Raw genomic sequence first — 72,089 nt, 5'->3', positions numbered from 1 at the left:
TGAGTATCTATCAGTGGTGTTGATTAGCTGTAGTTGTGGGTTTCCTAAAATTATGGGTTTTAAGTTGTTTTTGCATTTGATTAGATTAGATAAGCAATAAAATAGAGTATTGATTATGGTTTTTTTTTCATCAACAATGATTTATGGCTATTTCTTCAATAATGATATTTGTGCACTATTTTTATTTCACCCTTCTTACAGTACGTCCTATTCATATAATAAAACAATAAAACACACATTCCAATAAACACTCTCTTTCCCTTTATCTTTTCCAATTAGAAATATAGAAATGTGTAAAGAAGTTGTCATCATTATGGTGTTCTTTGTGCAAATAACAAAGTCCCTGGTGTTGGGACAACTCGGTCCCTCAAATTCGGCGTGGGAAGCGTTTACAATACGAAGCTCGGACTTAGGAGCTTAGCAATCAGAGGTCAGCCTGAAGTCATCAGGTTGGCCAACACGCAGTAAAAAACAAAAAAAAAATACATAAGTGAGAGAGACAGAGAAACATAGTTCAATTTTAACGTGGAAAATCTTTCCCAATGTGGATAAGTAAAAATCACGGGACACTAGTCCAAAAAATCTTTCACTATATCAAATAGAAAGATTACAAAGAGTCAAGCTCCCTTAGTTACACTAGACGTACATTCAAACTTCACCAATAATGGTGGTATTCTCAAACTTCCCTAAAGAGATCACACTCGAACTTCTCTCTAAATGTATTCTCAAATTCACTAACAAAATCCAACCAATTACAAATGATTTCAACGGGTTCATATAAGGTGAGAAGAACCCTTCACCTTCTTCCAAAATCTTCCACAATGATAGGGTGGTGGAGGTGGTTAGGCACCCTTGAGCCCTACACCACATTTAATAAGCTGCACTCCGACATTAATGGAGGAACACCACCCAACAAATCTCCCCCTTCCGACATTAATAAGTCGGGTTTAGCATCATTACGACACCTTCACAACAATCTTAAATTTTTTGCTACATCGACTTCGTCATCATGTCGGACCAATTGAGGTCAGTATGCACTTTGACGAGTTCGAGTTGTCCATCTTGCATCACATCCCAGATCCAATGATAATTAACATCAATGTGCTTAGTGTGGGAATGATAGTTCAAGTTCTTCGCTAGGTGAACAGCACTTTGATTATCACACTTCAGCTCGTACTTGTCTTGGTTATGGCCAAGTTCAGAGAGAAACTTCTTCATTCATAATAATTCTTTGCAAGCCTCAATCACGACTATATACTCGGCCTCAGCTGTCGAAAGTGTCACACATTTCTATAGTTTTGATTACCAAGAGACAGTTCCTCCTGCAAAAGTCATCAAGTATCTAGTCGTCGACTTTCTCAAGTCGGCATCTCCCTCTAAATCAACATCTGTGTAGTTTTACAACTTGACATTTCCTTCTCCAAAATGGAGGCATAAATTATTTGTTCCTCTAAGATACTTGAAGATCCACGTCACTGCACTGCTTCCCAGTGTTCTTTTGCCGAGGTTAGACAGATATCAGCTCAACATTCCAATTGCATACGCCGAGTCGAGTCTCGTACATACCATAGCATATATCAAACTTCTGACGGCGGACTAGTACAAATCTTCAGCATCTCGTCTTTCTCTTCATCAAACCTCAGACATTACTTTTGACTCAGTTTTATGTGTCCGGTTAAGGGGGTGCTCACTTTCTTGGCTTTGTCCATTTTTTAGTCCAGGTTGAGATTCATTTTTTAGTCAGACTCTTAACATTCTCTTCTCCGATTTCAGGATCTCGAATTTCAGCATTTAAACTAGTTTGTCTTTCAAGGTCATTTTCATCATTTGTTTCTCCTTCTATTTCAGCTCGGAGATGAGGGATAGGTTCTTCACTTTGGACAGAACCCAGACTTTGGGCTTCGAGATGTCTGTAATAGTCTTGTTCTCATGAAAGATTATATCTCGCCTTCTCACCATCTTCTTGTTGATTAGATCTCAAAGTCGAAAATCAAACTCACATCTCGGTGAACCTTAGTAAATACATTATTTAGTCTTCGCATTGAGCTTCACCCTTTCGTCTTTAGGGATATCCACAAAAGCTCGGCATCCAAATACTCTTAAATGATCATAGGCCGCTTTCCGACATGTCCAAACTTTCTCTGGAATTTTTCTTTCAAGTGGCTGTGATGGTGAGAGATTTATCAAGTCGACTGCAGTTCGGACTACCTCTCCCCATAATGATTTCGGTAATCCAGCGTGGGATAATATGCTTCAGACCTCTTCTTCTATAGTTTGGTTTATCCTTTTAGCAACTCCATTCAGCTGCAGAGTCTTTGGGGTTGTATTCTCAAGTTGGATTCCGATCGCTCTACAGTTTGCATCAAACGGGCGCAATACTCACCACCATTGTCAGATCAGACCACCTTCAATTTCTTGTCAGTCTCCATTTCCACCATTGCATGGAATTCTTTGTAGGCCTGGAGTACCTGATCTTTAGATTTCAACACATATACCCACATTTTGCAGGAGTGTCATCAATGAAAGAAACAAAATATTGAGCTCCACCAAGGGATCTCTCTGACATGGAGCATACATCGGGATAGACGAGGTCAAGAACATACTTGCATCGTATGAGCTGATTCGATCTCACAAACGAAATCCAGTGCTGCTTACTAGCTAGGTAGTGTGCGCAGCTCTCCATCATTTAGTCTTTCAACCTGATCAGTAATCATTTCTTGTTTAAAACTGAAGTCCTTTCTCGCTCATGTGGCCGAGGTGGTTGTGCCATAGCTCCACGCTAAATCCATCTTAGATAGAGTTGGCTTCTCCACCATTGATTTTTCCTTGCATCATATGCAAGGAGGCTTCTTTTTACCTTAGGCCACCACCAAGTTTCCCTTACCCAATTTTCATTTGCAACTTCTGAAATAATTCACTAACCCGACATCATTAAGTTTTCCTACTGAGATTAGATTGAGACGCATGTCAGGTACATGCCTTACATCGTTCAGTACAAGTTGACACTTGACGTTTGTGGTTAGGGTTACATCACTGACTCCAATAATTTTACTTGTTACTTGGTTTCCCATTTTTACCACTCCAAAAGTCATCACTTCTATAAGAAGAGAAAAAGTCTTTGTATGAGGTGACATGGAAGGAGGAAACAGAATCCAAAATCCAGGCACAATCATCATAACCTATATTTAAAAAATTATCCTCGCAAATGAGAAAGATCTCGACATCCTAATTAACAACTACCGCAATGGTGCTTTTGTCTTCTTTCTTCTTTGGCACTATCTGATCGGACTTCACAGTGCCGTTTTTCTCATCTTTCTGTAAGGGCTTGCAGTCAGGCTTCCAACAGTAGAAGCATTTCAATTCATATCTAGGCCTAGATCGGCCTCTAGACTTATTACGTTTGTCACGACCCCGGACGTCAGACCTTACCTTGTTCTCAGCCACGTTTGCCTCAAACGTGTTGGTTACACCTCGTTCTCTTCTCCTGGATTCTTCATTCTGGAGGCTGTCAGTTACAACATCTATTATCAACTTCCCATTAAGAGCCGATTACTTAAAGTAACCACTAGAGTGTCCCAGCTTTCTAGTAACAAGCTCAACAACAATAGAGCCTTCATCTCGTCTTCAACCTTCATCTCAGCTTTAGGAAGCTGATTAACTATACCTTTGTAGGTATTGGAGTGTTCAATCATGCTCATATCATCCTTTTATTTTAACTTCACAAGTCGGCAAACCAGGTGTGCCTTGTTCTTAGGAGTCTTCTTCTGAATCATGCATTCCAACTTTGTCCATAACTCGTACACATTAGTGAACTCAGATACGTGCTTAAAGAGGCTTTTGTCAATGTATTTCCTGATTAAGGCCACTGCTTTTCGATTCAGGATTTCCCACTCCTTCTCGATTTCTTCATGGACGATGGACTCACAGATGTCTTTGTAGCACAGATGGTCTTCCATCATAGGTCTCCAGTAAGTGAAATTGTCAACTGTCAGTTTAAACATGTCTCCACTGTGGGCAATGTTGTTAGTCTCCATCTAGTCTCCTTCATAACCATTCAAACTTGGGCTTTGATACCATTATTGGGCAACTAGATCCCTCAAACTCGACACGAAAGCATTTACAATTCAGAGCTCGACAATCAAAGGTCTGCCAACACGCAGCAGAATACGAAAAAAAATAGAAGTGAAAGAGACAGAGAAACACAATCCAATTTTAATGTGGAAAACTTTTCCCAATGTGGAGAAGTAAAAATCATGGGACACTAGTCCAGAAAATCTTTCACTATGTCAAATAGAAAGATTACAAAGAGTCAAGCTTCCCTAGTTACAGTAGAGGTACATTCAAACTTAACTAACAATAATAGTATTCTCAAATTTCCCTAAAGAGGTCACACTCAAACTTTTCTCTAGAGGTATTCTCAAATTCAGTAACAAAATCCAACCAATTACAAATAATTTCAAGGGGTTTATATAAGGTGAGAAGAAACAACCACCTTCTTCGAGAACCATCCACAATGATAGGGTGGTTGGGAAGCCTTGAGCCCTGCACCATATTTCATAAGGTGTACTCCAACATTAATTGAGGAATACCACCCAACACCTGGTTCGTATTAGAAAATATGCAAGAAAGAAAAAGCTACTCTTTCCCATGTACAGTATATATATAAATATATTTTCAAATTTGCTAGTTTAAGGTTGAATCAAAATGCTTAGCACTAAACATTTTAAACATATGTTTTACCATGCCTGTGGTGTATATTTATCATGTGGTCTGCTTATTTCTTCTGTTCCTTATCGATCACATCCATTCATGCAACCTCTTGATATATAATATGAACTTAATTGGACAAATGTATGTTTGCATTAAATTATCAGAGAGTGAACATAACATTCTACATATATTTAAAGACATTAAACTGAAGCAGCCATTATTTGGAAGCTTAAACCATAACTTCATTATTGAAGTGTATAACAGTGTTTAAAAACTCGGCATTGCCATCGACTCGTCCAAAGTCACGGGGTCACAGGTCAACCGGAGAGTAACGGTGTCACTTCCCAATTTTATATGTTAAAAAATATTAATATATATCCTTATGAAAAATTCAAAAAAATAAAACCACCAACCATCAAAGATTCAAAATATATTTAACATAATTCGACCAATACGTCCACAAGTCAATATTACATAAGCTAATAAAAGTATCAACGATATCCCTTACCCAAGAGAGAACGACAAAGGAGAGGCGACAACGTGACGAATCAACAGTAGAGAGAGAAGAACCAGCATGACGAAGGAGAGGAAGAGAGAAGACCGAAGAGGATAGGAAGGATCACCACCATGACGAAGGAGAGGCGGAGATCACCCGATCAGGGAGATTGGGTCTGGGAGAAAAAGAACGATTCAGATTTCAGATCTAGTTTTAGATCTAGTTTTTACACACCAAACGACGTCATTTAGTGTGTAAATTAAAAAAAAAATATAGTGACCCCCTCTAAGCCCTCTATCCCAGAAGTCACCGAGACCCAGTCGTGTTTCGGGGGTCAAAGTTGTCGACGTGCATGCAGGGTCTAATTACTGACCCCAACCCTCAGAGATAGGGGGACAGTAACCCGGCGAGGTCAATCCCGGGGCTGTGTATGGTTTGTATCGTTTTACTATGCAATGAATAAAGATGATAAATGTCACTTCAACATACCCAAAATCTTAAGGCATTGGGTGAAACTTAATTACTTATTTTGTATATCTCTAATACACCCGCTCATGTAAAAGCCCTTTGGGCTTGAAGCGTAGATACAGAACAAGCCCATTTTTTGGTTTATCTTGTGTTTTTCTTAATTTCATCTGAAAGTGGAGGGCGGTGAGGATCGAATTCATGACCTCCTGGTCACTCCAACTCTTATACCATGATATGTACCACTTCAACCCAAAATCTTAAGGGCTTGTTTGGGAGTTAGTTTTAGGAGGGAAAGGAAAAGAAAGGGAGGGTTTTATTACTCTCTTTCCTTGTTTGTGAGTTTAAAAAAGTAAGGCAAAAAAATTGGAGATTTTCACAAAATCTTCCAAAACCTTTCTTGTTTATAAAATTAAAGCTCCCCCATTTTTGGGGTTTTAAGAAATAAAATATTTGAATTTGCTTATTTACGCTTACTGTTAAAAATTAAAACACACACAGTCTCTTTCTTTCTCTCCCCGTGTCGTTCCTCCTCCAAGCTTGCTTCATCGCAGCCATGGACGTCGGCTTTCACTTCTCTCTTCCGCTGTGAATTCTGTTTTCTACTCTTCAAGAGCTCCACCTCTTTCTCCTCATCTCGCCGTCGCCTTATTATAAAGCTTTGTTGCCGAAAACAACCACCGACCACCGTAACATAAGCACCGGCAAGAAATAGGCCTTTCATTTTTTTTTGGTTTGACTTTCTCTGTATCTTCGTTCACTTCCTTTGCCTATTCTTTTTTTGATAGATTATGCTTTTTTCAATTTGTAGTTATCTCTTTCAACTTTCAACTGTTATATGCCTTGCATCTTGGTTTCCCCCCATTAAAGTGTGACTTCCTCTCAAACTAGACGTAGGTACACCACATGTTTGTGAAAATGTTGCAGCAGGGACTGGGACCTAAAGAATAGTTTTCTATGTTCTATGCTTTGTACCCATCATATGTTTGTTTTAATTCCTCTTGTAATGTTGGGACTATCGCGACTCCCCCCCCCCCCCCGGCGGCTGAAAATATAAGGAAAGAAAAGAAACTAACCTCATACCATTCTGGGTGCAACCATACTCATCATGTTCGTATGAATTAAGTCACAACACTTCTGGGGTGGATTTACAAACAAATGAACATTCCAGTAAGGGAAAAAGCATTATTTGCAAGCCAATCTACCACTTAATTCCCTGCACTTGACTTCGACACGCTAAAAACATACTTATAGTTATAGAATCTCCTTCTACCCACATAATTTTGAAACCATCCATAAAGATCCCCCATTTGTCAAAGTTATGACGGGTTACGCGCGTAACTTCACGCGCACGATCTTTTTTTTTTCTCTGCTAGGTTTTGGGGTTTTCTGGGAAATTTTCTTCCTTTTATGTTCTTGTTTCAAGCTATGGATGATGAGAAGAGTCTGAATCGAGGTTCTGTGGAGGTTGACGGAGAGAAGGGAGGAAGGGAAAGGTTGACGAAGGAAGAGGAGCTGCGTCTCATATGTGGTAAGAAACTGAAGGGTGATACGATGGAAGATCTCAGCATGGATGATCAGATGCTGGAGAATGGTGAGGAGGGAGTTAATCTGTCTCCTGAGAAAGCTATGCATACAGAGAAGAGAGGTGAGATGTCTTCCAGCAGCTCACGACGCATGGTGGTCTCGTATAAGTATAAGTTACTAAAGTTGAACGGTGGAGAAGTATCGGATAGCGAGGAGGAGGATTGGCTGACCAGGCAAAATAGGGAGAAGGAAGAGGACGATCTTATGGATGAGGGTGCCCAGGGGCTCTCGGAGGATCCACTATGTTCGACTTATCACATCTCAAAGGCTCAATATAAGGAAGATTGTAAACAATGGCGTAAAGCACTTATTATCAAGTTGCTGGGCAAGAGGATAGCTACTAGATTCTTGATGGCTAGGCTTTAGAGACAGTGGAACCTGGTTAGCTCTTTTGAACTAATCGGTCTGGAGAATGGCTACCTTTTGCTGAGGTTCCAAGATGATAATGACTACCGGCATGTCCTAGAAGAGGGTCCATGGATAGTGAATGACCACTATGTAGTGGTTCAGAGATGGAGGCCTTTCTTTGACCCCTTTGATGATCAAGTTAAGAGGATGGCAGTGTGGATCAGGATTCCTGGTCTCCCTATTGAATTGTATACAACACATCACCTCTGGAAAATTGGGAATATATTTAGGAGGAAACTTAAAGTGGATAGAAATTCTCTTTGCAAAAGTGATTCTGGCCTTGAAGTCATCACTGAGAGGGCAAGGTTTGCTCGTATATGTGTAGATGTGGATCTAAGGAAGAGTTTCCTGTCCAAATTCAAAAAAGGTGACAGAACTTTCCAGGTAGGCTATGAAGGCCTTCATTTGATTTGCTTCAAGTGTGGAGTGTATGGACATAGGAAAGACTAGTGTTCTAATAGTAGCCAGCAGGAGGTTCAGAAGGAAATTGGAAGAGAATGACCTGTTATTAAGGGTAGCAACAATAAAGAACAGCCTAAGGTAGAGAAGAATCACAGTGAGGAATTTGGTGACTGGATGGTGATTCAGAGGCAAACTAGAGGAAGGAAATTAAAGGCTATCCTAGCTAAGAACATAGATGAAGGTAAGGGAGAGGTTGTTCTAGGGGAAATAAGGAGGATCATCCTAAGGAGGTTTTAAGTAAAGAAAGAGGTGAGGTTTGTGGTTCCCATATGGAGACTGAACAGAACTTTATTCCTGATCAAACTTCAGTATCATTGGAGATTGATGCTCAATCTAAGGAGGAGGGGAAATTACAGTATCCTTTGGTGGGCTTGGCTGGTTCGAGTAGCTCTGGTAACCAGAGGAGAATGAAGGGGACAGAGAGCAAAGCTAGAAAAATTCCCCTTAAATATGGAAAGGAAAAAGGTAGGGGTCCTTCTAGTCCTTTGCAAAAAAAAGTTAGGACTGAAAACAAGTCTTCTAATACTGTATTGGAAGGCCCTTATAAGGCAGCTAGCAGAATGAAGGAAAATGGGAAAGCTCCTTCTGAGGTGAAAGATAGGGCTGATGGATTGATTAATCAGGAAGGGAAAAAAGGGAAAGGATCTAAATCTAGTGATCATCCTTATTCTCCTAACCAGAACCAAGTTGAGCAGGCTGCTGAGGTATCTACTCCTTGTTTGGGAGTTTCAAATTCCTAACTTGTTTCAGTTCAGGTTCTTAGGGAATTTTTTCCTTTTTTGTATCATAATTTGCTTTATGTCTGTTTGTATCTGGAACTGTAGAGGGGTAGGAAAAAAGGGCTTTGCTACCCTCATTAGAGATCTGAAATTTCGATTTAGAATTGATGTTTTGGTTTTGTTAGAAACTAGAATTAGTGGTTCGAAGGGTGATGGGATTATCAAGCAGCTTGGTTTCCCTAACTTCTTCAAACAAGAGGCTGTTGAATTTTTAGGGGGAATCTGGATCCTTTGGGATGATAATGTGGTTAAGATTGAGATTATCTTAGCCCATCATCAATTTATTCACACTTGGGTGCATCATCTGATAGCTGTGAAGACTGAAATCATTACTTTTGTTTATAGGAGTCCTAGGCGTTTGGAGAAGAAAAACCTTTGGAATGATTTAGAGGCTATCAGTCTTTCCATTCAGGAGCCATGGTTACTATTAGGGGTTTTAATTCTATCCTTCATGCTTCAGAGAAGATAAGAGGCAGTGAGATTTGTTGGGACAACATTGGTGACAAGCAGCAAAGTCTTCTTAATTGTAAAATTAGTGACATAGGATACAAGGGTCCTGAATTCAATTGGAAGAGAGGAAAGCTTCATGAAAGATTAGACAGAGGCTTCTCTAATGAAGCTTGGAATCTCCTTTGGCCTAACCGTTTTATTTCTCATTTGCCTTTTTTCAATTCTGATCATAGGCCTCTTCTTTTGGCTCAGAGTGGTCCATCTAGGCCCAGGGAGCATTCCAGAACTTTTAAATTCATGGCTGCTTGGCTTACTGATCATGACTTTGGCAGATTGGTTAAGAATAGTTGGAGCAACAATGAAGATTGGTTTATTGCTAGAAATAATTTTGAAAAGGATGCCAAAGATTGGCACCAGAATATTTTTAAGAGGAATATCCAACAGTAAAACAAAATATATGCTAGGATGAGGGGCCTTGACAGTTATATGAATGGGCGATTTGATTATAATTTGGAAATTCTGTAGAAGAATTGTTGGAAGGAGCTTCAAGCCATCCTTGTCAAAGAAGAACTAACTTGGTTCCAAAGGTCTAGATGCCATTGGTTGAAGTATGAGGACAAAAATACAAGATTCTTCCATTCCTCTACTGTGGCAAGAAGAAGGCATAATAGAATCCTCACTCTCAAGGATGATAATGGAACCTGGATAGCTGACCCTGATTCTTTGGTTAATATGGCAGTGTCCTACTACCAAGAATTATTCAAAGCTGAAACTCCTGATGATGGTTTCTTCCCTATCCAGGGGTTTTTTTCCTAAGCTGTCTGATTATGAGAAACTAAAGCTGGCTCAAAGTCCTAGCAAGGAGGAGATTAGGAGAACTGTGTTCAGGATGGGGAAGTTTAAAGCCCCTGGACCGGATGGGTTGCATGCCATTTTCTTCCAGAGCCAGTGGGAAGTAATAGGTGACTCAGTTTGTAAAGTGGTTCAAGAGTGCTTCCAATACCCTGAGAAAGTAAAGGAGATAAATAAGACTTTCATCTGTTTGATCCTCAAGAAAGATAGTCCTGAGAGTATGAAGGACTTTAGACCCATTAGTCTTTTTAATGTGATTTATAAAATCATTACAAAGATTGTTTCTGAAAGATTGAGGGGATTGATGCCAAGATTAATCTCTCCTAACCAGAGCAGCTTTATAAAAAGTAGACAAAGTGCTGACAACATAATTATTGCTCAAGAAGTGATCCATTCAATGAGGAGAAGAAGAGGCAGGAAAGGCTGGATGATGATAAAGGTGGACTTAGAAAAAGCCTATGATAGGCTAAGCTGGAGCTTTGTGGTGGAGACAGTTAGGGATCTAGGATTCCCTAACTCCCTATGTAACTTGATCTCTAATTGTATTTCCTCTACTTCTTTCAATCTTTTGTGGAATGGTGTGGCTACTAGTCAGATCTTACCAGAGAAGGGAATTAGACAAGGGGATCCCCTATGCCCTTACTTGTTTGTCCTTTGCATGGAGAGGCTGGCTCACCTCATCCAAATGGCTGTGGAAGTAAAAGCCTGGAAACCAATGCTGATTAAAAAAAAGGCTCCTCCTATATCGCATCTTTTCTTTGCAGATGATATAATTATATGTGTTGAGGCTAGCTTGGAACAAGCCCAGGTGATTAATTAAGTGTTCAAAGTCTTTTCTGAGGCTTCAGGGCAAAAGGTGAGTAGTGAAAAAGAAAAAAATTTCTTCTCAAGGAATGTTTGTTTTAACAAAGCTAGAGAAATCAGTGACTGTTTGGGTTTTAATACCACATCTGACTTGGGCAAGTATTTGGGAGTTCCTTTGAATCATAGAAGAATTTCCAAGAATTCCTTTAACCATGTGCTGGATAGAGTGCATAAGAGACTGTCCTCGTGGAATCAAAGCTCTCTTTCTTTTGCTGGTAGAGCAACCTTTGCTAAAGCAGTTTTGGAAGCTCTTCCTGCTGACACTATGCAAACTACTACCATGCCTATTGTTGTTTGTAGGGAGGTGGAGAAACTCACAAGAAGTTTTTTGTAGGGATCCAGTCAAAATATGAAGAAGACACATCTGGTCAGTTGGACCAAAGTCTGTTAGCCTAATTTGCAAGGGGGTTTGGGTCTTAGGGATCAGGTTAAAGTTAATAAGGCTTATTCTATGAAGCTTAGATTTGGTCTCATTAATAATTCGGAGGATCTGTGGGTCAAAATTTTGAAAGCCAAGTACAAGGTTGAGGAAGCTATGATCCCTAATCTCACTGTCTCTAAAAAAGTCTCCAATACTTGAAAAGGAATCCAACAGGTATGGGATCAGGTCCAAGCTGGTTCCAGGATCCTTCGGGGTGATGGTAGAAATATAGACTTTTGGAGGGATAATTGAATTCCTAGTGTTGGCAGATTATTAGATATTGTGTAGATTGATATTCCAAAGAATGTATCTAACTGGAAAGTGGCTGACTGCATTTCTGATGAGGGAGGTTGGAACTGGAGAATGCTGAATCAATTCTTACCAGATGATACTGTCTTTGTTATAGCTGGTATCTTACCTCCTAATGCCACTAATGACATGGACAAAGTTATTTGGAACCACTCTTCTTTAGGTGTTTTTACTATTAGTTCAACATATTCTTCTCTTTGCAATTCTCAAATGGATCCTGAACCTGGTGACTGGAGTCTGGTTTGGAGTTGGAAGGGCCCTCAGAGAATTAAAGTTTTTGTGGCTTTTACATGGTAATAAAATTCTCACTAATGCTGAAAGGGTTAGAAGGCACATGGCAGATAATTCAAGATGTCCTAGATGTCAGAACTTATTAGAAGATAGAGATCATCTTTTCAGGAAATGCACATGGGCTAAGGAAGTCTGGAACCATTGGGTGGATATCACAGGTAATAGCCAATTTCTCACAATGAATTTTGATAGCTGGATGAAGTCTAATCTCAAGTCCAAGAACAATAGCTCTAATTTGCACTTAAGCTTTGGGGTGATCTGTTGGTACATGTGGAAGGATAGAAATAATCTTATTTTTAAAGGTAGCAGCCTATCTCCTCAAGAATTCTTCAAGCAGGTCTCTATTAATATTCTGAATGTTGCTGCTGCCAATGAGATGCTCAGTGATGCAGGTTTAAATCTTGAACCTTTGAAGGAAGTTTGGGTTAATTGGAAGGCTCCTCTGAATGGCTGGATAAAAGTTAATGTTGATGGCTCTTGTAGAGATAATGGGTCTAATTTGGCCTGTGGTGGTGTTATTAGAGATGATGCTGGGAATTGGATGCATGGTTTTACTAGAAGGCTTGGTTATGGGACGGTATTAATGGCTGGGTTGTGGGGTTGCTTGATTGGCTTGGAATGGATATGGCACAACAATCTGAAAAATGCTATTTTGGAAGGAGATTTACTGGTTTCTATTCACATGATTAAGGAAGGGTGTGTTAAATCCCATCCTTGTTTCTCCCTTGTAAATAGAATTAATGATCTGATGAATACTTATTGGCATGTGAATATTATACACACTTATAAAGAAGGCAACCGAGTTGCTGATTGGGTGGCTAAGCTCAGGGTTGATGATAGCTAGGAGACTCATTGGTTCAACTCTCCTCCGGATGGATGTAGGCAGTGGCGGACTGACACTAGTGCCTATGTCTGCACATACAGACACAAAACTTTGAGATTTTTTTTTTAAAGGGGTGGGTGATTTAGGTAAGTAAAAAAAAAGTAGGAAGATTGAAAAAAAAAGTAAACATAGGCCAAATCATGGTAGTTAAAATTGGGATCTTACCTAAAACTAGAAGGAGGATACAAAATCATAAAATCATAAAAGTGTTTCGAATTTTGATGAAATCATTTTGATTAAAAAAAATCGTAAAATCACATATTTAAATCGGAATTTTAACTAACATAGGTCCAACCCAACCAATCCCTATAATTAAAAGCTTAAAGCTTAAACCCTACCCCATTGCTTTGTCTCTTCTTCTTTTTTGAAACATAAACCTTATTAGCTCCAAACCTTAATAGACATCGATAATTCCTGAAATTCAATCTTCATCAAGTGGAGGAGAATCGTACGTGATTTTTCACGTTTTTTTGCGAAGTAAGAGTGGTCAACTTTGGATCAAATAGACATCAACAGAGGTGGATTTTTTATCATTATTTTTTGTATGTTAAGTTAAAATTTTCATTTCTTGTTTATATATTTTTTAATACATTTAAAATTGTCTTTAAAAAAAATTGCGAGGGCGTTGCCCCCGAACCCCCGTCTTAAATGTGCAGACATAAAAAAAAAATTCTGAGTCCGCCACTGGATGTAGGGACCTTGTTTTAAAGGATTGTGAGGGCTTTGAATCGCCCATTTATGATGTTTTGTAGTTCTGTTTTTCTTTGTATTTCAAAAAAAAAAAAAATTCTGAAACCCCAACTTAGTACTCCACAATTCTGCCAATCCGAAGTTACCACATCCAACGATTTTGTAAATCCAACATACCTTTTTCCATTTTTTTACTTTTTTATTTAAGAGCACATGGTGGTGCCATTTGGCTGACTTGAGGTGACCATAAAGGTTCATGATCAAGTCTTTTCTAGTGGAATTCTCCTGCATTATGTATTTATGTGTGAGATGAAATTTCATGATTTAAATTTTGAATTTTATTCTGCTGCTTGTTATTTGATGTCTAATTTACCCTCTTAATACTGTACATGATTTTTCTTTCAATTTTCAACTATTAACTTCTTGTTATTAAAGTGAATAACAATCTTTCAAATGTTAAGTTTACCCTCTTCTTCTTTCAAATGTTAAGATACTGCTTGAATGGCATGAGAATTTCCTAAATTGCTTTTGATGTGACCTTTTTAGAGTAATAAAATATAAATGGTGCTCATAATGAAATTTCTGGTATTTTTTTATTCTCTTCTCATCGGCTGATGTTGATATATTATCTTGCATTTAGCAACTAGAAATCAATATTTATACGATATTCTCATAAAATTTAGCTTCCTAAAATGTTCAATTTTCTCATGAAAATTGAGTAATTTAATGATCGCTACTTTGTGAGAAAAAAATAGGCCAGCCAAATGGAAAAATGGTAAGTGTAATGATCTTATGTTAATTTCCATGTGTGGATTATTTATTGCAGTATCCTTTTTTTCATGGTATCCATTAAGCATTTAATTGATTGGAGGTTGCTATGTAATAGAATTTAAAACATCTTTTTAAAATCATTATTTAACATCAAATGGAGTTTATGTATTTTGATACAGAAGAGAAACTGTATTGAGTAACAAGAACAAGAACAATCTGTTTATTCTGCAATTCGATAAGATAAACCGTTTCAATACAACTAACTTCCCTTTATACATGTTTCCCAAGCCACGTAGGTATTACCAACCAATCTTCCCCAACTATTAACAACCGTAACTTTACAATGTTATTGGGCTTTTCCCTTAACTATTCTATAACAGCCATTGGGCTTATAAGACAAAGTCTTTGACCCATGTTGGACCACCCTTAAGTCTGGCTCCCCTTCTTGCTACCGTATCAACTGCCCTCCCTTCGACGGTGACCTTGTCCTCAAGGTGCAATTGTGGATACGTCTTGCGCAATTCGGCAGCTGCTTCCCATGATGCATCCTCCGGAACCGTAGCTGACCACTGGATCAAATGTTGCTGCTGTGGAACACAATTGACCAGTATTTCCCGCGAGTCTAAAATGGCGAGAGGTTGTTGAACCGGTTTGTTCTGCACACTTACTGATGGCAGAGGTTCACAACTAACAGCATTAGGGCCATAAAATTGTTTCAACACTGAAACATGAAACACTGGATGAATCATACTTCCCGCGGGTAGAGTTAATCGATAAGCTATAGGACTAATGACTTGCTCGACAACATAAGGACCAAAGTATCGTTTGGCTAACTTATGATTGGATCTTCTCTCAACAGACAATTGGCGATAAGGTTGTAACTTGATTAAGACCTTGTCACCAACTTTTAAGAGACGTTCCTGCCTATGTTTGTCAGCTTGATGCTTCATACAGGCCTGAGCTCTTTGTAACTGAAGCTTCAAATAATCCCACACCTCTTGCCTCTGTTGGAGCATCGCATCTACTGCCTCTAACTGGACAGCACCCTTCTCATATTGTGGAATGAGGAGTGGAATCTTCCCAAACACTGCTTGATAAGGTGACATATTAAGAGCAGAATGCACTGATGTGTTATAATGCAATTCCGCCCAACACAACATTTGGGACCACTGAGAATGCAGTTCAGAGCAAAATGCTCGCATATTCTGCTCCAAATATCGATTTGTAACTTCCGATTGGCCATCAGTTTGTGGGTGGTAAGCTGAAGTTGCAAGGAGTTTAGTACCACTCAACTGAAATAAATGGCGCCAAAACTTACTCATAAACACTGGATCGCGGTCAGACAATAAAGTTCTAGGAAACCCATGATGTTTGACCACTAAGTCACAGAATAGCTGGGCCACTGTTGCTGCTGTGTAGGATGAAGGAAGAGGTCCAAAATGAGCATATTTGGATAGTCTATCCACTACAACCAAGACTGTAGTAAAACCATGAGATCGAGGAAGAGCTGTAATAAAGTCCAGTGTGAGATCATCAAAGATAGCATTTGGAATAGGCAAAGGTTGCAACAATCCCCATGGCACTTGAGTTGATGTCTTAATTTGCTGACACAGAGTACAGTTTCGAATGAACTGCTTCACATCACTGCGCATATTCTTCCAAAAGAAGGATGTGGACAAACGTAAATAGGTCCGTTGAACTCCAGCATGACTTCCTATGGGTGTGCAATGAGCTTCCTGTAATAATATCTCCTTAAGAGGAGAACGGGATCCCAACATACATATATTGTTAATAAAAAGCATACCATGTCTTTTGGAAATTGCAGGACCAGTATATGTCCCTTCTTCTAAAGCTTTATGAAGGGCCAACAATTCAGTATCCTGTTTATGCTCTTCCTTAATTTGTTCCCAAATTTCCAATGTTGGTTCTGACCTCAAAGTATGTATATTTGCCTTATCGTCATCAGGAAATTGTCGGGATAAAGCATCTGCAACTATATTCAAAACCCCTGATTTATACTCAATTGTAAAATTGTAACCCATTAATTTGTAAAGATACTTTTGCTGATCTGCAGTATGGACATTTTGGTGGAGCAATTCCCTTAAACTTTGATGATCTGTTTTGATCACAAAATGAGATCCAAGGAGGTAATGTCTCCACTTCTTAATGGCTTCAGTCAAGGCATACAATTCTCGAACATATGCTGATGAGGCAGCCATGCGTGGACCAAATTTCTTGCTAAAAAAAGAGATTGGCTTCCCACCTTGCAATAAAACTGCACCTGCTGCAATATTTGAAGCATCTGATTCCACTATAAAAGGTGTTGTAAAGTCAGGCAACTGTAATATGGGAGTAGATGACATTGCTGTCTTCAATTGTGTAAAAGCCAAATCAGCTTCTGTGGTCCATGTAATTTTGTCCTGCTTAAGTAATTCAGTTAAAGGATGAGCTAAAGAAGCATAGCTCTTAACAAACCTTCTATAGTATCCTGTTAAACCAAGGAAAGCCCTCAATTGCTTGATTGACTTGGGAATTGGCCAATCTATCATAGCTGCAATTTTTTTGACATCCACATTAACACCAGTGGCAGAAACCACATGTCCCAAATAGGCTATCTCACCCACTCCAAACTCACATTTACTGAGTTTAATGAAAAACGAATTTTGTAGCAAACAAGTCAATGCTATCTGCAAATGATCAGCATGCTTCTCCAAGGATACACTATAAATCAACACATAATCAAAAAATACTACAATGAATTTCCTTAAAAATGGACGAAAAATACCATTCATGGCAGCTTGAAAAGTGGTAGGAGCATTAGTGAGACCAAAAGGCATCACCTTAAACTCATAGTGGCCCTCATGAGTTCTAAAAGTTGTCTTATGTATGTCTTCGGGCTTCATACGTATTTGATGATAACCGGAACGCAAGTCAAGCTTGGAAAATACCTTAGCTGCAAAAAGCTCATCCAACAACTCATCTATGGTTGGAATAGGAAAAGCATCTTTGATGGTCATAGCATTTAAAGCCCTATAATCTACACACATTCGCCAAGATTGATCCTGCTTTTGAACTAATAACACAGGAGAAGAAAAGGCACTATGGCTGTGTTGTATCCAGCCATTGCTCAATAACTCAGCAACTTGTCTCTCAATTTCGGCCTTATGATGATAAGGGTACCGATAAGGCTTGACCTTAACAGATTGAGAATTATCTAATAGCTAAATTGCATGAGTACTGTCCCTAAAAGGGGGTAACACCTTAAGAGTAGCAAACACTTGCTGACAGTCAACCAAAATAGACCACAAGGATGAAGGGATCTTATCTTGTAAAGTTAACAATTCAGGAAGTACCTCTTCTTGGATACCTTGGTCTTGGCTTTGAAGAAAATGGCAGTTGGTATCAGCAATAGCATCAGACTCGAAATTCTGTAATTGGGTACCACCTTGTAATGTAATGAGTTTCCCTTGCCAAAGAAATTCCATCAGCAACTCCTTATAATGGTGAGTAACTCTGCCCAAAGTCACCAACTATTGCATCCCCAACACTATGCTGAGATCACAGAGGTTCACCACAAATAAATCAGTTTCGAAACAATGCCCTTGAATACACAATTTCACCTTAGGAAATTTTTTGTCACACTTTAAAAACTCTCCATTACCCATAAAAACCCTCAACTTTGGAGATTTGATTATTGGTAAGTGAAGTTGAGTAGCTAAATCTCTTCTGATAAAGCTATGTGAACTGCCAGAATCAATCAACACCTGAACCTCGCGACTATTAACTAAGGTAATCAGTACTAGTGATCTAGCATCAGCAGGACCCGATAAAGAATGCAATGCAGCATCTATTTTAGGACCTGAATTATCAGTTTGACACCACAAAATCTCCTCCTCAGATTCCCCTTCTTGATCATCCTCATCTACAATCATGAATAACATTTTGGACTTGCAACGATGTTTATTAGTACATTTTTCATCACATGTATAACACAATCCCAATTCCCTCTTTTGTCTTAATTGATCAGAAGACAATTTCTTAATTGGCAAGGATTCAGTAGCAGTAGTAGACAGAGCACTATTCTGTGATGCAATAGGTGATGAAGAAGAAACTACCTTATCAGCGAAATTGGTCTTTGGAAAGAACTTCCTTTGTGGAGTCGTAAGAGAAGACATCAATTCACAATGATGGCTATCATAAGCAATAGCTAACTGCATAGCTTGATGCAATGTAGTTGGCCAACGTAATTGGACAACACCTTGAAGATCAGATTGCAAACCAGCAATAAAAAATGTCATCAACAAATCATCACCAACATTGGTTACCTAGTTCATCAACTTCTGAAATTCAGCCATGTACTCAGCCAAAGAACCTTTCTGCATCAATTTAGCCAACGTTCCTCGAATATCCTTATAACTAGAAGGGCCAAAGCGTTCACGTACCGCTTTCACAAATGTTTCCCAAGATATAATGGTTCCACTGGTTGAAATCCACTGAAACCAATCAGCAGCAACACCATCCATGCGCAAACCAGCGAGATCCACCTTGAATGTCTCTGGAACCTGTTGGATCTTAAAAAACAATTCTGCTTTGAAAATCCAAGTATTCGGTTCAGACCCATCAAATTTGGGTATTTCGGGTTTCACAAACTTCAACACAGCCCTAGGATCCTCATGGTGTCCCCCGGAATGTTCACCGCCACTAGAATGATGAGAACTATGCAGCGGAGTAGCACCTGCCGATTTTGACCCATGCGTCAACAATTCGCGAAAGTTCGATTGAACTTCTTGAAACCTGGATTCCATGGTGAGCAATAACTGCTCAAAACGCTGATTCGTTTGGTCACGATACTGTGAAAATTCATCAGCAAGCTCCTGCATCTTCATTTCGGGAAAAATGAAGGAGTTCAACTCTCAGTGAAAGCACCAAATGATACAGAAGAGAAACTGTATTGAGTAACAAGAACAAGAACAATCTGTTTATTTTACAATTCTATAAGATAAACCGTTTCAATACAACTAACTTCCCTTTATACATGTTTCCCAAGCCACGTAGGCATTACCAACCAATCTTCCCCAACTGTTAACAACCGTAACTTTACAATGTTATTGGGCTTTTCCCTTAACTATTTTATAACAGCCATTGGGCTTATAAGACAAAGTCTTTGACCCATGTTGGACCACCCTTAAGTCTGGCTCCCCTTCTTGCTACCGTATCATATTTGGTGTATCATGTGTCATGCATGTGTCACAATATTTGAATGTTCTCATATACAAGTTACGCTAGGCTGCTTGAGGTTATTTTTACTTTTAGGATGTCATTTGATTTGATAGTGCCTGCTATACCTGTAAACATACTTGCTTTTATCCTGTTTCGATCAGCTTGGGGTGTGCAACTTGTAAATGCTGATGGAGATACATATATAGTATACTTGCACAAGTTCTTTATGTTTTTTGAATTGTTGGAACCAAATTGTTATTAGTGTGACACTGTAGGGAGAAAATAAGTAAGTCAACCCTTTCGTTTTCTATGTTCAAGCTGCTTAGTTTTTTCTGAAGCTACTGATATGAGATTTTTGGGTTTCTACATGTCTCTGTTATCCTCTGTTACGTTCAGTTTAATATTATGGAAACTGGGGCAATATATTCAGATTGCCTTCATCTTCACTATGTCTAATAACACCATGAAAATGAACTTGTAAGTTGAAACCATGTGAAATTGTGGACTTATCAGATTTGTATAGAACTTATGAACTTGTGGGAGGTTAATTTACATATATAGTATACTTGCATAAGTTCTTCAAATCAACTTGTTGTGGTACATTAATATCATGTTATGTTTTGAATTTATACTTAAAATAGTAATAATAAAGCTTTTTAGGGTGATGCGTAATTTGTATACAGTAATTTATGTGTATAATCCAGATCTGAAGAATTTTTTTATTCTAATGATGTCTATACTGTTCTCTACTCCATATTCAATCATAAAATGGGTGCTAAGTAGGGGCGTTCAAAATATCCATAACCAAACTGCTTCACATTCAAAAAATATGATTTTTTTTAAATCGGTTTCATATGATACTGCATTTTATTTGATAAACTGATTATTTATCAAATCATAAAAATAATTGATCATTATGGTTATCCATAACCAAACTACTCTACTTTCTCCCTGGCATCTTTCCCCCAATGAAGAGCTTGCCAAGATCCGATTCCAACCATAACCAGTTAACCATCAATCATTGATTCCGTTGAATAGATTCAAACAAAACCATTCATTTTGATGGGACAAAAGATGTGGATCCATACCACGAAAGATGAAACCTAAACAAATCTGCTGATAGCAAAGCAAATTAGGAACAGATGGACAATGCGCCTCAGTGTTCATGAGTGTCGACATCTTTCACATTTGCATTTTCCCAAATCACAGACGTGGCTTCAGCATTCCACTTTCCCACAACAAACATTGCAATTTAAATGTACTTTTTAACGTTTCATTTTATAATATATATTTTTCTATTCAATTCAACACCATCTCTGCAAAACCATAACCATCCATATCTTCTTAAACCAAAACACACTAATTGCGCTTTTTCTCTCTCCATAACCTCCAAAAGTTTTTAGCCATGAGCCCTACACCATTCTACTCAAAGACAGAAATCACCACCAATGTAAGAAAATCAATAGGGATTTTGAATTTGTTGTAAAATTAATTTTGAACTCGATGATCAATTTATGGTTCATAACCGATTTTGAATTAAAACTAGTTTAAAACCGATTTTAAATCAAAACCGGTTATGAATTTCAAACCAGTTTTGGAACCGGTTTGTAAAATAAAAATTAGTTTTTAAAACAAACCGGTTCGATTTGAAGACTAAACCATTTAAAACCAGTTCGGTTTGGTTTGTGTCAAAATCGGTTATGAACCGCTCTATGCACACCCCTAGTGCGGAGGATGTACATTTCATAGCTTTGTCCTCTAATTATGAATCTAACAATGACATTGATGGTAATAGCATTGATGAGAGGATCATTGATGAATAATCATTGGCTCAAAATTCCTCTATGGATATGATTGAGTTAAAATAGTGAAAATTTTAGTTGATTACTAGATGTTGAACAGTTGATTAACAGTCTATTGTTATCCTTTTCCCTGTAATGAATCTACTAAATTTGAAAAGATTTCCCCAAAATTTTGGGCTTCTTGTCAATTTGCATTTGCTTCGGTTCTAATTTATGAATATGTACAGTTTTATTGCTAGAGGTTTTAATAATCCGACTATACACAAGCACTTTTCATTGTGATAATAAAAGCTATTTCTTAACATAGATTTGGGGATGTTAATGGGGTTTGAAGAAATATAAGTCGATTGCTAAGTTGGAGTACTTAAATTTTTTGTTATTTCCCCCAGTAATTTTCGTTTGCATTTTCATATACTTAATCATTATGTACTAAAAGCAATATATATATATATATATATATATATATATATATATATATATATATATATATTATGAATCATTAGGTCTCAAAAAAATATAAATCACATATAAAAGTGAAATAGACCATTTTAGAGAGAGAGAAATAATTTTTAGAGAGAAAAAAATAATTTTTTTAGGGGGAAAATATTTTTTAAATATAAAAATTACATAAATAATTTTTTTAGAATTTTTTAATTTAATTTTATTTGTAAAGTATAATAATTATATTAAAAAAAATTTATAGCCAATATTAATTTTTAAAGAAAGGGAATAATGTTAAAAATATCATTTTAATCCTCTATTTTTCTCTCTTATCATTTTTTTAACTCTCAAACAAGGGAAGAGAATTCATTCATTTCCATTCCCTCCCCTCCAAACTCTAAAATAAAGCCTTGTTTGGGAGTTTGGAGAGAAGGGAGGGAAATGAAGGAAATTGAAAGGTATTCTCTTCCATTTGTTTGTGAGTAAGGAAATAGGCTAGGTTAGACTAAGCTTTGGCTTAAATAGGCTATGCCTGTGTGAAAAATTTTGGATCTGGCCTAGCTTGCTGGCTTGTGTAGGCCCAAATTGTAAGTCTAGTCTGACACATATATTTTTTTTAAAAAAAGCCTTGACCTAGACCTATTAGCCTGTTTAAGCCTATTAAATATTCAATAATTTAAAAAATAACTAAAGTAATATTACTTTATAATTTAAAACTATTGAAATAATAATTTTATTTAAAATAAATAATATGATATAGGCCGGCCTATAGGCTTATAGATCCTACATATACACAAAATTCTATGGCCTGCTTTCTAAATAGGTTGTTTTAAAAGCAATGGCCTGTTTTATTTGACTATTTGTAATAAGCCAAGTCTGTCCTAATATAGGGTAGGCCGTAGGCTCTTGTAGGCCGGCTTATTCCATTTACACCCCTATTTGGGAGTTAAAAATATAATAAAGATGAAAAATTGAGGATTAATGAGATATTTTTATAATTTTACCCTTTTTTAAAAATGAAAAGAGAGAAGAAATTGGATAGAGATATGGTTTTGATTTTAATGCTAAGGGTAAATAAGTAATTCTAATATTTCCCTCCTCAAACCCCTCAAATTGGGAGAACTTTGATTTTAAGAGTGAGAAGGGTTTTACAAATATCCTCAATTCCCTTCCTCCATTTTTTTTTTTATATTCACAAACAAGGGAAAGATATAAGTAAAACATTCTCATTCCTTCTTTTTCCCTCCTAAAAATGACTCCCAAACAAGCCCTAAGGCATTGAGTGAGACTTAATTAATTTTGTATCTCTCTAACAATAGAAAGATGAATTATTTGTCCTTTTGTCGGGTATATATAGGGTTTTATTAATCTCATGCAATAGGAAAGAAACCCTCTCATGCTATAGTCACAACCATGTGTGAGACCCACCTACTTATAAAAAAAAAAAAAACAACGCAGAAATCGATGTATGTGTAGAAGAGAAAAATATTCTTTAAACAACATGAGAGTATATTTTCACACACACACATATATATATATGGGATATGGTCCTTTGACACCGGAGTTCAATTTCAAAATTTGACACCAAATCCTCAACTTTGATTTTTGCCAATCAACGATTATTATTTATTGGGAATCAAAATTATTAATTAATATTAATTTCCAATAAATTATAACTGTTGATTGGCAGAAATCAAAAGTTAGGATTTGGTGTCAAATTTCGTGTCAAAGGATCTTGTCCATATATATATATATATATATATATATATATATATATATATATATATAGTGGCGGACACACACAGTTGCCGCTGTCTGCACTTGCAAATACAAGTTTGAAATTTTTTTTTTCAAAGGGTGGGTGATTTAGGTCAAGTAAAAAAAAAAGATTTAGAAAGAATGAAAAGAAAAAAAATAAACATAGGTCCAACCATGGTAGTTAAAATCGGGATCTTACCTAAAATCAGAAGGAGGATAAAAAATCATAAAACGTAAAATCCTAACATAAAAAAAAATCATAAAATCGTAAAAGTGTTTGGAATTTTAATGAAATCGTTTTGATTAAAAAAATTGTAAAATCATAAAATCACATATTTAAATCGAGATTTTAACTAACATGGATCCAACCCAACCAACCCCTATAATTCTTTTCTTTTTTTGTTTATATATTTTTTAATACATTTAAAATTTCCTTTTAAAAAAAAAATCTTCGGAGGCGCTGCCCCCGAACCCCCACCCTAAGTGTGCAGACATAAACTTTTTTTTCTGGGACCGCCATTGTGTATATATATATATATGGGGCAGAATATTCTTTCACCGATTTAAGAGTTAAAAGTCTTACACTCAATCTTTACCATTGATCCACTTGTATCCAATGACTCACATTACTAAAAAATTTGAGTCTTTAGATATAAGTGTGATTAACGAACAAGATTAATAGTGTAACTTACACTGGTGTAAAATGATTCTGACCTTATATATATATGGGTAATGATCTGTTTACAATTTTTTTTTTACAAATTTTTGTAAATTACACTATGTACTCCCGAAAGTACATAGTATAACCTAGTGTACTTCTGAGAGTACATAGTGTAGTTTTTAAGAAGTTGTAAAAAAAAAGTTTATAAATATAACCCCTATATATATATATATATAGAGGTTTACATTTCTCTAGCCGTTTGATGTCCAACAGTCAAATAGTTACCATATATATATATATATATATATATATGTGTGTGTGTGTGTGTGAAAGCATTAATTGTGTGGAATTATAACCATATATCTGTTATTGCTAGACGTCAAGCGCTATATATATGTGTGAAAGCATTAATTGTGTGGAATTATAACCATATATCTGTTATTGCTAGACCTCAAGCGCCTAGAGAAATGATTTTACCATATATATATGGGATTATTGTTTGTTGTGTCACTTGATGGTCAAATCATGATTAAATTACGTCGTTTTGTTTATTTATTTTCTTGTATTAATTGATTTACCTTTAAATGATTATGATTCTCTTTTTCTTTCTCTTCTTTTATCACCATTGATTCACCTTTGTACGGTTATGATTTAGTAACTGGACAAAAGCTTATATTCAGTGACTTGACACTCATAAAACCATAAATATATATATATATATATATATATATATATATATATATATATATATATCGGGTTTGTGTTTCTCATGTTGTAGGAGAAAACAAACCCTTTCTACACACACCATAAAAAAGTGTGCCACTTTTTTTTCATTTTTTTTAAATAGGTGGGTCCCATACTTATGTATCTACGACATAAGATTATATATATATATATATATATATATATATATATATATATATATATATATATATATATATATATAGGGATAGGATCAACTTACACCGGTATAAGAATATCAAATGGAAAACAAGTGGGTTCTCTAGACGTTTAAGATTTGGACAAAGTATATGTCCTCTTAAATTCATATTTTGGAAATAACAGGAAGCTTGAAGTTGAGATTGTGCTACAAACAATGGTAATAAATAGCTAATAACATATCACGGAATGAATTTAAGTTATATTAAAAGAAGTTGTTTCTTTAGGTTTGTGAATAATAATGCGTGATTTCAGGGCAAAGCAAAAGCAAAGTAGAAATACAATCTTTAAATGAAACTGAACACAAAAGAAAATGAAAAATGTAACTATATCAGTGAGTTTAAAACAGAATAACCTCTCACTTTCTAACCATTTCTTCTTATAGAACTCTATGGTTTATCATTGTCTGGTTGTGGAAAGAGAAGACTGGGAAGACAACTTGGAATATGTTGTATAAACGGAACAATCAGTCCATGATGTTTTCTTGGTGAATGAAACATATCTTTGCTGAGGACAGGCATTGAAGCAAATACCTTTCAAGTTGTGCAATGCACATCCACAATTTTTGTGGTATGGCCTCCGCTCAACCTCCATGTCATGCAATGATATACTTCCTTCAAAGACACACCTAAGCATCATTTGAAATGCTCCAGTGGCCATTCTTCCCTCTTTCAAGTTGGTGTTGTTGCCATATTTCTAAAGCATATATATAATATATAGTGTATGGGATGTATGAAGAAATCAAGAGGAGAAAAGTAAATTTATATTTGATCTTTCTCGTTAATTTTGAGACAAATTTAGTCTTGAGGCTTCTAGCTAAAGTGGACAATTAACAAGACATACATCACTAGGTAAATGGAGACTGCGGAGTAGTAACAAGTTAGTGGTTTGGTCTCTCTTCTTTGTGTTCTTTTAACCCACCTACCCCACTTTGTCTTTTTTTTTTTTTGTAGTAATACACCCACTTTGTCTTTGTATTGCATCTTTGTTATTTCATTCTAACTATAAAAATAATTATTGATCAACCTTTTATAGGTGGGCGATATCTTCTAAGCTCAAAAGGTTCTATCGTTTACGTTACTTCAATAACGGAGTCAAAATGTAGCACTTAATGTCCTCGTTTTCAGATACCAACCTTTGACTCATTTTATGTAGAAACGGAAATTTTTCATTAAATTGATTCGAAATTTAAATATTTCATCAATATGATGCAGTGAGCCGCGAATAGAAGGAGTGAGCGTTTAAGTGGGACATGAGGAAATACACAATTTACGTGAGAGCAGATGCCCACCTACCACGTGGCATGCGCGGCAAGTGGTGCGTATCACTTATGCACAACCTGAACATGTATACCCAATACGTGTCTCATTGCATTGTTTCAATAAAATATTTGAATTTTAAAACAATACAGTGAAAATTTTAGTTTTTCGCATCAGCATAGTCAAATGGTCTCGGGTACTATTATCATAGTACATGATAACGGTGATTGTACGGTAATACTTATTTGGAACTTCGAGGGATTGATGGTTGACTCTCCCATTTAATGCGTCCAATTGAATGGCAAATCATAATGGGAAATGTTAATGTATGAGTTGTAACTCTCTTAGAATGAGTCTGAAATCAGGATCTTTCGGTATCTGATAAGAAAACTACAAGCATCAGATACTGTATTATATTTAAGAATTTGGAGCTGATTTATGATGGAATTGTGGATACTCAGTGTCTATGTTCGTGGGGAAGGAGCAAGATTCGTTATTAGAATGTTGAGGTTGGCTCAGCAGTGAGAGATTTGAATAGGATGTCTCCCTACATATATTGTACTAAATAGAATGAGGATAGTCTAAGGAATATTTATAGTGGTAAGGAAAAAGTAGGTCTAATCTTGGAAAACATTCAGTTGAAATAGCGAAGAGGATAGTCTTATTACATTGTGTTCAGAAATTCCTTTTGTTTCTTTGTTACTTGGAAAAGTAGGTCTTAGTTTATCCATATTTCTCATATGACATGATTTCAAGCATTCAAATATCTTAATACATTTCGGTATCACTATTAGTTTATATCTAGATCTCTTAGATTTTCTTATATAATCTCATGACACATGAGATAATTTATTTTCCACCTGAGAAATATTTAATTAGGAATATAAAAAAAAAATTCTTTCAAACATGCAGCAATTCACAATGTTCCCATTTGAAAGTGCCTCCTGTGTTGTCAAGCGAGTTCAGGGAAGCTCGTGACAGGGAAGCCCGTGACAGGGAACCATTACCAATGGGCTAAGATAGGTCAACCATAATAAGTGGATTCAACATCATGTCTCAACCTAAAACCTTAAGGCATTGGGTTCATGAGTCCCCCCACTTATATACTCTTTACTTAGCTCATTACCAACCAATGTGGGGCTAATCACACTTAAATATCTCATCAATCTCCCCCCTCAAGCATGAACCCACCATTGGTGTGCTCTCCCCAACCGAGTTCCCCAGGCTCAAGTACTTAACTCGCCTCTAGCCAATTACCAGGTTACCCCAACCTGTCAGACGGGTCGAGAGGAGAGCCTGTGGCGGGGGACCACCACTAATGGGCTAAGCTTGACCAAGTATATCAAGTAGGTCCGACACCACATCTCAACTCAGAACGTTAAGGCTTTGGGTTGAGACATAGTGTCAGATTCACTTGGTGGGTGACTGGTCTAGCATAGCCCATTGGTGATAGTTTCCCACAACGGGCTCCCCTTGAACCCGCCTCACAGTGATATCAGAGTCGGGTTGGACTCGAACTAGCGAGGCGGGTTGAGTACTTTGGCCTGGTACTCAGTGTAGGAAATCTTAGATTTATGCGGAAGCGGTTTAGGACCTAGTACATTGGTATGCTTACTGAATCATCCTTGTTTCACAATTACCTTTCGGTGCGCAGGTCTCGTGTAGAATCTTCCTTTGTAGGATTCCTCTTCACGAACAGCTCACCTCAGCACGAACAAAGCTGGACTGTGACAGATCTTCCAAACTATCTCTCGAGGAGAAAGGGGAAGTGTGTGGGCACTGATTAGATTCTGAGCTTGCCTCTTTCTCACAAAAAGACCTGGGAGGCTGATGACTTAAGAGGTACTATTTATATGAGTTCCAAGAAACCCTAGCTCATTGTGCTCTAGGTTCCTTGGGCTCTTCTCATACTAATAACCCATTTGGGCTTTAGTAAAAGAGCAAACCCAACAATCTCCCACTTGCTCTTTTGGATACAAACTTGAGTCGTATAACCCAAGATCATGTAACCCATAAGTCATCATCTATCCGAAAAATACCCCATCCCTTATCTCAAGCTAGCTTGGGGATCTACCATCTGTTATTAATCAAGGCTCCTGATAATCAACGAATGATTATCTAATTCGGTGCTACTCCACTAAAAGCCCGAACTTGAACTCCAAGATTAACAACACTTATAACATGAATATGCATCGCCCCTTTGTAGAATGTCTATAATTGATTGACAAGTTTTCTGTAACTCAATCAATTATTTATTCCCTTGACTATGATAGTTTCTCTGATGGATTACATGCACTGGCCAGTGTCTTTAATATCCAAGTACCGAAACATATCAAGGGGGCATATCCTACAAATTTCATGTTGTTTATCTCATAAATACCGATAATCAAATAATCTCACTCCCAAAATACCGAGTTATTGGATGTCAATAGATCGAACCTCACCCGTTGGTAAATCAAAGAATGAAAACTATTTGATTACCTATTTATAATAAACTCAGGATTAAGAGCAATCACATAACTATAGTTAACTGGAGATTTGATACCTTATGACAGAAAGAACAACCTTAATCAAATCTCTCCTTGATTCTTTCAATGTGAATGTTAATTCACACCAATATTTTACAATGATTCGGACAAAATCATTTCATAAAATATTGCAGCCTGAATAAAGTGCCCAACTTTATTTAACGGTTGTGACTCCATTCATCAATTGTGAGATCCTATGATCATGTCCTCCATGAACGTATCCATATGATCATATACTCCACAATTTGATCCGGACCTTTATGTTTGTAAATAGTGCGCAAAATAAATAAATAAAACCTTATTTATGAAATTTAGAAAATGATTTTATTGTTTCATCGTCTTATTCCAAGAGCACAATAAAACCAATAACTCTCACTTGCTTAATGCAAGTCTGGGATCCTCTTAAGACCCAAAGAAGTAACATTCCTCTCGAACTCAAGTTCAGGCAAACTCTTAGTAACTGGGTCTGCAAGATCCACCTCTAATGTTATCTGAGTTTAGTGAAAAACTCATAGCTCGAGGTTGATTTTCTTGAGTCAATATCCACTTGAAATAACTGAATTTTTGAAAACTCAGCTTTTCAAGACTCCCACTAGAATATACCAGCATATAATCTCTCGTTCTCCAAAGATACTTGAGTACATGCTTAACAATAATCTAGTATTCCTCTAGGTTCAAAATGGTACTATCTCACTACTCCCACTACGTGACAGATGTCTGGTTTAACGCCCAACATGATATGCGTGAGTCTACCTTTGCCAAAGCATAAGATATCTTGTTCATGCATTCTTCCTTCTTATAAGTCTTTGGTCACTCCTTAGGAAGATGAATTCCACATCTGAGAATTATAATTCTTCTCTTAGAATTCTCATGTTGAATTATGGGTTTTGTCAATGTAAGTAGCCTGAGGTGATGCCAACAACTTATTCTTCCGGCCTCATAAGAGTTTTATACCAAGAATATAATTGGCTTCCCCAGTACTTCCATACCAAAACGCTAACTTAGCCAACTCTTTATGCTTGATATTACCTCCACATTGTTTCTAATAAGGAGCATATCATCTACATAAAGTACCAGAAAAGCTACTGTCTTCCGTTGTATCCTTTACATACAAATACACATCATTCATCAAGGTTCTCTCAAAATCAAAATTTTGATAACCTGATCAAAACTGATGTTTCAAGACCTGGATGCTTGCTTAAGTCTATGAAATAGACTTTCACAACTTGCATACCGTGTGTTCCTACTCATTTGCTATAAACCCTTTTGGTTGTTGTATGTAGATATCCTGACATCCAACTCCCAAAATGAAATCTCATAATTGAGACTTATAGCAACTAAGAGAATCTGGATAGACTCAAGCATGGCGTCTGGCAAAAAATGCCTCCAAGCTAGCTTTGAAGGTTTTCACCTTTCTGTCCATCCTCTCTTTGCCTTTTATATTCACATGCACCTTGTGGGTTTTATCCCTCTTGGTGTCTTTACTAGGACCGAACGGAGTTGAAATACAAGTATTTCATCTCATTGTTCATAGCCTGAGCAACACTTGATTAACAACATCTTCTAGTGCATTATCGTAACTAGTAGGATCAATATCACTCAACAAGAGACAACTTGAGGGTTAACAAGGTTCTCTCCCACTACGAATGTACTGCACTAGACCTTGTGTATTTATAGGTAAAACAAAGAGTGGGTCAAATGATGGATCTTCAATTTCTTGAGGATCCGCTTATCCTTGATATTGTTCCTTTACATGTGATACTAATATTTCTACTAGTTTCACTTATATATTATCATGTCGAATTTCCAATCATGGTTCTCTTGTTTGTTCACTTAGAGATATATCTATCCCCTCTTGAACAATCAAGGGAACAGTGGATGAAGCTTCTAGAGATTCTGGAAATTCTTGATCTGAGATAAATCTCATCAAGAATAACCTAACTTAAGAGCTTATAATTTCTTATCTAGTCCTCCTTCAAGAAAATCACGTGAGTGCTCACTTAGATTATCTTGTCCTTAAGACTAAATAAGAAATCATCCCTAGTTCTCTTAGGGTAGCCAAAAGATATGCACTCTTCCATACAAGATTCCATCTCATTTGACTGTTGTTGTAGGACGTGTTCCGTAGCACCCTAAATCCGAATATGGTTTGATCTGGGCTTGCACCCTTTCCATAATTCTTTAGGTGTCTTTACAACAAACTTTGACGGAATCAAGTTAAGAAGGTACATTTCCTTCTCTTAGGCATCTCCCTTGAACAACATTGACAAAGATGAATAACTGAACATGATCTTCACCAAGTCTAGAAATGTTTGATTTTTGCATACAGCAACTTCATTCAACTAATGCGTTCTTAGAGTTGACAGTTACAAAAACTATCCCCTCTTAAATCAGGTAAGACCTGAACTTACCAGACAGGTAGCCAACACTTTAGTCAGACCAAAGTGTTTTTGATTTGAACACCTACATGCTTTTCTGCCTCAGACTAAACCTCTTGGAATTTCCAAAAGCTTTAGACTTATGGCGCACTTGGTTCATCTGTCCAAATCCAGAGTAAACATTCATATAATGAAGTACTCATCACCTCTTCTGGTCTGAACACTAATTGGTCCACATACATTAGTATGTACCAGTTCCAGTTGAATAGTTGCGCAAACTTTTTTGGCCCTTGTAGGATTGCTTGGCCACTTTACCTTCCAAATAGGACTAACATGTAGCTGTTAGTTAAAAGATTATTGAACTTTCAGTCCCTCTTTTAACTAAAATATGTTTCCTACTTGAGATAATATGACTCAATCACAAAGGTCAAAGTTATGTTTCATTTGAAACTTTTATTTCTTTGGTGAAAGTTCTTGTTCATCATCATTTCCATTCAACATAACAAATTTAAAAAGGGTATAGGACATAGGTAATAAAGACTATTTAAACAATATACCAGAACAAAACAAGACGAAGATGAACTTAGAAATGTAACTGAGGAATCAATTGCATTGTCAAACCATGTTTTGACCAAAACAACTAACAAAAATTGAATTCCTCTTGAAATCCGGAACAAATAAACAGTCACTCAAAACCATAGTCGTATAAATAACTTGTCCTACTGCAAATGCAGACACAAGTTTCCATTTTCAAGCTTAAAATATCTATGTCCATTGCTGACAGGTATACCATGTTTGAACTACTACAAAGAGTAACAAACATAATTAGTGATTTCTGAATCAATAATTCATTCACTAATCAGGCCTTGATATGCCCATGTCAGGTTCTTTTCATCACCTCTGGGCAATTTGTCTTTCAGTATCCCTTCAGTCTGCACTTGAAGAACTTGCCTTGCGGCTTCTTCATAGCAACTGGTTTGACAACTGATAACCAAGTCATTTTGTTCTTGTTACCACCCTTGGGTTTCCCTTTGGATTTAACAAGACTCTTAGCAAAACCTGCACCGACTGCATTCTGTCTAGCAGAGCTGCTAGACGCAGCAAACATGTCATTAAGAGTCTGAAGCATTTCTGCTCCACTCTTAATCATGTACACTTGCTTCTGCAAGTATTTGGAAAGACTGACAATAATATAGTAGCGAACTACCATATCTGCCATTTCCTAATCTGAGAAATGCATCTTAGTTTCCTAAGACGCATCCTCTGCAGGTTGCTATGGCCCTCGCATTGTCAGAACAAATTTTAGCTTCTATGTTTTAGAACAATATCAAAAAATTTGCTTTTCCCTTATTCATAGTTTGTACCATCTAGAGGTTTTCGACTCAAAATCATTTCTAAGATATTTTCTGAAAAACATATAAAGCACACAATTACAAACAAATAATGCAATAAACAAACGAAGTGCGAGTAGATTCTCATAACTACTCTTGTTTATTGTTAACAATCCTTCAGTTTGTATTTACAAGGCTTACGATGGGCAAATCACTTGTAAAAATCAAAATTGTTATTTGGGCCTTCAGTGCCATTGCCAGAGCCTCGATGGGAGGGTTAACAATTTTACCAAAGTTGAACGTAATTAACCATTGTTTAATTTCAAAATTATCCTTAGTGTCTGAGCATTGCCGACGATGGGCCGTACAATACTTTACTAAAATTTTGAAATTATTAAGATTTAATCTAGTGAAATCTGATTATCCTTATCCGATGGGGCTTCAGCGATAACCATTTCACTAATAAACCCACAAATGGAGCCCACAGGTTTTAAAATTAATTAATTTTTAAAACCTTCCCCCATTCAACATTTTTGTTTGAGAATTTTCATAAGCCCTGTCGAATTCATTGTTTAATTACAAAATTATCTTTAATAACTTAGTATTATCGACGATGGGCCGTACAATACTTTATTAAAATTTTGAAATTATTAAGGCCCAATAAAATCCAATCATGCTTATCCGTTGGGGCCTCACATGATTATTTTATTGATAGGCCCATAATGCGCCTGAAGGTTAAATTAATTTCTTAATTTAAATCTCCTTCAATTCAACATAAGCAACATTTTCTAATTTCCAAGAATTATTTAATTGAGAGTATCCTTTGTTTGATTTCAAAAACTATATAAGTAAGAGCGCCGATAAACGTGCACTAAGCTTAACATAATTTTGAAAGCATTAAGATCCTGAAATTCGGTCACTTTACGTCAGCGTGTGCTCCAAACAATCATGATACATGAATGTTGTATGCAGCGTGTGCTATTCCATGACCATTTCAGAAAACCCACAAATTACTCGCAAAATAAAAGAATTCTCTTAGGAAATTTTCTCTAATTATTTTTCTAGATTTAAATAATCCAAATAGCTGACTTAATTATTAATCTAGATTGCAACAATCATAATAATTATCATTTATGAGGATAATTTGAAATCAAAATAATTTTCATAACGATTATTTGTCTTGATGTTAATTATCCAAAATTAATTAATTCAATTATTAATCTAGATTCTTAATAAAAATCATAATAATTATTAATTAATTTCTTAGGATGATTTAAAATCAAAATAATCTCATAATAACTATCATACTAGTCGCTGAAGACATAATAGCTATTATGTTCATGCAATCATACAAGTTATGCAACAATATGGCACCACATATTCTATATGGCATGTTATCGCAATAAAACATGTTATCAATCATATAATTTATACCAATCAATAAAAGCATTAAATAATAAATCATAATTACTTTAATCCATGGCCTTCTTATTTTAAAGAAAATAAAAAAAATGTTAGAACTTTGGAATTCAACTTTCGCCTAGCCCATAGTATCTGTCTCAAGCCCCTTTAGGGTTTCATGGGCCCAAAAGCCTAAAGACCCAATCCTTTGGCGAGAAACCCTAAGACGCGAAAGAGGAACCCTAGCCGTCAAGTCTGCCGCGCCGTCATCCGAAGTCAAATCAGGCCGAAACTCAAGGGGAAGGACCGACACATAGAGACGAGTGCACCGCCGCCAGAACCACTCAAAAAGGTGGCCGGACGCTCCCTCACTCTCCCATTCTTTCCGGAGAGTGGCGGCCACTCTCAGCCTCTTGTGGAGGCGCGTGGTGGAGTGTGGAGTCTCCGATGGCGGTAATCCACCCACCGTTGCGTTCATCTTTCTGTCCTCTTTCCAACCATATATAGATCGCCCCATTCCAAGATCGGTAAGTCCTCGAAAAGTCTCCGACAGTGCTGACTGCGCATCTTCCTCGCGATTTCTCGATCTTGAACTTTTACAAAATATTGAAAAAAAGACACAGAAATTCCAAAAATAAACAAAAACAGCAAGGAAGAAACCTAATCATATGGGATTAGCCTCCTTGTTACAAATCGAGAAATACACGAGAGACCCTAACCATGGATTAAAGCATTTTTACCGATTAAAATTTAAACTTTTATGAAAATGAATTATAAAATACACATGCTAGATTCATACCATAATCCTAGAACCCTAGGTGCCACATTTTAAGAAGCAAAACTAATTACATGAACAGTGAAACTAGATTCACATACCAATGTACAGCCAAGGCTCTGATACCAATTGTAGGAAATCTTAGATTTATGCGGAAGCGGTTTAGGACCTAGTACATTGGTATGCTTACCGAATCATCCTTGTTTCACAATTACCTCTCGGTGCGCAGGTCTCGTGTAGAATCTTCCTTTGTAGGATTCCTATTCACGAACAGCTCACCTCAGCGCCGCAGCACGAACAAAGCTGGACTGTGGCAGATCTTCCAAACTATCTCTCGAGGAGGAAGGGGAAGTGTGTGGGCACTGATTAGATTCTGAGCTTGCCTCTTTCTCACAAAAAGACCTCGTTGAGGCTGATGACTTAAGAGGTATTATTTATATGGGTTCCAAGAAACCCTAGCTCATTGGGCTCTTCTCATACTAATAACCCATTTGGGCTTTAGTAAAAGAGCAAACCCAACACTTAGCTCATGTTACCATACACACAGTCACACAGTGACCCTCGGCTTAATGCTTCACAATCTCTCGAGCTTGCTTTCAACATCGCTGAACGGCTCAGAAAGAGTAGGATCAGATCTGAGCAGCCTCTTCCCTCCCTAGGACTGTAAATGGCTTTGTATATCAACAATATGACTTTGCTCCTTTTCCCTTTAAATTTATATATGCACCCAACCAACAATGTTATCATTATACATGGACGACATGGATCATTTAATTAGCTAGTAAGTTTGTATTGTGTAGTTTATTTGAATGTGTATATTGCGAAGTATTGCGACTGTATTTTGGAATTATTTGCGTGGATATGCACTTGACAAACAGAATCCATGCGGACAAAGAACTAGACTAACCTTGTACTTCTACAACATGAATCCTTTTCTGATATTTCGATGCGTGTCAAGCTTTTTTTTTTTTTTTTTTGATAACATGCGTGTCAAGCTTTTATATGATTGGATTGCGAGTCACAGATTTTCCGTTTTGATGGTACGATATCCGTCAATATTAGGTTGTCTTCAAAGTGATGTTTACATGAGGCTACACCTTGGCTTACTAGCTAGTTCAATATATATTTTGTGAAATTTATTTAAGAAGTTAGTTGAAGTATTAATAAATATAAATGTTAAATTAAAAGTAAATTATTTATTATATATATATTATATATATATATATGAGAAAAGTATTTCTACAGCCACTTTAGATAAAGTTATCTACACCCACCACTTTTAATTATGTTCTCTCGGGAGAACATAGTTATAACACTAAAGTTGATTTTTTTTCTCTCTCCGCGCAAACAAGTTTTGAAAAGTAAATGAGGAGAAAGAAAAAATGCAACTTTAATATTATAACTATGTTCTCCCGGAAAAACATAGTTAAAAATGGTGGCTGTAGAAATGTTTACCCCTATATATATATATATATATATATATATATATATATATATATATAGTTCGCTTTTTCTGCCGTTACTGCAGATAAGTTATCTGTAGTCAGCCCAATACGATGTCATTTTGGAGCGAAAATCGTGGTATTTTTGTAATTTTAAATTATTTCAGGTTATTACTTATTATAGTCTTTATAATTATAATTTTTTAATATTTCAATCCCAAAACGACATCGTTTTGGAAGTAAATATAGATAATTTATCTGCATTAACTGCAGAAATATTTATATATATATATATATATATATATATTAATTCCGAAAGTATATTAAATGTTTCTGAACTAATTTCGATATTTATTAATAAAACTTCTTTAAAAGGCTTTTGTTAACATGGATGCCTGTTCAGACAAAAATAAAATTTTATTAAAAAAATACAAGCATTTAATGTTTTGAAAATTTAAAGAAAAAATGTACCCAAAAAAGAAAATTTAAAGAATTTTTTTTGTCATTCGTAAGTTATTAATAAAAAATAATGAATACTATTTTGATTCTTTAGCAATAACAAAGTGATACACTTTGTTGAAAAAAGTGCCGAAATCTCATTTTGATAAAGTAATCTAGCTCCCGCTGGATCAGCATTACACGCTGTGACTTTTGGCATTTTTTCTTTTATCAAAGAGTGGCATTTTGATTCTTGTGTCCTTCGAAAGGAGCATTGAGCCTATTTTATGATTAAACCTCTTCATAAGAAAGACCTATACTCCTATACTTTTATTTTTAAGTAATGTTATCCAAAAAAAATTATCAACAAATGATTAAAAAGGTTTTATAGAATATTACACATATTGCATGAATAACCTCAAATGTTAAAATCACATCACGAATTATTTCAATATCAAATCCCGTTTAACAATATATATATCGTGGACATTTAACAACATGCCATCATAGAATTAATACTGGACACCTACCACCAATAAAAGCTATTCACTCGGAATTGATCACTCCATTAACATTTTTTTTAAAGGGCCTAAAGCCCATCAGAACAAGAAACAAGCTCAAACAATAAGTCCAGAAGAAAGAGAATCAAAGAACTTGTGATCTAACAAAACGCCGAGTGAGAAGGTGATTCACGAGCCTGTCTGTATAAGAATTTGCTTCTTTAGACACACCATAGTTTAGGCAGTCAAGCTCGAATTCGAGTTATTAGATTCTACTAACGGCCAGCATTAATTCCTGGTACAAATTTTACAGTGGATTTTCCCCTATTTTTTAGACGTGACGCTACTAAACATCAATGCTGGTACTTTTTTTTTTCGACCTTATGAACTTTCATCGAGTTATTTGGTAAGAAACAATCTAGCATCTCGATATCGAGTCGTAAACAGTCTATTTTTCTTGGGAGTGGATCCCACGTGAGAGGATCCATTTTCATTTTTCTTTAAGTCTCCAATTTAATAATGCTCCTGAAAATTAATATTGACCAACGACAACTTGGTAAAAAATGTGTTTGGACGCTGTAATTTTTAATCCAAGATATCCAAAATATTCGTGCGAGTCGATTAAGATTCCTATTCAAAAATAATATTTCAATTTGATTTAGATTTTTGTAGAATTGACGTTTTAAAAAATAATTTATGTTTAAAATGAATTTTAAAAGTAAATTTATTTCTTGAAACTTAAAAAAAGTGTGATACCCGCTGTCAAAAAACACATGCGGCGGTAATTTTTGGGATGAGGATGAAAAAAAAAAAAAAAAGAACTGTGACCAAAGTGTGACTGTTCTTCAATTTTTTTTTTTTTAAATGCAAGCTAACAGTATTAATTTTTAATATATTACATGGACAAGTTTGTTGGTATTATAGCGAACTCAATCACGATAACATGTGGCGTGTCAGGTGACAAAATACAAGTGCATTAATTGCAACTAAATTTACTGCATAAAATAACAAACTTGTCCACTTGTCGTATTGACCAATAACACTAACATAACATTTAGAGTAAAAAGTTAGGAAATAATGACATTTTGATCGCTGTTAAAAAAAAAGATAGGATAAGGGCGAGTTGAGGCGAGGGTGGCGTAAGAATAACGAAAACCGCGCACGCGGTAAGGAAGCGCTTTTAAAGCACGCGGTTTACCTATGCGAAGCGCAGCAGCGAAGAGAAGAAAGGTCGTTAATTCCTGTTTCCGAGTTTGAAATTGTTGAAGTTGGATTTGGCGTTTGATGGAGTCTCAGCCTCAGAGAGATCGCAGGGCAGATGCTCTTGGAGATCTTCGTGTCCTTCACGATGAAATCCTCTGCACAATTTTGGAACGACTCACTCCACGAGATGTTGCTCGCGTCGCTTGCGTTAGCAGGTAAAAGCTATTATCTATCATCTCTTCGTTCCTCTCTATGTAATGCTCCTTCATTATCTGCGTTTCATATTTCCTTCTTAATTAGTATTGATAGGATGTAGAATCTGGATGGATTGTTCTTCATCGTTTCATTCAATTGTACTTTGATGTTTTACTTCCTCACACTAGTCAGCTAGCTTTTTTCTTGGCGATAGTATAAATTATATCATTCACTTCGGGTAGTTATTTGTACGATTCTTGTGTGAGTAAGATTGGTTAAGCAACATTACTTTAGTTATTATAGCATAACTAACAGTTTTCTTTCTTTTCTCCGTTTTCCTTCTTCTTCTTCTTTTTGTTTGCAGTGTAATGTACATACTGTGCAATGAAGAACCACTGTGGATGAGTCTATGTCTAAAAGAAGTATCTGGTTTGCTTCAATACAAAGGCTCTTGGAAGAAAACTGCCCTGCATAAGTATGTCTCTCCCCATGTGCAATTTCTGGTTCTGGAATTGATTTATTATCATTTTTTGGTAGTTCTTTTAGTTTTCTATTTGATGTTATAGTAATTGAAATTGGCATTTTGAATGCAGTGAGAATCTGCCGGACAAATACAAAGAGTACCATCGAGGACCTTTATATTTTGATGGTAACGGTTCTGATTCTACAGGGTTCTTATCTATCTTCTAATTCTAGGAAAACTTAAGCTTTATGCTTTTAAAATATTACAAGGAAGATTATAAACCACTGATATTCACCTTTCTGCAGGGTTCAACTCTTTATTTTTGTACAGGAGATTATACCGGTGTCATACAACATTGGATGCATTTTATGCAGATAACGGGAATGTGGAAAGAATAAAAGACATCTCATTGAAGGACTTCTATAGAGAGTATGATGCGAAGAAACCGGTACAAAGATAAAAGAATTTTTAACAGTAACCTACATAATTTTTTTTGCCTCGTGACGGTTCTGTTCCAGTGTCTGTCTTTGAGCTTTCTTACCAATAAAATGAAAGTATCCTTTAATTCTTTCATTCCGTTGTTTCTTTTGTAAGAACAGGAACAAGAGTTTTTTTGACATCATATGTATAGTTGAATACATGTTTGCAATTAATCTCTGTAGCATTTGGGTAGTGGTATTGTTTTTCTCCAGTTTTTTTCTTGCTAAGGTGGAAGATGAGAGATGAGAAATTAGTATCTTTTTAACTAAATGGTTCCTTAGCAGACGATGGTACTCATGTTGTAGTTGATGCTATGTGTTTTAGGTATCTTGGAACTCATCAATTCTGAATTAGCAATTGTTAATGGTTTTATTTTGATTGAAATGGAATTTTGATGAACTACACATCTCAGGTTATGCTTACTGGATTGGCTGATACATGGCCTGCCAGGCATAAATGGACAACTGATCAGCTGTTGCTAAACTATGGAGATGTAGCATTTAAAATTTCTCAAAGGAGCTCCAGGAAGATCTCCATGAAGTTCAAGGATTATGTCTCATACGTGAAAGTTCAGCATGATGAAGATCCCTTATATATTTTTGATGAAAAGGTGCTTGTATTGAGATATTCATGTTTCAATAATGCTCGGCCCTGCCTCCCTGCACCATCCCTTCCCGATTTCTTGTTCTTCGAATCTGAGAGTTTGGGAGTTCTTTTAACTTTATTTAACCCTCGTACAGTTTGGCGAAGTTGCACCTAGCTTATTGAAGGATTATTGTGTGCCTCATCTTTTTCAAGAAGACTTCTTTGAGATTTTAGATGCAGATAAACGACCATCCTATAGGTGGCTTATAATTGGACCAGAGAGATCTGGTGCCTCTTGGCATGTTGATCCTGCTCTTACCAGTGCATGGAATACTCTTCTTTCTGGCCGTAAAAGGTAAAAAGTTAAGCTGATTGACATGGAATTTTTTTCTCCGTTTTGGTTGTGTTGCATGTAGTATAGTTCATGGGAATTGGTAGGCATCGTTCTTAGCATGGGAATCAGGGGATTATTAAGTTAACATCACGGCAAAGTTGGCGAGGGCTTGAGGGATCACTGCTTGGTTCAATTATTTAACTTAATTGGAGTTGTTCCTTAATGATTCCACAACAAAGAACATGAATTTTATGCAATTTGGTAGTTAGATTTTGTGTGTTAGTGCTTAATTCTGTTTCAAATAACTAATGTTTAAGAAACAATCTTTCACTTGCATTTGATAGGTGGGCATTATATCCTCCAGGAAAGGTCCCTTTGGGTGTGACAGTGCATGTTAATGAAGAAGACGGTGATGTCAATGTTGAGACTCCATCATCACTGCAGGTACTACAATGTTGCAATTGGAGTGATTTATATATCGTTATTTTGGTGGTATATAATTATAATCAATAATCAAGCCAACTTTATTGTGTCTATCTGTTGATGTGGTTACTGTTAATCACATATCTGTTTGTTTACAGTGGTGGCTAGACTTTTATCCTCTTCTTGCTGATGAAGACAAGCCAATTGAATGTACACAACTACCTGGAGAGACAATTTATGTTCCAAGTGGTTGGTGGCACTGTGTTCTAAATGTGGAAACAACTATTGCTGTCACACAGAATTTTGTGAATTCCAATAACTTTGAATTTGTATGTTTGGATATGGCACCTGGTTATCATCATAAAGGAGTTTGCCGTGCTGGGTTGCTTGCTTTAGATGAAGATAATTATGAAAATCTCAGACAGAACATGTCATGTAATGAAAAAAACTTAGGCAACTCCGATTTGTCGAGGAAAGGGAAAAGAGCCAAAACTCTGAAAGATGCAGATGATCTATATTATGAAAGATCCATAAATGGTGCATCTAGAAGCTATAATTTATGGAAAGATGGATTTTCCTATGATGTAAATTTCTTATCCATGTTTTTGGATAAGGATAGAGACCACTATAATTCCCTGTGGAGTTCCGGCAACAGTATTGGTCAACGAGAACTAAGAGAATGGTTATACAAGCTTTGGATTCAGAAACCAAAAATGAGAGAGCTAATATGGAAGGTTATTTTCTTTTTATATGAATTCATTCTTTGAGTTCCCAAAGTTACATTATCTGATTTTATGACCTTTTTCTGTTTATATATGTCTAGGGAGCATGTGCTGCACTAAATGCTGGCAAATGGTTAGAATGCGTATCAAAAATTTGTGCCTTCCACAATTTGCCCCCTCCCACTGATGATGAAAGGCTTCCTGTTGGTACGGGTAGCAATCCTGTGAGTTTTTATATATGAAGTTATTAATTTTGACTTATTTGTATTCTCCAGAAGATTGCAATACATCGAAATTTCTCAGGCTTTTGTGAAACCGTGAAAGTATTTGGTCCTTAGTGTCCCAAACAATATTTGAAGAAATGAATATAACCCGCCATTGCCTTGTAATTATAATAGACGTTAGAGGGATCGTTCAGAATGACTTTTTGGTTCAGCTGAAGTGTTGGTGCTTTACTGAAAGAGTCTTACCCTCTTAAGAGATGAGTTCTCATGCTGATTCCTGAAATATCCTCCCTTGCTGTACTTTATCAATATTTTGGACCTGTATTTAGAGACTACCTGCAATAGTGTTGGGATCTACGAACTAGTTTTACTGCATGGTACCTTGTCATATAACATTGAGACTAGGAGTTTACCTTTGTAGGAAGGAACTTTGATAGATGTTAGAATAGATCTAAAACATCTCATTATATCTTGATTGTATCTTAGGGTAATTTCAATAGTGTAATTGGAAACTTCTCTTCTATCTTTATTTGCCTTTCTAGTATCGATCACACAAAGGAGTTGGTTGTAAGATAATTTGTAAACATTGTGGGATGGTGTCAAAATTTTTATTTGAATAGTTTTGTTCTTATTTAGACATTAACTCGCTAGTGGTTACAATAACTTGGTTTGATTTGCTGATGTTCCTTTTTTTTTTTTAAACTTGTAAGAAAACCAAAAACTGGATTTTACTTCTCTCTTTTTGTTTTCTGAAACTCTTTTTAAGGTTAAAATCCCAAACAAAAAGCTTGCAAATGTTGGACAATGGACAGCATCCAGCCATTATCATTTCTTTGGTATATACATTTCTCCAAAAACTTGGAAAGTAACACTCAACTGAAACCCATGGAAACAAAATGATAGAGCCATGGCTCAGAATGATCAGTGAGCCAAAGAAGAAGGCATTACTAGTATATTCTCGAAGACCACTTCAAGTCAAGGCCCTAATGTATTTAGGAGGGAAGAGGTGGGTTGACTGTGTGAAGCGAGGGTAAGTTAGTTATGGTGAGAGAAAGTTGATCTAGTTAAAAGGGAAGGTTTCCCTGAGCGTTGGTTTTTTTAGTTCAGCTGCTTCAGCATATAGATTGGGGACTAGATTCTGCTCTTATACTGCTTCATTCTGTATTTTTATTCCATCACAAAATCACATTACAATGCTCCCCGCCCCCTCCTCCCCCCCACAAAAAAAACCTCTGGGCTTTTTTTTCACGGCTTTGGACCAGAAGATCTTTGATGAAGATGAACTACTATATCTGTTTTTATTTTTACTGCTGTAAGGTACTTAGTTTAGGTCCTTTTATTTTTTCTGCCATCTGAGGAAAAATAGAAATAAACTCTTGGATCACCATTTGGCACCTCTTGAGGTGCTCCACTAAGCATCAGAGAACTGAGAGAAGAGTATCTTGTTGAAGGTGCCTTAAAGAGGCAAAGATCCTGCGCCTAGCCTCAGCAATATGCGAAGCGCCTGTTTCTTTCAAGATTAGATGGGTTTTTAGTTGTTGTTGATCTTTTCACCCTATCTTATAAGTTCATATCATTGTTGTGTTTCCCTTCCCTCTAGTAAGCATTAATATTGTGACATGGTTTTTGCACTGCTATAAATATGAAATCTAATTACTTAGCTGTGTTTCTTTAGGTTCTATGGTTGAATTTGGGCATGAGAATGGCTTATAGTATGATCCTTCATTATCTAATAGAGTAATAGACTTTGTGGAGTATGAAGTCTCTCTCTAACTCTGGGAACGTTGTCCATTCTCTAAATAGGTATATCTAGTGGGAAACTCTGTTGTTAAGATTTTTGTCGAAGGAGGACTGGAAGCTTCACTTTATGGTTTAGGCACAGAGGTACTTTATCAACATTTTGTTTATATTGCATCTGCTGTACAAATCTACCTCTAATATTGTATAATTTACAGCTAGAATTTTACAGTCTGCTGCATGAAGTCAACTCCCCTCTCAGGAAACATATTCCTGATGTTTTGGCCAGTGGGATTGTTTATCTTGAAAATGGATCTTATACCAATTTAACTTGGGATGGAAAAGGAGTTCCTGATGTCATTGCCGAGAGCAATCTTATCAGGAAGAAATGCGATGTTGATGGTTTCTCATTTGGGGTATGGAGCAAGAAACAGTTAGAGTATAGGAATGCTGGAATGCTGGTCGATGGATCAGTTAGTGGTCACTCAAGCATATGGCCATATATGATAACAAAACGATGTGAAGGGAATATGTTTGCAGAGTTGTAAGTCTTAGCCTCGTGGTTTATTAATAATTTCATCACCCAGATTAGCATTTCAAATTGCTAATTTTAAGTAACATAGTTCTCTTTTCTGAATCTTATTGATTTTATTTTCGTTCTCTTGCAGAAGAGACAAACTATCATGGGAAGATACAACAAACTTGGCCGCCTTCTTGGGGGAGCAGCTGCGCCACCTTCATCTTTTGCCACATCCTCCTTTAAATATTTCATCTTTCTCTGATGCTGATCATGAATTTAGCCTGCCTGAGACCAATGGTTGTATTGCAACTGTTAATTATAATTCAAACACTGCAGCAGAATGGGGAGTCTTCACCAGAACCTTAACAAAGAAGAGGAAGGATGTCTCAAGCCGTTTGACCAAGTGGTAACTTTCTTCTCTAGGGCTCTCTGATTTCTTGTTAAAAGAGTAGTTTGAATTTCATGATATGTAAGAAATGCACAGTAGGAAAAACACCATCTTTTTTATGCATACAATTGTCAATCTAATGATCTTCTGAGCACTTTGAAGTTTAAAGTTCAAAAGGAGTCTATTTATTAAATTTTTATGACTTTTCCAGCTTAAAAAACTGCCAATTTTAGTAGCTCTGTTTATCTATTATTCATAAACTGTCTTTTCATTGTACTTTATTCATGCATGATAATTGTGTTTCGTTTGTTGCTTCTGCCGATGTGCTTCTGTAACATGCTAGTTTCTATGATGAATGATTGTGTTGACTGTTTTTTATTTGTACGATGGTCTCTCATGCTTGTAACTAAAATTTTGTAGGGGAGATCCAATTCCTGGCAAACTAATAGAGAAAATTGATGAATATATCCCTCCTGATTTTACTAAGCTGCTAAATATAACGGAGGTTTCTTCTAAACTCGTACATTCCGAAATAATTTTTTATTAATGGATATGCTTGAGTAAGTTTAGTTTTCTAAAATCCATGCAACTTTTATTGACTTCAGAATTTTGCAAGCGGTGTTTGTAAACCTTGTTCCTGGATACACTCTGACATTATGGATGATAACATTTACATGGAACCATCAATGGTTTGTTCTACCTCCAGTGGGAATAAAGAAGATACTGCCCTGGTGGACAATGGTTTTGTGAGTAACTATGATGAAGTGAAATCCTGGTGTCCAAGCTACATCCTTGATTTCAGTGATATTTCGATAGGTCAGTAATTCTCCCTTCCCATCCGTTCTAAGAATTTTCATCCAACTTCTGCAAGAATGCTCATTTTTATTAGAATTGACTTATATTGGAACGTTGTTATGATAAGTCGTCATAATTTATCAAGTGCTTTCAATATCTACTGGAATTTTTATTTATTTATTAATCGGTACAGTTGAACTGATGTTGCGTTTTCTCAAAAACAAGAATACGACTATGTTATTAACCCCAAGTACTATTTAATTTTCCTGTGGTTATGGCTTCCTTTCTTCCTGCACCATTTTTATGGTTTTCAGGCTAATGCATGCTGTTCTGCGCGTAGTAATCATCATTAAGATTTTGCTTGTTTAATTCTTGATCTGAAGTGATTGTTGACCTTGACATGCATATTCTTGGCAATTTAGGAATAATTAACCAGTAGTTTGTTAAGCCAATTAGTGGTTACTCATTAACCACTCTTTCAACATCATTAACCAAATAAGTGGTTAATGGTTCTTAAACTGGAAATACTTTAACCAATAATTCCTTTTGTATAATTTTCCCAAAATATTTTTCTTTCTAATTTCTATGGTGTTTTCATACTTTCTTTTCATTCTTTTGTAACCTTTTGAATCAGTCGATTGGGATTGTCTGTCTCTTTGTCAGCAAGTTGTCTCGTATGCATTAGTTATTGTTTTACCTTAGTCTGATTTGTCTGTCTAATCTATTTATAATTAATTGAACAATTATTTATGATTGACTCCGTTTTATTTGGGAATGGATCCTCTCATGTTGAAATTTCACATGAGTAGGTCATGTGAAATTTTTGTATCTATTTCTTTCTTTATATGTATTAAATAGGTGGGGTCCAATTAACATTAATGCAGATAGAGATCAATGTTGTTAAAACGTAGAGTCTACGTAGAAACGGTAGGAGTGAGTAGAAACGTAAAATCGTAAAACGTAAACAAAACGTAAGAGTTTACTATGAACAAAAAAATAATATATATATATGTATATGGGAAAAATATTTCTCCGGCAACTTGAGATAAGTTTATCTCCGGCCATCCTAAAATTACGTCATTTTGTTTATTTATTTCCTTATATTAATTGATTCACCTTTAAATGGTTATGATTCTCTTTTTTTCTCTCTTCCTTTATCACCATTGATCCATCTTTGTACGGTTATGATTTAGTTGCCGGAGATAAAATTATCTCAAGCAGCTTGAGAAACGATAAGCCCTACGAACAAAAATAACTTATCTCAAACTTCTTGAGAAATATTTTTCCCATATATATATATATATATAAAATACACCAATATATAGAAAGGAATTATAATTTATAATTAGTATATTCTAACAATGTTTTTATTATATAGAATGGTATTATAATATATAATTTATAAAACAACTTTCACCCAATGTTTTTAGTATGGGTTTTATGTTTATCATGTAACATGATATAACATCATTTTCCTACACACACATTAAAGAGGTGGAGTCCACATGTTTTTCTTTCTCTTTCATCATTCCACTTTCTCTCTCCATTTTTGTGTGTGTGTTGGAAACAACACTTAAATCATGTAACATAACACTAATAAAACCCTTTTAGTATATTCTAACAATTATAATTTGTAATAATTAGTAGTAAAAAAACTAAGAAAGGCATTCATGTAGTAAAAAAAGAAAAAAAGAAATGCATTCAATTAGGTGATAGTCATGTACATGTATATAGAATGAAATATAATTTTTTTTCTAACCATTTATGTCGGTAGAAAATGCTAAGAATATAGGATAAGTAATAACAGCAGTGAAAGCGAAAAGATGGAAAGAGGCATACTTTTAAGCGCAAGATTAGGAAAAACTAATGGACCATTGAAAGGGATGCTACAAGATGGGTGCTTGTGAACAAGTGCAGTGACTATGATAGAGTTGAAGGCAGAAGCACAGCAACACGAGCAGAAGCACAGTGCAGCACTACAAGATAGATGGTGATGTCTGCAGCGCTGCAACTGGGCGAAGAAGAAGAACGATGCAACTGGGTGAAGAAGCAAGGACGACAGGGATTTCTTTTTTTTTTTTTAGAACTGAGTCGACTCGGTAAACTCGCCGAGTCAACCGAGTTTACCGAGTTGACATTACGTTTCAACCGTTTCGACCCAGATCCCGTTTCTACTTCCGCTTCGACACGTTTTTGGTCAAAAAAATGTAGAAACGTCCGTTTTTACGTTTCGACACTACGTTTTGACAACCGTGAGAGTAGGGTTGGCAAAACGGGCCAACCTGGCTCGACCCGACCTAAACCGCATACAACTCGAAAAAAACGAGTCGGGTTAGAGTTGGCTCGAAAAAAAAACGAGACAGAAAATCCAACCCGGCCTGAGTTGGGTTAGGGTTGGCTCAAAAATATGGCTCCTGGGTTGGCTTGAAGAAATAGCTCGCGAGTTGGCTCAAAAATTGGCTCGCGGGTTGGCTCGAAAATTGCTCGCGGGTTGGCTCGTTTTCAGCCTATTTAAATGAACCTGTAGTATTAATGCACCAGCTATGTGTGGCTTCCGTCAGCTTAAACAAAGGGTTACAAAATGAGAAATAAAAGCAAAATATTCTAGTTTCGAATTTTCTTCACAACAAATTTGCACCAACTTTAAGAAATAATCAGAACCACTTGCTACCACTTAACATGAGAGGATCTATTCCTGCTTTATTTAAAGCACCTCTTAAACTCTTGGCGGAGATATGTTCTAAAAGTAACATTGCCGTGAAAGTATTCTAATGTTATTTCTCTTTGGTGTTATTTTAGCCGACTTTTTTCATTTATTTTGCAGGTGATCCTATTTTTGACTTGATACCAATTTATTTGGATGTGTTTAGAGGTGATTCGAATCTCCTTAAGCGATTTTTAGAAAGCTACAAACTTCCTTTTGCTAGTAACATATCAAAGCCAACAGAGGGTGGTCAAAAGTTTGGCCGACTTTCATATATTGCTATGTAAGTAACTGTCTCCATAATTCTCTCGCATAACTAATTTTTTATCAACTCGAAGTATTTCAATTTGCATGTATTGGTTTATCTGGAAATATGAAATAATCTAACTATAAGTCAATGGAAGTCATTTGCTCTCCGGAAAGGTTGCTAAGCCATAGCTGAGAAGATGGATGTCCATTGCCCAATCAGGATGATTTTTAGTACTTCATTAATGTCAATAATTTTTCACGTTGCACCGCCGCCTTTACAATATTTCATAAAAAAATTTAGATAATTCAGAATTGAAACTCAAAAAGTAGTCTATAAATGCAGATCAATGCATCCCAGTTCTTGTTGATAAATTGGTAATTGTGAATTTGTCGATCGCATGTGATTTGTGAAAAGCAATGAAGACTTTGTTCTACATGCATATGAAATGATTTGGGTTGCCTTGATGCAGAAAATCAACTGATCTTTGTACGGCCAAGAATTACAGACTTTTCAATTGGCCAATTATTAAGAGTATTACCTTTACTGTGAGTTAAACATTAGTGTTAGAAGATACAACCTTTTGTGCCTGCGCAGAAAAAGATGTTTGCCTTTGTCCCCGCCCTTCATAAACTAAACAGTTGTTGAAGTAACTCAATTGGATTTCTTCATTTTCTTTTGCAATTGTAGGTGCTATTGTATTTTGCATGATGACAATGTCTTGGGAGCTATTTTTAGCATATGGGATGAACTGAGATCAACAAAGTCATGGGAAGAAGTTGAGCTGACAGTGTGGGGGGAGTTGAATAATTACAAAGGTTTTCCTTGACCATTCGCTGCATTTAAATGTTTTGGGAACCTGATCGCATGTCAAAGCCCCGGTGATAAATATATGTTTAACTTGTCTAGTAGCCAACCAAAAAAAAAATGAAAGAAAGAAAGGAATTTAACATATCAATTGGTTGCCTGTTAGCTTTTTTGTTGATTGTATTGTTTGAGAATTCGTAATAAAGCGTTCCCCTGCTTACAGTTGATGCAGTTGTGGAGTTACTGCATTTTTTTCCTTGGCTTAAATAAACCCAGTTGAATCACAATTTTCTTTTTATAAATTCAAAATTACATTTTATTTAAATATATTCTGATAGATATTCCTTATTTTGTCCTAGAACTTATTATTGAAGTGCATTACTCTCTATGACTGATAGCTCCTGGTTTTTCTTATTGGGGAAGATGGTGTTTGATAATGTCATATTGTCAGCAATTATTTTTGCAAATAATTTTTTTTTTTTTTTTGATAACAGCAAATAATTATTAAGTGTGTATTTGAGTGAGCGCTTCCATTCTTGATTTGATTATTCTAATTTTGTAAAATTAATTTTAGTTAAAAATGGATTCGAAGTGAAATGATTTATGTTTAGATGGTTTATCTAAAGTTATTTTGATTAAATTAATAGTTTGGATAATTATGACCATAATGAGACTTTTAAACTTGTAATTGCTGAAATGATTATAAAGTTTAGGGTTTTGGGGTTAGAATATTCTTATACTACTGTAAGAATAACAAGTCTTACACTATATCTTCATGGTTGATTTTTATGCATCTAATGATTAAGATTTATTGGATTTAACTCTTTAATTAATTATTAATTCTCAATAAATATCTGCCGTTAGATGCATCAATAGTTAAGATTTAGTGTAAGATTTTTTATTCTTATATAAGTGTAAGTTGATACTATCCCTAAAGTTTATATTTCTTTTCGGTGAATAAAAAATTCTATTACAAAGAACCGGCCAGAAAATCTTGGAGCAAGACGGGAGATTCTACTTAGAGGGCAGAGTTAGAAAATTGACAGTTAAGAATATGACTGAAATACTCAACACAAATGTTGATTGTGAAAGAAAGTATGAGATTCTTGTGCTGTAATAAGATTCTTTAGCCAAATTGGATTTTAAAAGTAAGTATTCAAACATTATTTTTATAGTTCATATTTACTTGTTTGAACTGGAATTTCGTTGGATAAATACCAAACTAAGCACATGCTTAATCATAGAACAACAGTTTAGTATAAGAGGTAACAAAAAGAGCTGTTCCGGATATACACTCGGACGGGCCCATTGGGTTTAGGTTCAGGGTTTAGGCCCATTTAGAGAATTTAGACTCCGCCACCCAGATAAGGTGTATTCGGCTTGGGTCGAAGCCCATAGACCTGGGTCGTGGGGACATATTGCCTCTGATTTCCATGATCATCCCCATAACCAAACTACACTAAGGCCACGATCACTATGATAATTGTATCACAAGGCTTCTATAAATATATAAACAGTACCTAAGGAGATAACTTCAGTCACATTGCATTCAACCATGCACACCAAGCCATATAAGCATTATCTCATACACTTGAGTCTTATATTGTGATACCAGTCCAATCCATATTCAACATAACAGTATAATTGTTACGATTCAATTACAAGGTATGAGACTCGAGTCCCAATTAATTATATAAGTGACTAATATAGGGTTTATAAGAACTCTCCTATTTCTTAAGCTGGGGTGAAATTATCCAAGGTTTGTATCAATAATCCACACCCTTGTCCAACCACCAAAATAGTAATTGGTGTTCATTCCAAACAAGACCTAACAATTTGTAAGATATATTCAGACACTTCACTTCTCTACCGATAACTTTGTCAAGTTGCATGAAAGAAATGATTTATTAGAGTGGAGGATGAATTACAATTAAAGCAAAACGTCAAACATGCATAGCCAAGTCGTCCTTAAAAGGTCATACCTCCTTTCTTTTTCATGCAACAACAATGCTCATAGGTTTTTATTTTTCTAATAGTGATTAATTGAACTAAATTGTTATTAAACTCTAGGACGTAACCTCCAACAAAAAGTCAAAAACTTGATTTGCTTTCCACCCTCACAATAAAGCACCATAACTCATCGTATAGTACTTTTCGCTCTGCGCTTAACTATATTTATACAAATTGTCAAGACTTTAATAATAAAAAACTATTATTTGGTTGGTTGCATTTGAATCTAACCATAACCATCCAATTAAAATAAATACAAGTAGAGCATATGCATATTATATAACAAAAATTACTATGACATTATATTTATATGTAATTTGCGCAACTAACATTATTAAGCAAAAACTAGGGGCGGGGTTGCAGGTTTACCAGACTTTTGGATATGAGAAGTAGAGAAGTGACCAGTGCCTAGTATGTATGACCTACCACTTTTTTAATTCTTGATTAACGAGGACCGATGAAAGAAAAAGAGGAGAGGAAAAGTTACAGTGAAAAGCACTTTTAAGGGCCCAAGCATTGTCAAGTAGAATCCAATCTTGAAAAGGGCCCATTATCAACCAACCCAGCCCATTCATTTTCCTTTCCAAAATTGAATTGATGAATGGGGTGACCTTTTTGGTTCAAAGTTGAAACTTTTCAAACCAACTAAAACGAATACTATTCCTGGTTATAAAAAAGAATATCGATTTACAAGTGTGTGTGAGAGAGAGAGAGCAACCTTTCCGCCACACACTACACAGAGAGTATCAAAACCCCGTGTTTGACAGCTGTATCTATTTCTTTTTTTAGATCACAATAACAAGAAATTCCAATTTCCATATATTGATAATTAATTTGTCAATATTAAATTATTGATCCAACGGTCCTTATTGCATCTCTGAAACGACCCCACCCACGCTTCCCAAAACGCATTTATCGGACGCAGTAGCCTAAAAAACCACCCTCACCCTTTCGTCATCTTCGTCTTCGTCTTCCTCATCCTCATCGTTCCCTCTCTCCCTCTTCAAATCCCTAATCAGATCTCGCTTTCTCTCTCTAGGATTCGACAATGGCGGCCGCTCCCACGCCTCGCGAAGAGAACGTGTACATGGCGAAGCTTGCCGAGCAAGCCGAGCGCTATGAAGAAATGGTGGAGTTCATGGAGAAGGTCTCCGCCGCCGCTGACAACGAGGAGCTCACGGTGGAGGAGAGGAATCTCCTCTCCGTCGCGTATAAGAACGTCATCGGAGCCCGACGCGCCTCCTGGCGCATCATCTCCTCCATCGAACAGAAGGAGGAGAGCCGCGGCAACGAGGACCACGTCTCTGTTATCCGCGACTACAGATCCAAGATCGAGTCTGAGCTCTCCAACATCTGCGACGGCATCCTCAAGCTCCTCGATACCCGCCTCATCCCTTCCGCTTCCTCTGGTGATTCCAAGGTCTTCTACCTCAAGATGAAGGGCGATTACCATAGGTACCTCGCTGAGTTCAAGACCGGCGCCGAGCGTAAGGAGGCCGCAGAGAGCACCCTCACCGCTTACAAATCTGCTCAGGTTAACCGTTTTTCTTTGCTTTTCTCGTTTTCTATGATTCTGCGATCCAGATCTGTTCGGTTTATTCTTCAAATTTGCGATCGTTACTTACTGTTATGCAACTCGTGTAATTCTGTTTATCAAATCTATATGATTATCTTAATTCATATTGTACTCTCTACTCTCTGCTGTTCTGTGGTGCGGTTATTCATGTTCCAATTACTGTTTTAAAAAATATCTTCGTCTGTTATGCTGATTTTTCATCCTTTGGCTATTATGAATTTTGGCCACTAATTTTCCCCAATTGCATGTGAAATATTTGTGCGTCTTTCGTTTTGTACAATTTGAGTTGAAAGATTTTCGTTGTGGCCTTTTATTGCAACGTTTCACAATCGTTTTTGACGAGTGAACGCATACCTCTTGTTTTGCAGGACATTGCAAATTCCGAACTGCCTCCAACTCATCCAATTAGGCTCGGCCTTGCTCTGAACTTCTCTGTGTTTTACTATGAAATTCTTAACTCTCCTGATCGTGCATGCAACCTTGCAAAACAGGTTAGATTTATAGAGACTGAATATAATGTCCTCTGTTGTGTGTTTTTCTTTAACTATATTTTTTGATCGAAGTTTTGGATGTTTGCTGAGAAAATGAAGAAATTAGGCCCTCTGAAGTGGAATCTGCAACTATTTTTCTCTATTAACTGGTATAACTTTATGGCAACTCCGTATTACTTTTCGTTAATGTTGAAGCAACAGTGATATTACTTGGATTCGAGGGAGTTTGCTTTGGTGCCCTTATCGGTACTTTAGCTAAAATGCGCTGTCAAACGGTTAATTTTGCAATAAATGGTTGGAAGTCCGGTGAATATAGCCAACAACTAATGAATATTCGACTACTTACCCTGGGTACTTGTAACCAAAAAAGATGAATACCTGAATTGGATACATTGGGTATTTGTCCCCATGGAATGTATTCTTTTAGTTTGCGTTTCGAAATGTTCTAGTTCAAGTAGCAAGAGCATAACTTTAATATGAATTGTTCTGTTGTAATGGTATATTACATACTCATGAAGAATCTTTTCCTTTCGATATTCACTAGGCTTTTGATGAAGCAATTGCTGAATTGGATACACTGGGAGAGGAGTCATACAAGGATAGCACTTTGATCATGCAACTTCTTCGTGATAACCTCACCCTTTGGACCTCTGACATGCAGGTATTGATTTGAGTCTGCCATAAATCTTGTTCACGTCCTTCTTCTTCTTCTTTTTTTCATTTTCTTTACATAATCAATATATTGATTTTGGTTTATATTTTGATGTGGTATCAGGATGATGGAGCAGATGAAATTAAAGAAGCAGCACCGAAACCGGATGAACAGCAGTAAATATATTTTACTGCTAATTAGAGTTGAACTTCTCCACTATATGTTTTTGAAGGGAGAAGGAGCTTCTTCTTAATCTCGTTGGGTACTGAGATTTTAGGTATTCATGTCTGCTATGAAATATGGATGTACTGGGCTCTTTTAGTTTGTCCTTCCATTTTTAAGTGTTTTTCAAATTGCCTATTTTCTTGAGGACTCTGAAGTTTTATTATATGGAATTGGAATTTTAAGATTATCTTCTTTAGTAAACTTCATGTCGCTGATTAAAAGTTAGTGAGGATGTTCGCCTTATTTGTATACCAACTGAAACCTCTAAATCTGTATTATTCATCCCGATCGAAATTGCTTTACTCGTTTAATATTCTGAGGATTTTCCGCTTCATTTTGTTAGAAGGTCTGCTGTGCGAGGCGGTTAGAATGTGCCTCATGTCTTTCTTACACGTATCGTTTAGGTCTAACATCCTGGAACACTGGGAGCTGCATTTGCAGAAATTTTTTCTTAGAAGTATAATTTTTAACTTTGTATTGTTTTGGAATGATTTGCTAATTAATACACTAAAATCAGATTAATAGATGCTTCTCTCTTTTCCCGTGACGGGTTTTCCGTCAATTGCTTTTGTAGTAGCAACTACCATAGTTAACACAAATTAATGATCCAGAAGTAAACAATTTTGCCTCGTATGGTAATCGTTAATCGGTTCTGTGATAAATGGTTTTAATCAATGTTATGAATATCCCAAAGTGCTACTTTACCTATAATCCTTACTTAAGCATAATTGAGTCCAACTCCAGGTAGAGTCGACCGTCATTATAGTTGAAATTTGTCACAATACAGTCACCGCTGAGAACATACATGGGAGGACGGCTGGGTTTCTACATGTTGTCTCTTGACAGCGTGATACATGACGTTATACCTTTGTGTTTTGGTTAGAGGAAATTCTTTGGCGTGATTGTAATCCACCGAATCGCGTGATGAGCCAAGTACGGGTTTGACAGCTCCCTGTTAACCTGCCTGACTCACCGACCTCAATATCAACCTTTATCATAATATTAAATGGGAAAATATTTTCTCATGTCGTAGGTGTGTTATTTTTTTTTATTAGTGACCCTTTGATTTTTATGCAATATTTTTTTTTATTTTTTTATTTTTTTAATAGATGTGGGCCCCACATAAGATATTTCTACAACATGAGAAAATTTTCTCCTAGCGCATCAGAAAATTGAAACCCATATTAAATATGTTAAAATATCATGTGATGTATTTGTTTTTGGGTTTAATGATAAAATTATTTTTTATATACACATAAAATATTAAATATGAGGGTCATTTTTTTCTTTCTTCTCTTCATATGACCTCATATGGATCCCACATATTTTTATGTGTGTGTATAGAAGATAATTTTATTTTCTATAATATAAAAGGGAAAAATTATATTTACAAACTTTTTGTTTACAAAGTCTTACAAACTACACTAAGTATGACCGGTCATACTTCAATCAAAAGTGTATGGCCAGTTTTACCTAGTGTAATTTATAAAAAAAAAATTAACAAATCCTTCCCCGTATAAAAAACATCGAACCTTTTGTTTTTATCTCAGATTACGTCCTAGAACTTAGTAGCAATTTAGCATCCTGCTTTCTAAAGTCACTTTTAATAGCTAAGGGACTGTTTGGTATGACGTATAAAGCATGATAGTATAAGCTTATATTATACGTTATGACATTTTCAGTTGTTTGATGTGATCATCGTATAGTATAAGCTTATACAACATAATCCCTTAATACATCAAAATGATGTATAACTTAATCGGGCCTAAGGGTGAGGGATAAAGCCTGATAAGAGATTGATGTATTAACATAATGTAATTCTAAAAAATTAATATATTATTTTAATATTAATCTATTAAAATAAAAATTAATTTTTCAATTTATTAATTTTTAAAATATTGAATATTTTTATTTTTATAAAAATTAATTTATATTTTGGACACACACTGATCAATAAATTTTTATAAAAATTAATATCATATGACATTTTTTGAAGAATTATATAAATTCTTTATTAAAGGATATTTTTATTAAAAATATTTATTTTTATCATATATAGTATTATACGGTGCATTACCAAATACTAGATGATATTATCTTATACAATATATTATTTTATACAATATCGTGTCAAACACTGGATAGTATTAAAATTCAATCAAGTCTTATACTATCTGGCTTTATCCTATACTATACACCAAACATGCCCTAATATTCGATGAAAGCGAAACGATTGTTTGTGTACTACATGCCACAAGCCCTAACTATTTTTCTACACTTTGAATAATGATTTGAGCTAGTTATAATGTTATGCGACATAAAAATTTACTTCATTTCATCATAATACTTTTCTTTTGCATAGATTAAAATCATTCAATTATAATTTATTTTTTTTTGAATTTCAGTTTCAACCTAATCTCATTTGAATTCTTTTTATGTCATAATATATCCCCTCCGATTGAATTTGACATTAATGCATATAACTCCAGTGCAGGCAGAAATTTTACAATGAAAAAAAAGTATGCAAGTATCTCTCACGTATAGTCTTGAAGAAAGCAATTGTTAAGGAGTTTTCTCAATTGTGAAAGGTTTTGAGATATTAATACGCTCAAATACCAAACTATAACGCACCAAAAAGTAAAATATAAATTTGTTATAAAGAATAGGTCGGAATCCCGCCAAAGGAAATGGAAAGGAAAATTTTACATATGCGCATAGCCCCTAGTTAACACCGAGTGATATTTGAATTATTGACCAAACCTTTTAAGATTGACAATTGTGCGCGTCGGTTAGGCTTCCATCCAAATCAATGAAAAAACATCATTCAGAATTCGCATGACGCTCTTTCATCCACATTAATGCCCAAAATAAATAGAATCATTGAGTGACAGAAAGGCTTCACTCTCTCGATCTTCAGTTTCTTGTGCTACAGTCAAAAGAGAAAAAATGTGCTGCACAAATTAAAGCTTTTACAAAAACTAAAAACTACTTAGAAAAAAAAATTATAGCTTCTGCAAGTCAATAGTGCCTACGATTGGTTTGAAACATGAACACACAACATGACTACTTAAATTTTGTGCTTAAATATTACTTGTGCATTGGCTTAAAATGGTAACCTTTCTACCAAAGGTGGAGAACTAGGTTCAAATCTCCCTTCCCTAACTAGCATATACTATCTCCCTAAAGGGGACAAAAATTGTTATTTATTTATCACAAAAATTGGTGTCTTAGTAAGGATGACAATGACCAAAATTAATCAATTGATCAATGAAGTTGTAATACCAAATTAAGAATCCACTACCTTCAAAACAAATTTAAGTTACAACTCAAACAATGATTTCATAGTTCATAATCTAACAAGGGGGAATGAAACAAAAAGCAAGGAACAAGAATTTCCTTAGCTTCCTCCAAAACACGGATTGCTTCCTTGTAAGATCCATCCACACCATTTGTCTTGGAGCATTTAACAATTCCTTCCCAAGAGAAATATCATATTGATTTAGCAATACACAACAGAGAAATTAATAAAAGTATAGTATCTATTGGATCCTCAACAAAAATTATGGGACTCATTTTAATCCTTTATAATAGAAAGTTGACTTGTGGTCCTTTTAAAATTCAAAATATATTCACTTAGTCAAAATTGTGGTTTCTCTCAAATTCAAAATAGACTCGGTTAGTCAAAATTGTGATTTCTCTCAAATTTAAAGAAGATTCATGTCAGTTCCTCAAAAGGACTAACATGGGTTTATTTTGAATTTCAGAGGGATCATAAGTCGACTTTTTTTTCTTAAGGAATTAAATGACGATATTTATTGAGGATCCAAAATAGTACTTTACTCTAAAAATAATAAATGAAAGTCAAGGGAGCAGTAAGTGTATGTATTTTTATCACAATCTCAATCATAAAATTATATCGACAATGATAATTCCACTTTCGGATAAATATACATTTAAATAAGTTGAAAATAATGTCGTCAAAACTAGACTACAGAATACAGTGGCAAGACTTCTCTAACTCTTTAAATCAGTTGGTGGAACTTGACGAAATCATAAAAATAGTTGACATAATATGTATAAAAACTTCTATGAAACATGAAAAAGCACCGAATAATAATTTTACAATTAATTGATTCAACCTATTAAACCAGCTAATTCAACTCGATTTTGATTAATTCTGACCAGTACTGATTGGTCTAAAATAATTAAACAAACCAACAATTCGGTTTTGAGAATGAACTTGAAGTGTCTAATATATCATTAGACTATTCAAATTGCCCGGTATTGTTATTTTTCAACTCAAGCGGTCTCCTATTAGGCACGAACAACATTGCTTTGAGTTGCGTTTTTTCCATTGTCAAGTTAAAAAGCCATATTAAATTGCGTGGTAATCCTAATGTTTGTAAATGTCATCATAGAAAAAATAAAGTTGGGGAAGTTAACTTTCATTTCAGATAAGACTACATCACTAGTGGCTAAACCAGCTTGCCTATATTTTGATTTCGAAGTGCAAAGACCATAACGATTTGGAAATGAATCATAGCCGAGTGTTAATCAGGGGAATAAGGAGGCAGGTTGAGAGAGCAATATCAAGAGACACTGTAAAGAACCTTGGGATACACCACCCCAAAAGCTAGCTCAAGCTGTGGGAGTGGCCAAGGCCTTATAAAGGCCATATTAGTTGCCCATCTAGTGGGACTATATATCTCAACACGCTGCCTCACGCAAAAGCCTTTTAGACTAGAAGTGTGGAAATTGCACAGGTCCATTTTTGGTTTAATGTAAAGAAACTTGGGATACACCACCCCAAAAGCTAGCTCAGGGGGTGGGAGTGCCCAAGGCCTTATAAAGGCCATATTAGTTGCCCATCTAATCAATGTGGGACTATATATCTCAAGAGACACTGCTTCATTTTTTATTTTTTATTTTTGATTGAGTTTAAGAGAAGAAAAAAATACCGATTTCTCACGATCCGCATTATTAGATCAGTCACAAACCAACTCTTTCTATCTCCCACCGCTTCTATTATTGGTTGAGATTGTAATCTAATAATGTGAATAAAAATTGATAAAGTAGACATGAAAAAAATAAATACAAATATTCCATCCCAAAAAAGAATTGGCTTATTAACTCCCAACTATTTGCATAGAATTTTACTCTCCAGTTGTTAACCTATGTGTCACAAAGATTGGTAGTTGATCCGAACACGGATGAGAAACACATTCTAACCCTAATGGAATCAAGAGTTCTTGTGTCACAAGAATCTAGCATTTAAAATTAAAACCATAGCTCAACTTTGCATATCTGAACAGGTATGAGAGAAACACTTTTCAAAACTAAAGGAATCAATAGTTTTCATAAATCACCATATACTGAACTTTTAAACTTGTTTATAGGATGGGAACTAAATGGCATTCCAGAGAGCAAAGACTTCAGAAAATTACCTGATATTTTGTAATGATCTTTCTGCAATCATATATCCCTACTCAATACCAGAAAGCAATGCACATAAATCACTTCTCCCAGTTCCCTCCCTCCGGAGGAGAAAAGGGAAAAGTTTTGAGGCCAAGATATATAAGCCAGATGGAACAGAAAACAGAGCAATTTCCTCTCTTTGTTTAATCAGAAACATAAATTCTTCCTACAACACTAGCTTCAATTAGTTTTCCAATTCATCATTTAATATTTTGCTTATTGGAAGAGAAAGATTTGAGAACACCTAGGAGGAACGGCAATGAAACAAGATCCCTCTAAAGTTAAGTCCTACTCTTTCGAGTTGACACAGTATTCTAACAAGATAGTATTTTAGCATATTGTACTATCAACAGCACTTATCTTGAATTCCACAATCCACAACAGACACCACATCCGTGCTGCATCATCAAATTATAGAATCAATGTTTCAACATATAAATATTTTAGACAAGAGACTAAGTTTAAAGAACCACAACCAACGTCAGCCCAAAAATAAACATATCAACATCAACAAAACCTTTATCCCAAACTAGTTGAGATCAGCCCAAAAATAAAATCACATAAAAAATCAAAGAATCACTGCCAATATCCTTAGCATATGAAGCCTCAAAATGCAAACCAAGAACCAAAATAGAGAAGCATCCGCCAAGAATATATAGCGGAATAAATTAAAAAAAAAAACAATGCCTATGTGATATGCACAAAAAATCCTAAATGCTGATGTTATATTGTGGGACATTAACTCGCGGTTGTTTGTCGTTCCATTGCATCAGCATCAACATTAAGTTGCAGGCCAGAAACAAAAAAATTTGGGTACATTTGCAAGCAAAAACACTATCCTGTTCTGGAACAACATAAACTAACATGCTAAGGTTGAGTAGAAAAATTTCAACCTCGTACAACTAAATGTTTAGGACGCTGCTACCAGCAGAAGAATCAATCCAAAAGCCAGCCAACCAGGTCTTATAAAACAAAGTTTCTCCAACGAAACCTGTCCAAAGCCAGGCTTTATTAAGGAATGCAACAAGAGTACAACACCTTGGAATAACACGCATCCCTAACCATTCATAATTGAAGCAGACAACTAGTTCCACTTTAAGCCTAACAGTAGGTAGTCACAGTTCCTCAAAAAGGAACGTTAAAGGACCGTGATCTTAAAACTAACTAATTGAAGTGTTAAAAACGAGTTGCAAAGGAATAAATGATAATATCAGCACAACCAGGACAACTACGCGAATGAAATTGTAAATTAGAAAAAGAACATCAGAAATAGATATGTATAAAGCAATAAAGTTTTTATATTAAAATCAGCATGATCCATCCCACTATATTTGTATAACATCTAATCTTTTTCTTCTTCTTCTTCTTCTTCTTCTTCTTCTTCTTCTTCCCATATCCCAAAAAAGCAGAAACAAATGAAAAATTGTTCCTTTCTCATGTCTTTGATATCCCCATTTACAGAATAAACTAAGCAGCTGTGGACTAGTTTGAGTCCAACCACCAGAAATTGAATAAATTATCATTCCCATTCTCTCCACCACCACCTAAAACCATGTACAGGTAACAACAGAACCCACAATAAACAAATCCTAAAACCTGAGAGAGCCGAAACTAGATGATTGATGATTCTGACCATGCTTACCTCACCCGACCCGAACCAACAAGTTCAAAGGCCTCTCCATCGAGGGCTGGGAACAGGCACCGACGGCGAAAGGGGGGGAAGCTGTGGAAACCCTAATTGACCCGAATTGGGGGAAAACAGAAGACCCGGCGACAGCAATGGGTAAGACGATAGCGGCGAATTCAAGCATCCAAAAGGGACCGGCGAAGAAGGCATCTGAAACACCGACGGCGTTTGAGACGGAACCATCCCCTGCTGTTGCTCCGGCGGAGGCGGAGGCGAAGGCTGATGCTGATGCTGAGGCTGAGGCTGAGCTTGAGGAGCTAAGGAGGGAAAACCCGAAAACTGCTTCGAGGTTGAATCCATGGTGGAGACCAGATTCTGCAGATCACGCATGTATGCGGAGATAGGAGACTCAGCAGGTGCGTGGACGGTGGGAAACGGCGGTAGCGGAGATAACGGTCTTCCGAACCCGGAAAAGTTGTTGAAGGAAACGGCGTTAACGTTGATGTTCGGTTGAGGCTGTTGAGGACGGCCGAGAAGCGAGGGTGGGCGGTTTGTAATTTGTGGTAACGGTGGAGGGCGAATACGCTGAAGGCGAGAGCTTGGTGGTTTGGGTTGTTGAATAGGTGGGGGTGTTGAGATGCGGTCGTGTGCAGGTGAGCCCGTCAGTTTTTGAACCACATCTCTGAAGTCGTTCTTGTTGATGTTGTACACAGGTGGTTGATGCTGCAGGTTCTGTTGTGCCTGTGCCTGTGCCTGTGCTTGTCCCTGATTATTGAAGGTGTTGTTTTGTTGGGGTTGTTGTTGTTGTTGTTGTTGTTGTTGTTGGTTTTGAGAAGAAGTAGAAGAATCAAAGGTTGGTTTTTTAATGATGGGTTTGGAGATCTTTTGAGAAAGCTTGTTGAGGTGCCTCAGATAATGTTCTCTGCTACTAGTATTGTTGCTACCAGTAGCAGAGGATGTGGTGACACTAGTAGTTGTAGACTCTGCAGAAGATTGACAGCTTTTATCCATTTCACAACAATCACAAAATCTCTCTCTCTCTCTCTCTCCCTCTCTCTGTATGAGTGTGTTTATAGCACAGAGCTATGTTTTTGGTGAGTTTGTGTGATGGTGGGCTTCCTCTTATCGCAGACGGCGAGTAGGGACAGAGAAGACTATATAGAATATTATTTTTCTTAGGGCTTCAAAGATGTGGTCACTCACACTCACACTCACACTCACACCTCAAAAATAAACTAAAAATAAATCTTGTATTACTGAGGCAGTGAATTATGAACGATGAAGTAAAAGTTGGAAGATAATTTTTAAAATTAAAATAAAAAAAGGAATATTTTTGTCTTTCCTTGGTGCTTCTCTTTTCTCTTTCACTGCTTTTAATATTGTTTTTTTTTTTTTTACACGGCTTAAAAGAAGAGAACAGACAAGAATCGCAAAATAAGGAAAGCCCATGGTACCTCTCTATTAACTATTTTGTTGTATAATAATCTAAATCTTATCTCCTAATCTATTAATTGACATTCGTCACGTCACACATTCACGCCGTGTGTGAGGTTATGTGTCCAGTGAGACAAAAGATCTCTTAAAAAATAAATATTTAAAAAAAAAAAAAAAAATGAAACAAATGCTAATTGAACTTGTGATTGGGTGATTCACGTGGCGAGTTTCAAATTCAGTCATTCTCACCGTGGCTGGTCAAACCTGTTACGGTTGCTTTGGCTGTTACCGAATTGGCCACCCACTGCACAGAATCTTAAATCGTGTATATGTCCATGGACATGGTTAGTGAATGAATGATGCCTCGCCTAAAAATGGAAAAACCAGAAAGGGAATGGCACTCATAAACAAAATAAAGCGAAAATGAAAGGTTTGTTTTGGTTCTCGATATAGATCTTCAGGTACTGTACCCCAAATCCTGTCCCAATTCATCTTACAATACATAATGGAAGTAAAATCAATGACTATTACAAGAATAATAATAATAATAGATTTACTACCCAAAATTGTGTTTTGCTTATTTAGAAGGTAGTTTTGTTATTTCTTGATAAAGCATCTTCTTCTTAATATTTAAAAATATCATTGCATAAAAAAGTATTTAATATTTTAAAAGCACAAAATAACATTCAGTATTTAACTAATATGCAGGAGGATTATTCAAGAAATTAATTGAGAGTATTTAAAATAATTCTGTAGGAGTAGGATACCATATCCCCGAGGTTTATCTGTGGTTGTGGGACATTAACCATTTTAGGCATGTAATTAACGGCGTTCACTGTTTCCAAAACCTGCTTCGGTATTTCCTGTTCTGGTCAAAAAGCCCGTTACTCTGCACTGTGCTAGTCAGTGATTCTATTGAACGTTTTTCCGAGCTTCCAAATATCTTTTGACCCTATCCTCATCATGATTACCTCTAATTCTCTTTTGTGAGGAGTAGCAAGAGAAGCAATAATAAATATATAAAAGCTGCAAAAAGCTAAGAGGCGTTATATGTTATTATTTAGGGCTTTATTAATCTCATGTAATAAAAGAGAAGCTCATGTTATAGAAATAATCATGTGTGAGACTCACTCATTTATAAAAGAAAATAAAAAAATAATACGAAAATCAATGTATATGTAGAAAAAAAATATTCTCCTACAACGTAAGAATATATTTTTCCTATTATTTATTTCTCTACGGGCTAACTCCCCAACGCAGCTTTCTATCAAAACTCTAAATATTTAAGTTCATTAACTTTATATTTAAAAAATAAAATAAAGGAAAGCCGAATGACTGAATTTTTCTTATTTTATTTGGCTATCATACTAAAAAAAAAAAAAAAAACTTCGATCCTTCTTGATTATTATATCGAAGTCTGATACCCTCTAAAAAAATAAGAGCCTGTAATTAACGATAGATATAAATATAGAAAGGTTCTGCTGGAGACTGTGACATAATTGGAAAATAACATACAAACAAACAGAGAGTGATAACATAGTTTCAGTCAACAAAGTTATGTGAAAGCCGATCCATGACCATACTTTTTATCCGTTAATGCCAGTAATGCGCGAGAAAAAGCTAAGTATGTGGGGGCACTTTTTTATAAACAAATTTATTATCACGGCTTAAAATTAAATCTATTGCAATTTTCATTCGTCCTAATTACTCATAAATTGCGTCTAAAATCTGAATAGCCGCAAGAGGGGCACTTCTTCTTCTAAGAGCTCCTTTGGATGAATTTAAAAAAAAAAAAATTATATTTTATTTATTTTAGAAGTATTTTTTATAAAAGATAATATTATATAGTTTTTAAAAAAAATATTTGGTTTTTGTAATAAAATTTTGACTTTAGACTTCTACTTTTTTTTAAGCTAAAATTTTTAACTTTCAAAAAAATTGTTTTTGTCTTTTTTATAACTTAGGCTTTTTTTAAAAAGCAAACATCGAAACAGATTTTTTATGATAAGTGTTTCATTAAAAAAAAAAAAAAAACTCATCAAAATGGGTCCTAAATCTCAAATTTATGAAATTTCGTTTTTATTTTTTACCTTTTAATTCTATTGTCATTTTGCATGCAAATTTGATTTATTAAGAATAAAGATGTATTTATTATTGATTTAATTTAAAATAAAAAAAAAAATAAGCTTGCTTGCAAATTTACTGTTCATAAACTTTATGCGTGTTGTTTGGCCCCAGCTTTTTTGTGGCTGTGACCAGACACCTTATATGAATTACATTCACTAGGCAAATGATTGATAAACTGCAATCGGAAATATCATTTGTTATAACTTTTCCAGCCTTATGTCGTGGTAGTGTTTCTTTCTTTTATTTAATTCTCCTTCTGGATCCTTTTGACTGAGAACAAAGAAAGCAACTTATGTAGTGTTTGTTTCTGCGTGTTAAAGGGGCCAGAGCGTTGGAATCTCAGATATGCTAGTGATTAGTTACAATGACTTTTTTTCTTTCTTCCTTTTTATATTCATTGATCCATTAACAATTTGTTTGAACATTTTGATAATGACATTAGGATTAGCCGTCGCTTTCTACTAAGTTTGGGGATTAGAAGAACTTGATTTCTTGTTCTTCACGGGCCATTATATATGGGGTTCTATTGGATAGGCCTTTCACCTAACGATAATAATATTAGAATATACAATTTCAATATATATTCTATGTAAGCTCATCTGCAAGCAACAATATAATCTTTCGTGGAAGGGATTTTATTGTCTTTATCTTAAGCATATTATAACTAGTAATTAAGTACCTATATATAACAAGGAAATAATAAAGAATTTTGTTAAATTTAGAGTATATAATCTTCAAAATGATTACCTTTGATAGCAGCAGCTATATATTACGTGAATATGTTTGTTTATTTTTTTGTCAAAAAGAATAATGAAATGATACATTACAGTTTAGTTGAGGACTTAAAATATGTGATTTGTATAGTTTAGGGCGAGGAATCAAACTAGAATATGAGAATAAAAAGAGGGAGAGGAATGGAAAATAAAGTTATCGATGACTGAGGAGCACTAAGAGCCCGTTTGTTTGCACTTTTTAAAAAAGTAACTTTTATCTCTTCCTTATTTTAGAAGTTCTTTTTGCAAAAGTTAAAGTTATTTATATTTTTATAAAAATATTTAGATTTTGAAAAAAATATTTGGCTTTTGGCTTCTGCTTTTTTTAGAAGTTAAAATTTTTAGCTTCAGAAAAAAGTAGATTTTTGACTTTTTTTTGTGACTTGTGCTTTTTTTAAAAGCAGACATCCAAACGAATTAAAAATAAAAAGTGCTTTTTTCAATAAAAAAAGCAACTTCTGAAGAGAAAAAAGCCCATCCAAACGGGACCTAATACTTCGTTCCTGAACGGAAAGAAACCGAAAAGTAAAATATAAGAATATGGTTCAAAGCAGGTTTTCCAAATGGTTGCAAACATGGCACGTGTCAGGGGGTTCATTAGTCTTCATTAAGCAATAATTATGTCTTGATGGGAATCTTGGATATGAAATAAAGCGTGAGAAATTACAAAGCAATATAAATTAAATTTTATACTTTTTTACCATTAAATATTACAATTTCAGTCATTTAACTAATTTTTTTATTTTAAACATATTTTTAAAGATATTGTCACTCACATAAATATGAGTAGATCCTATTAATTTTTTCTTTCTCTTTCTTTCATAATAGAATTCACTCACTTTTTTACGTGAACGTAACAGAAATTTTCTTTCTACCACAAAAACATAGACACACTAGATAACGTGGAAGTTCATTTTTTATAATATTTTAATTTTGATAAATGTAAGTGTGTTTTTTTTAAACTTATTTAATTTTCATTGACAGTATATTAAAATATTTTTTAAATAACTCAACTAAAAATATCGATTAAAGTGAAAACTGAACCGAAAATAACTAAGCCAAAAGAAAAAGAAATGCATAAAAAATATACATCGCGAGTGCCTGAGATGAGATGTTCGCACGTCAAATACTTTCTATGTGGCATTACTCCATCACCAAATGATAAAATTCGATTAATTAGGAAAACAATTAGGTGAGGGGCAACTTTCTGTTGTGTAGTTTTTTTTTTGCTACGAATCAACCAAATAATCGAATCTCATTCATGTAGTGATTGGGTGAAGTTAACTTCAGCTAGCATACATTCAGGTACAATTCAATTTATACTTGGTTATCTGAATAGGTGAGATAGTAAATTGAGGTGTTACGTTTTTCAAATGTGAGGTATGATGGATGATCCGTTTTAAGGTCTTGCTAACTATTTAAAGTTATGATATCATCGTCCAAGCTATAACTCACCTTTATCCAATCATTTCGAGCATAACTATCGCATCCTCGCACACTTGAATTTACCGTTATAGATGAGCGTGGTGGCGCTTCAATAAACAGGGAAAAAGAGAACCCATAAATAAAGAGAGGGGAGTGATGTATACATTCATTTGAGCGCAATACGCTGCAAAGATAAACTTTGATCATTGGCCCATAGTGTACAGATTGAAAGCAATTGTAGCAAGCCCAGTGCAAATGATAGACAACAAAAAAGCCTGAAATTTGTAGATAGGTTAACAAAAATATGTTGGGCCTTGGTATCTGTTCTGCATTTTTCGTCTAAGTTTATTTTCACTAGATACAGGCTTATTTCTCATGTATTCTAATTTCGAAAAGTTTAAATTTTATTCAAATTTTATTCGTAACTGATAAAATATATTTTACTTTTAATAATTGTATATTAATAACTCTTACTTTTGAAGTTTTAAATTAATTTAAATATCATTATATATATTTAGGGTTTGATGTTTGTCATTTTAAATGACATAAGTTATATCATTTTAGGAGAAAGATAAACACAAAAATGCAAATCACGGGAGAAAAAGTGAGTGATTTTTTTTTAATTTAAATTTTAAATGAATAAAATTATTTTGTGTCTATCTCTCTCCTAAAATAACATAACTTTGTGTCATTTAAAATAATAAACATTTTTCCCATTTATTAATTATATATTTATTCCTGCTATTTTCACCATGCTAAAAATGGATGCTTCATTTTTTAGCACTTGCTATATATAATGATGGAAACTCTTATCCAACTCTCGTCATTTTCTTCTCACCTTTTATTCTTGATGGAAAATATGAAATGTAGTGGAAGAGAGTGAATTCAATTGATTTATTTCATTTATATATATTTATAAACTAAAAGGAATGACTACTTTTTTCTTTATTATATCACCCTAATCACATTTCTTGGGCGAGTCAAATACTTGGATATCTCCAAGAGCCACGCGAGGAAAAAGGTTTGCATAGGTACTGTGACAATTATTTAACTTTGACCTGAAATGTTGTTAGGAATTAAATCCCTAAAAGATAAAATCACAGAAACTGATTTTGATTAATTTCAAGCGTAACCAAAATACAGCATTTTTCCCTCTTATAACAAGAAGCGGTGATCATCCTAACAAAACGTAACCAAAAAACGTAAACAGAAATCCAGAAATTCCGCAGCTGCTGCCACGTTTCTTATTACAAGCCAGCACATCAATACAGATATGTGACTATACTCTAATTCCCCTAAACAAAGTCCTTCTTCCAAGCTGGTGCTCTTTTCTCACGAGTGGGCCTTGCTGCTCCCACCTTGGCCCTGGCTTCCTGTATCCCAATGGCCTGCTCTTCCTGCTGTAGGCCCGTAACATTCGATGCGCCTTCAAAGAGGACCTTGTCCTCAAGGTCCAAGTTCGGGTAGGCTTGCAGCAAAGCATCTACAGATTCCCATGAAGCATCTTCGGGTACAGTGTTAGACCATTGGATGAGAAGCTGACGTTGCTGCATCCCCTTGATAGTGACCACCCTTGCCATCAGCACAGTAAGTGGGCACTGAACAGGTCTGTTGTCAATAGCCTCAACATGCAAAGGAGAAATCGGATGAGAAGGACCATGGAACGGCTTGAGAAGAGATATGTGAAAGGTGGGATGTATACGAACTCCTGCTGGAAAGTCCAACTGGTACGAAACTGGACTGATAACACGCAGCACTGGAAACGGTCCAAAGAATCGTTTAGCGAGCTTATGGTTCCTCCTCTAAGTCACAGAAACCTGACGGTAAGGTTGGAGCTTTACCAAGACCAAATCTCCAACAGCAAAGGAGCGGTCAATATGATGTTTGTCAGCCTGCATCTTCATCTGATTCTGAGCGTGCTGAAGATTTTTCTTCAGATTAGCAATAATGTCGTTGCGTTGGCATAACAAGGAATCCAAGTCTTCGATCTTCACAAGACCGCGAGGATAATGGGGAAGCATAGTAGGAGACCGACCATGTAAGGCAGCAAATGGGGACATGGCAATGGCAGAGTGGAAAGCAGTGTTGTAGTGCAACTCTGCCCAACAAAGATAGGTAGACCACTGAGAATGATGATCACCACAGAAAGCCCGCAGGTACTGCTCAAGATATCGATTTGTCACCTCCGTTTGCCCATCGGTTTGGGGGTGGTATGAAGAACTATGGAGTAGTTTTGTACCACTGAGTTTAAATAAATTCCTCCAAAAACTACTCACAAAGATAGGATCACGATCTGGCACCAAGGTACGTGGGAAACCATGAATCTTGACAACCATGTCAGCAAATAACCGAGCTACCACTGCAGAAGTGAAGGAGGTGGGTAAAGGGCTGAAATGAGCAAATTTTGATAAACGGTCAATCACCACGAGAATGCAAGTGGACCCATTAGAATTAGGTAGGCCAGTGATAAAGTCCAAGGATAAATCCTGAAAAATACCACTTGGAATAGGTAAAGGTTGAAGGAGGCCACTAGGGGCAGCAGTAATGGGCTTGATGCACTGACAAATATGACATTGGCGCACAAAGGCCTGGACATCGGAGCACATGTCCTTCCAGAAAAAAGAAGAAGTTAGACGAAGGAGTGTGCGGGTAACTCCAGCATGCCCACCAACAGGGGAACTATGACCCTTGGTGAGTAACAATTGCTTAAGGGCAGAATTGGGACCCAAGAGATACCTGGCACGATGAAATAAGATTCCATCTCTACAAGTAATGGCAGAATCGGTGCAAGACCCATTTTGAATGGCTTGATGAATGCCCAGCAACTCTGGGTCAGTAGTATTGTCAAGCTTAATTTTAGAAACAATGTCAAACATTGGTTCTGAAAGCAAGACAGAAAGTTGGCCCACCACATCACCTTCAAACTGACGGGACAAACAGTTAGCCACCACATTAGAAATACCCGCTTTGTATTCAATAACAAATGAGTAGCCCATAAGCTTGCAAACATATTTGTGTTGCTTAGGTGTGAGGACCGATCGAGTAAAAAGCTCCTTAATGCTGCGATGATCCATGCAGATAGTAAAAGAAGAGCCCAGTAAATACTGGCGCCATTTTTTAACAGCCTCCGTGATAGCAAACAGCTCACGTATGTAAGTCGAAGCTGAAGCCATACGAGAACTAAGCTTCTTGCTGAAATATGAAATAGGACGCTCATGTTGCAACAAAACGGCACCCACCCCCGTACTCGAAGCATCAGTTTCCAGAATAAAAACAGAAGAAAAATCTGGAAGAGCTAAGAGGGGTGTTTCTGACATGGTTTTCTTCAATTTGGTAAATGCAAGGTCTGCTGGATCGGACCAAGTAAATTTGCCATCACCTTTCAACAAGTCAGTGAGGGGAGCGGCTATCACAACATAGTTGGAAACAAATCGCCTATAATATCCTGTTAATCCCAAGAAGCCTCGCAACTGTTTGAGGGATCGAGGTTGAGGCCATTGAAGCATTGCCTCAATTTTTCCCGGATCAGCCCGAACTCCATGAACAGAGACAATGTGACCCAAATAATCAATCTCAGTCAAAGCAAAAACACACTTAGTCAGTTTCACAAAGAAAGAATGTCTTTGAAGACAATGCAAAACAGTACGCAAGTGATCAACATGGACAGACAAAGAATAGCTATAAACAAGAATGTCGTCAAAAAAACAATGACAAACCTTCGCAGGAATGGGCGAAAAATATGATTCATAGAAGCTTGAAAGGTGGATGGAGTATTGGTCAATCCGAACGGCATAACAAGGAACTTATAGTGGCCCTCATGCGTTCAGAAAGCTGTTTTAGAAACATCCTCAGGTAACACCCGAATCTGGTGATAACCGGCACGTAAATACAGCTTAGAAAAAACCATGGCACCCTTCAATTCGTCCAACAACTCATCAATGGTGGGAATAGGGAAACGATCCCTGATGGTGATTGAGTTCAATGCACGGTAATCCACACACATTCGCCAGGAACCATCGTGCTTCTTAACCAATAAGACTGGGGAAGAGAATGAGCTCTTGCTTGGTTGGATAAAGCCAACAACCATCAAGTCAGAAACCTGCTTCTCAATCTCAGATTTCTGAGAGCGGGCATAACGAAAGGGCCTGACATTTACAGGAGCAGCACCCTCAAATAGGTGAATGGAGTGATCACCACCACGAAATGGAGGCAGGCTTTGTGGCAGATCAAAAACCGAAGAGAAGTCAATAAGAACAGTCCAGATAACCTCTGGTACCTGCGTGCAGAGGTGCTGCAATTCTCCAGAAGTAGGACAAGGAGTATCAGGGGAAGAATGCACAGCCAATTGGAAACACGAGCTGGGGCTAGAATCAGTAACAACTGGCGAATGGTTACCTTGCAGCAAAACCAACAGGTCCTTCCACCAGAATTCCATGGACAGAGTACTGTAGTCATGAGTAACACGACCTAGCTGACTCAGCCATTGCATGCCCAAGATGACATTAAACCCAGAAAGATCAATCACATACAAATCTACACTAAACTCGTGACCTTGCAAAATCAACCGAATATTAGTGCACCATCTATCACACAACAAAAAATTACCATTGCCCAAGAACACACGCATGCGTTTACAACGGGAAGTTCGTAATTCGAGTGCATCAACTAACTGCCGCTGCACAAAATTGTGCGTGCTGCCAGAGTCTACCAAAACCAACACAGATTGCGCCATTAAAACCGCATCAAACTGAATAGCTCGAGGGTTAAATGAACCTGATAATGCATGCAATGCAGCATCCACCTGCTCCACCGCCTTGGTGCCAGAATGCCACAAAATTTCCTCCTCCGTATCCTCAACAGAGTCAATAGGATCGCCACACAGGACTAGCATCTTAGCCTTACATTAGTGGCGAGGGTTCCACTTCTCATCGCAAGTGAAACACAACCCGAGATCCCTCTTGCGTTGCATATCATTGGGGGATACTCTCCAAATAGGTAATGGAGAGGGTAAGGCTTGCAGGGAAGTAGGAGCAGGCAGCGCAGGTCTCCCAGCAACCGGAGAAGAAGACGAAATCGCAGGTGAAGTGACAAACGATTTGTTGGACGAAAAAGGCCTCTTAGTGGTGGAAGTAAAAG

At 36.1% G+C, this 72,089-nt stretch overlaps 3 protein-coding genes across 8 annotated transcripts; 2 read left to right on the top strand and 1 right to left on the bottom strand.

Moving 5' to 3' along the window:
- Positions 1-38,532: 38,532 nt before the first annotated feature.
- LOC133298154 (lysine-specific demethylase JMJ21) lies at positions 38,533-49,386 on the top strand. Of its 5 annotated transcripts, none has more exons than XM_061497397.1 (16): positions 38,533-38,729; positions 39,074-39,184; positions 39,303-39,358; positions 39,478-39,620; positions 40,065-40,262; positions 40,393-40,592; positions 40,916-41,015; positions 41,153-41,728; positions 41,818-41,940; positions 43,744-43,824; positions 43,896-44,221; positions 44,346-44,603; positions 45,006-45,090; positions 45,191-45,401; positions 48,205-48,367; positions 49,022-49,386. In XM_061497397.1, exons 1-16 carry the CDS (start codon positions 38,596-38,598, stop codon positions 49,158-49,160), a joined length of 2,904 nt encoding a protein of 967 aa, XP_061353381.1. In that variant the 5' UTR covers positions 38,533-38,595; the 3' UTR covers positions 49,161-49,386. The 5 variants fall into 5 exon arrangements, with proteins under 5 accessions (XP_061353381.1, XP_061353382.1, XP_061353383.1 ...); XM_061497398.1 differs by having other exon boundaries at positions 39,074-39,188; positions 39,307-39,358; XM_061497399.1 differs by having other exon boundaries at positions 38,703-38,729; positions 39,303-39,329; positions 39,547-39,620.
- Positions 49,387-51,910: 2,524 nt separating this feature from the next.
- On the top strand, positions 51,911-54,408 carry LOC133298159 (14-3-3-like protein). 2 transcript variants are annotated; one of them, XM_061497409.1, is made up of 5 exons: positions 51,911-52,682; positions 53,093-53,215; positions 53,760-53,876; positions 53,991-54,043; positions 54,107-54,408. In XM_061497409.1, the coding sequence occupies exons 1-5, from the start codon at positions 52,197-52,199 to the stop codon at positions 54,234-54,236; spliced, it is 909 nt and encodes a 302-aa protein (XP_061353393.1). In that variant the 5' UTR covers positions 51,911-52,196; the 3' UTR covers positions 54,237-54,408. The 2 variants fall into 2 exon arrangements, with proteins under 2 accessions (XP_061353393.1, XP_061353394.1); XM_061497410.1 differs by having other exon boundaries at positions 51,939-52,682; positions 53,991-54,230.
- Positions 54,409-60,861: 6,453 nt separating this feature from the next.
- LOC133298160 (VQ motif-containing protein 9) lies at positions 60,862-62,310 on the bottom strand. Its single transcript, XM_061497411.1, has one exon. It carries the CDS (start codon positions 62,203-62,205, stop codon positions 61,234-61,236), a length of 972 nt encoding a protein of 323 aa, XP_061353395.1. The 5' UTR covers positions 62,206-62,310; the 3' UTR covers positions 60,862-61,233.
- Positions 62,311-72,089: the final 9,779 nt, after the last annotated feature.

This window comes from Gastrolobium bilobum, unplaced genomic scaffold (assembly GCF_033153095.1).
Source record: "Gastrolobium bilobum isolate Gb01-03AN ecotype WA unplaced genomic scaffold, APGP_CSIRO_Gbil_v1 utg30227, whole genome shotgun sequence".
Classification (NCBI taxonomy): domain Eukaryota; kingdom Viridiplantae; phylum Streptophyta; class Magnoliopsida; order Fabales; family Fabaceae; genus Gastrolobium; species Gastrolobium bilobum.
Note: the sequence above shows the minus strand (reverse complement) of the source record. Positions and strands in the feature narration are given on the sequence as shown.

Excerpts from the sequence above, each read along its gene's own strand:
- LOC133298160 (XM_061497411.1), bottom strand. The coding sequence starts at position 62,205 with ATGGATAAAAGCTGTCAATCTTCTGCAGAGTCTACAACTACTAGTGTC.
- LOC133298154 (XM_061497397.1), top strand. The coding sequence starts at position 38,596 with ATGGAGTCTCAGCCTCAGAGAGATCGCAGGGCAGATGCTCTTGGAGAT. Across the intron at positions 38,730-39,073 it reads CGCGTCGCTTGCGTTAGCAG|TGTAATGTACATACTGTGCA; the intron begins GTAAAAGCTATT and ends TTTTGTTTGCAG. Across the intron at positions 45,402-48,204 it reads TTTCAGTGATATTTCGATAG|GTGATCCTATTTTTGACTTG; the intron begins GTCAGTAATTCT and ends TTTATTTTGCAG.
- LOC133298159 (XM_061497409.1), top strand. The coding sequence starts at position 52,197 with ATGGCGGCCGCTCCCACGCCTCGCGAAGAGAACGTGTACATGGCGAAG. Across the intron at positions 52,683-53,092 it reads CCGCTTACAAATCTGCTCAG|GACATTGCAAATTCCGAACT; the intron begins GTTAACCGTTTT and ends CTTGTTTTGCAG. Across the intron at positions 54,044-54,106 it reads CCGAAACCGGATGAACAGCA|GAGCTTCTTCTTAATCTCGT; the intron begins GTAAATATATTT and ends TGAAGGGAGAAG.